This window comes from Pseudorca crassidens, chromosome 3, assembly GCF_039906515.1.
Source record: "Pseudorca crassidens isolate mPseCra1 chromosome 3, mPseCra1.hap1, whole genome shotgun sequence".
NCBI classification, from domain to species: Eukaryota; Metazoa; Chordata; class Mammalia; order Artiodactyla; family Delphinidae; genus Pseudorca; species Pseudorca crassidens.
In genome coordinates this window covers 5,399,189-5,471,277 of record NC_090298.1, presented here as the reverse complement: position 1 = coordinate 5,471,277, position 72,089 = coordinate 5,399,189, and positions in this window count along the sequence as shown.

The window sequence follows — 72,089 nt, the reverse complement described above, 5'->3', positions numbered from 1 at the left end:
CCTTTTCTTGTAGTAAGAACACTTAGCATGAAATCTACTCTCTTAACAGATGTTTAACTGCACAATACAATATCGTTAACTGCAGATGCTATGTGTACAACAAATCTTTAGGACCTATTCATCTTGAATAACTAAAACGTTTATCAATTGAACAATTCCTCATTTTTTTCTCCTTGTAGCCCCTAATAACCACCATTTTATTCTTTGCTTCTATGAGTTTGACTATTTTAGGTACCTCATGTAAGTGGAATCATGCAGTATTTGTCTTTCTGTGATTGACTTATTTTACTTAGCATAAATTCCTCCAGGTTCATCCATGTTGTAACAAATGGCAGGATTTCCTTTTTTAAGGCTAAATAATATCCCATTGAATGTATATATGACATTTTCTTTAGCCATTCATCTGTCAGTGGATATTTGGGTGGTTTCCATGTCTTGGTTATTGTGAATAATGCTGCAGTGAACATGGGAGTGCAGATATCTCTCTGAGATCCTGATTTCAGTTCTTTTGGGTATATACCCAGAAGACCAATGGAACGGAAGAGAAAGCTCAGAAATAAAATAAACCCATATATATACAGTCAACTGATTTTTTTTTTTTTTTTTTTTTTTTTTGCAGTACGCGGGTCTCTCACTGCTGTGGCCTCTCCTGTTGCGGAGCACAGGCTCCGGACGCGCAGGCTCAGCGGCTATGGCTCACTGGCCCAGCCACTCCGCGGCATGTGGGGTCTTCCTGGACCGGGGCATGAACCCGTGTCCCCTGCATCGGCAGGTGGACTCTCAACCACTGCGCCACCAGTGAAGCCCCAGTCAACTGATTTTTGACAAGGGTGCAAAGAATATACAATGGAGAAAGGACAGTCTTTTCAAAAAATGGTGTTAGGAAAACTGGATATCCATATACAAAAGAATGAAATTGGATCCTTATCTTACATCATACCAAAAGAAAAAGGAAAAGAAAAAAAACAACCTCAAGTGGGTTAAAGATGTAAATGTAAGACCTGAGGCTGTAAAATTCCTGGAAGAAAAATACAGTAAGCCCACTACATATGAACATTCAAGTTGTGAACTTTCAAAGATGCGAACACGAGTTTGCGTGTCCAATCACGTAAGCTGGTTCACCTGTCTGGCATACATTGTCACATGTTTGCATCTTCTACAAGTGGTTGTGATTTTATGTACTTTACTGTACAGTGCTGTATAGACTGCAGTAGTACAGTATCTTTATTTCAAGCCCAGGATGTCCAGAAGCAAGTGTAAAAGCAGAGGTGATATAGCTGGTATCACTGTACTTTTTAAGGTACTGTACTGTAAGATTAAAAATGTTTTCTTTAATTTTTGTGTTTGTTTGTTTTTTATGTATTATTTGTGTGAAAAGTATTATTAACCTATTATAGTACCGTACTATGTAGCCTATTGTGTTAGTAGGGTACCTAGGCTAACTTTGTTGGACTTACGAACAAATTGTACTTATGAACAAGCTCTCGGAATGGACCTCGTTCGTGTGACTTACTGTATAGAAAAAAGTTTTCATTATATTGGTCTCGTTGATGATTTCTTGGACATGACACCAAAAGCACAAGCCACAAAAGTAAAGTCAGACATGTGGAACTACATCAAAGTAAAAAGCTTCTGCACAGCAAAGGAAATAATCAACAGAGTAAAAAGTCAACCTACAGAATGGGAGAAAATATTTGCAAATAATATATCTGATAAAGGATTAATATCCAAAATATATAAGGAACTCTCACTACTCAAATGCAAAAAAAAAAAAAAAAAAGTGAAAACAAAATAAAACAAAACAACCCGGTTAACCCAGACAAAGGACTTGAATAGCCAGTTTTTCAAATAAGACACACAACAGGCCAACAAGTATATGAAAAGATGCTCAACATCACTAATGATAAGAGAAATGCAAATCAAACCACCATAAGATATCACCTCACACCTGTTAGGATAGCTATTTTATATATATGTAATAAGCATTGGCAAGGATGTAGAGAAATTGGAACACTTGTACACTGTTGGTGGGAATATAAAATGGTGAAATCACTATGGAAAACAATACAGAGATTCCTCAAAAAATTAAAAATATAACCACCATATGGGCCAAGATAAATTGAACAAATAAATTTATCAAAATTATAAATAGGCTAAGGCCCTCTTTTCAAATAAAGTCAATTTCATTGGCTTCTGGAGGACATGGATTTTGAGGGGATCCTACTCAACCCAATACAGGCCACATACCTAGTCCTTGTCAATGGCCTATGGTGGAATTACCGTATGCCATTCTAGCTAAAGCACTTAATAGTTGGTGCAGAATCCTCCAGCGTGCTCTTCTGTTAAGTCCACTGTGGTGGCTGCAAGTTCCTGGTGAGGCAATTATAGGATGGCAGAGCCCCCCTCCCTTGGGATCCCTGAACTTCTGTGCAGAAGAGAGTTGCACTGGATGTTCGCCTGGACATGAGTGGACACTGCACATTAGTGAAAAACCTGTGCTATGTTAAGACACCCTGGGGCAGAGAAGAAACTCCTTAGGTTGATGACTTTTGATACGCTATGGAGCAGGTGTAGCCCACCCACTTCTTTCAGATCTGCATGCCTGAGGACCTATGTCCTTTCCTCTCTTAACCATGGGCCAAGTTGAGGGCACAGGTTCTGTGCTTGTCAGGGGAACTTTGCATGGTCCAGCCCTGCTAGTGATGGTAACTGAATCTGGTGAAGTCCACTTGGCAAGCTGACCAAGTGTCAGCTTCAGTGTCAATTTAATAATAATAAAAGACTATTTTCGTATCAGTCACTTCTCCTAGATAGTTTAGAATGTGGGTGAGAAAAAAGGGTGATATTTATTAGTCCCATCAAATACTACTAAAACATTATATCTATAAAAAGAAAGCCTTGCAATAGAAATACCCAGAATAGGAAATAGCTTTTAGAGTATAAAACGATATTAGTAGGTTATAATAACGATAGCTCACATTTTCATAGTTCTCACTCTATGCCAGGCTTCGTTCCAAGCACATCATGTCTCTCTCTCTCTCTCTCTCAATATCTCTCCATCCACCCTCATCTAATCCCCATGGCAACCTTCTGATGTAGATACAGTTTCTCTCCTCATCTTTGAAGTTGAGGAAACTGAATCACAGAGATGTAATCTGTCCATAGTAAGTAGCATCACATTACACTTAATATGTGATGCTACATTTAACCCTATTTCCTTCTGAGATATGATGGTTAAAGTAAAACTTCCATTAGAATGACAAGATGAAATCAAGGAAATTGTCCACAACATAGAGGAAAGGACAAACAGATGATGTTGGAGGTTTCCTCAAGTAGCCTTTCCCATTTCTAGGTCAAAAAGGATCTCCCACCACTCTTCTGCTAACTTGTTAGTTTTACCTATCATGGTTAGGTCTTTAGTCCATGATGATGTGGAGTGGGGATCCAGTTTTAATTTTCCCCGCACATGGAGACAGGTTTCCCAACAATCATACTGCACAATTTTCTCCATGATTGATGGGGCCATCACTATCACATAAGTTCCCACGTGTGTAAAGTCTGTGTCTGAACTCTGTTCTCTTTCGCTGGTCTCCTTGGTCTTTGATTATGCCATTAACTTGTGGTTTTTATTACTAAGTCTTTTTGAATGTCTTAATAGATGAGTAAGATAATTCTTAGACATCTTATAAATTTGTAGCTTATGAGTGGTATCTTGGTTTTAGCTGTATTTTTGGAGATGGACACAATTTTTTAGACTGACCCTGTATCTTTCAAGCTTCTTGAACACTCTTAATAGTGCTAATCGATTGTCAATTATGTTGGCTTCTCTGGGTAGATGATCATGGCTTCTTGAAGTAATGGCAATTATATCTCTTCTTTTCCCAACCTTATACCTATCATTTATTTTTCTTCCTTATGAGGAAGTATGTTCAACCGTAGAGGTGAGAGTGAGATCATTTCCTGATCTTAAAGGGGATGCTGTAGGTCCTTTCCCTCTGTTCTTGTTTTTTTTTATTAGATATTTTTATTTAATAAATTTCAGCACCTAGTTAAAATTATTTTTTGCATGAATTGGGATACACATACGCATTTTTCTCTTTTAGTGTGCTGATGTTATAAATTAGTAGGTTTTAAAACGGTGAATCATCTTTGCATTCATAGCATCAATTCTCCCTGCTAATGATGTTTTATTTTTATTAATATACTGTTGGATTTGGTTAGCCACTATTTTATTTAGGGATCTTCATATCTACATCCATAAGTATAAATTATATTACTTATATTGGTCTCTTTATTTTTGGAATGAATATTATAGTAGTCTCATAAAATGAACTGCATGTTTTAAGGTTTGCATTTTTTGAAACAACTTACTTAAAGAAGGAATTAACTGTTCCTTGACAGTTTGGTAGAACACACCTACAAAGCAAGCTAACCATATTTTGTTTTGTTGTGCTGTGCTTTTATTTAAATAAGGAGTGTCAATTTATTTAACATGTGTGGATTTATACAAATGATCTATTCTTCTGCCAAGTTGGCATTTGTATATTTCTAGGAATGTACTTCAACTAAGTTTTCAAATTGTTATATGCATAACTAGGTTTTCAAGTTTATTACTGCATAATTATTGATAATATTTTTATGTTATTATTATTTAAAATCTCTCTCTTATCTGTGATTATGTTCCCTTTTAGTTCCATGCTTAGTTTTTGCATCTTGTACTTTTTTCACTGAATCAGTTTTGCTAGTGGTCTATCTAAATAATATTTTAATATAACAGCTTTGGATTCTGTGCTCTTCTCTGTGATATTTCTATGTGTTTTTTGTAAACTTCCTGTTTATTAATACTTCCCATTTTTTCTACTTCCATCTCCTTAAGTTAATGCAGGTGTTATTTCCTGATTGTATCCAATGAACAGGAAATTTAGTTAAATGCATATTTTTGAGAGTTTCAGAGGCAACCCTTGGAAGAATCAAAGATCCTTCTGTGGGACAACATTGTAGGAATGTCGGCTGACTTCATACTCCAGCTTCACCACTTTCTGGCCATGTAAATCCTAGCAGATGTCTCAGTCTCTCTGGGTCTTTGTTTCCTCATTTGGAAACTGAAATTAAAAAGGTGTCTGCTTCTTAGGGCTATTGTGAGGTTGAAATAAATTAGTAGACCTTGATAGGCTTAGAACAGTACCTGGACATAATGATGCTCAATAAATGTCAGAAAATGATGATGATGAAGAGGAGGTTGTTGGTCATGATTAGTAGTATTAATCAGCTCTCAAACATTGGGAGTAGACCCTCCTTACAGCTCTCCCTGTGCACTCACCAGCATCTGTGTTCTCTTTCTAGATCTACAACTAGATTATATTTTCCAGGTCTTGTGTCTAAGTGGACCACACAACTCATTCTTATCAGTGGGGTGTGAGACAAGGTGAGATGTGAAATATCAAGCTCCAAGCCATTAAATGTGGGTGTGCCTTTCCCCACCTGCTCCCTTTCCCCCTTCACCAGGTGACTTCAGGAGAGGATGAGGCCCTAGAATTTGGTGGAAATTTAAATATATTCAATGATTATAGGGCATTTTAGCTTATCTATTTCATCTTGAATGAGTTTTAGTAAATTGTGGTTTTGAGGACCTGGTCCATTTGTTCTAAGTTGTTGAATTAATGAGCATAAGATTGTCTATTGTTTCCCCTTGTTATTTTTTTTTTTTAATGGCTGAAGGATATATAGCGATATCCCCTATTTCATTCCTAATATTGTTGATTGATTAATTTTTTAAAGATAAAAGTTCTCAAGTCATAATCCTGCTTAAAATATTGAAATGGATCTCTATTACCGACATGATAAAATGTCAAATTCAAGCACTCAGTCCAGGGCACCTCCCAACCTCACCTGTCTTTCTCACTGGCCTCACTTTTCATCAGCCTCCCTTGCTTTCTGCAACCAGATATCCCTATGGATCCTCCTGCTCTGGGCCTGTAACACACCTTCCTCGGCCTGCCAACCTCTACCTCTACATTCTCCTTGAGGATTCATCTTACTGTTGCTTCCTTTAAGAAGTCTAGAGGCAGAAGAAGCAGAAAAGGTGAGTCACCATAGGGCAGCAACTTATGTGACTAGTATCTGTTTCCCTGTTTCATCACCCCACTTCTCAAATCTCGCCCTGCAATATTGTATCAATGGCATTGTTTTCTTTCTTTGAGGAGGTAGATGATGACACCATCATCATTTAATTTTTTTTTGTGTGTGCACTAAGGTCTGTGTTTAAAGGGTTTTTTACAAAAATACAGTTTGAAAAAAATAGATAACCAACAAGGACCTACTGTAAAAATAAATAAATAAATGAAATAGGAAAAAAAAAATCCAGTTGGACTTTAACCCTATAAAGGAGGCACTACCATCATTCTTATTTCATGGCTGAGGAGGTGAGGCTCAGAGAGTTAACTTCTCCCAGGGGGTGTGCTGGATCCATTTGCTCTCTGTATCCTCCCCACTTGCTGTTCCTCCCTTTCTGCCCTTGGCTTCCACTGGACTTTGCCCAATAGGGAGCTTTGACAGGAGACAAAGGCATCCTCCTGGTGTCCTCTCTGGGAAGCCCTTTTACCTGGCTTCTCTCAAGCTGACCAGTCTTCAGGATTCCCCACCTGCAGTCTGGTCCCTACTCCCTCCCCTTCTCTCTTCAGGCCTTGGCTTGGCAACAGCTCTTCTGCTACAAGCCCTGGTTTACTGAGCCCTGCCTTGTGGTTCTCCTACACCAAACCTTTGCAAATAATCCCTGGGTAAAGAAATCCTCCTCAAATGTCCCAATTTCCAATGTGCCATGTTGGAACAGGACAGAATAGAGCCAATGGAGAAACTGGGAATTCAATTCAGTGAGCAGGGTTTCTGGTGCTTCTTCCCACACACATTTCCCAGGCTCTAGCCACAGAAGCAGACTGCTGGTCCCACATCCTGCCAGTGTAGGTCGCTGAGCTACTCCATGGGCTTAGGATCCCTTCTGGATGAAGAGGTAAATGTCACCAAACCAAAACAAATATCACTGGCTACAATTCCTATTCCTTTTTGGCACTTTTTTTTTTTTTTTTAGGGTTTTAAGACCTAAAGCCTGGTACTAAATAACTTATGTAACGGAAAACCTAAAACAAAGGAATTCAACTTTCCAGCTAATTTTTTGGGGAACATATATGTCATTCAGATGCAAAATACTCAAAAGTGAAATGTATGATAGGAAAGGTGTTAAGATTGTCAGAGTCTAGGTATTGGGAGGTTATAAGACATGCACAAGAGAAAGGACTGCTTTCAAAAATGAACTGTGGTGTGGATGATTCTGGAAACAATTGTGGAGTGAGTAGTAAGAACAAGGCATGACCCGCCCAACCTGTTCCAGCGTTGATAGCTCCTTTAAGAAACAAATATTTTCCTCTTTTAAGAAACTTCTATATGTATTTTTTGCACTCCCTCAGGTGTTTTCATATGCTTTGTCTCACTTAATCTAAAGGACAGCTTTAGCAAGCAGATGCTATTGCACTTATTTAGAGAGAAACAAACAGAGCTAAGAGAGAGGGATGGCGGCTCATTTTGGGGCATGGAGCTATGGAGCGGATGAGCAATTTTCAAATCCAGGTTTTCTGAGAGTATATCTTCTTTAGTCAGAAACAGAAGAATGTGAGTTGCAGGGGAAATAAAGATTTAAGAAAACCCATTATAAGACAGATCGTAATTACATTTCTCTGCCACGGGACAAAGATCTTCCTGAAACATAAAAACCGTGAAGCACTGATTAAAAACGTGGTTCGTACGACAGTTGGTAGTCATCTTGCAACCCTCACCAGGAGCCTTTACTGGCCGGCATAGCAGAGAGAGGACATAGAACCGTCCACCCGCGTGCGCTGGTCCTCCAGCTGCTTCTCGTTACGTGAGTCACGTGTTTGGAAACTAGCAGATGCCCATTCACAGGTAATAATGTGAGCTGCTTATACAGAGGAGCAGGGGCTTTGCTTTGTACCTTAAGAAGAATTACGTTGGACAAATGCTTTCTAGACAGACGCTTAATTTGTTCCCGAGAAAAACTGTAGACACCTGAAGCGCAGTATGTTTTCATAGTGTTACCAGCTTATTGTTCTCCTCTGTCACCAGCGCTTTTCTTCTTAAAACAGGTCTCTCTGTCTTAGTGCCCCATCAGCCTGTGGACTTAAGTACTTATTTCATCTTCATTGTGATTCCGCTTGTTCGAATTCTAATGCTGAAGTTATGCGCTTGTATCTTTTGTCTCCTCCGCATGAAACCTCCTGAGATTCTGCACGCCCTTCTCCTCTGTATGTCTTTGCTTCCCATTGCAGCAAAAGCCTTAATTTTCTCTTATGAGGGTTTTCTTTTTCATTTTTTTTAAAACTGAAGTACAGTTGATATACAATATTACATAATTTACAGTACAGTAGTGTACAGTACAGTAGTGATTCACAATTTTTGAAGGTTATGTTCCATTTATAGTTACTACAGAATACTGGATATTTCCCCTGTGTTGCACAATACATCCTTGTAGCTTATTTATTTTATACATAGGATTTTTCTACCCCTATCTTGCCCCTCGTCCTTCCCTCTCCTCACTGGTAACCACTAGTTTGCTCTCTATATCTGTGATTCTGTTTTTTTGTTGTTGTTATAGTTCGTTCTATTTTTTAGATTGCACGTATAAGACATACCATACAGTATTTGTCTTTCTCTGTCTGACTTACTGCACTGTGCATAGTAAGGATCTGACCCTCTCACATTGTGCTTTCTTTAAGTCTCCTGTAGCTGCTTCTCCTCCTCTTTTCAGCCCCATGGCTCACTCCTTGGACCCCGTAGATTTCTCCACCTATTCTCATCCTTAGGTGTTCTTATCCAAAATCTTTGCTTTAATACCATTATGTGCTGGTGACTTCCCGAGTTATTCCCCAACCCCATTCTCCCCTGAACTCCAGTTGTCCAAATGTGACTGTCTACTTTTCATCTCCATGTGCATGTCTGAGACATGTCTTGATGTGACATGATTGAGAAGGCTCCCATTACCTCCCACTCCAAACCAGTTCTTCTCTCCATGTTGCCTGCTCAGTAGATGGTCCATCCACTGGTGGCCAAAAGATCAGGCCCAAGACCATGGAGTTCTCCTTGGTTCTTTTTTCTCATACTCCACCTTCATTCAATACATTGGCAAGTTTTTCCAGTCTTGGCTTTGAAATATACACAAACCAGAACCTGTCTTGCTCCTCCCACCCAGGTCTCCTCCCACATGACTCACTGGCATCTTTCACCTGGTTACCATGGTACCCTCCCAACTTGTCTGCCTGCTTCCACCCATTCTTCCTGTGATTTCTTTTTACAACATCCAAAGTGATCTTTTCAAACATAATCATCCTACTTACTCCCCTGCTCAAGACCTCCGATGTCTTCTCATCACCTTCAGGATAAAATCCAAACTCATCACGATGGTCTTCAAGACTTGAAATCACCTGGGCCCTGCCACAAACCTCAGCCACCTGGTCACCTCACCCAGATCCCTCCCTCCTGCCCACGACCGCCTGCCCCACAACAGGTGTTCACTGTGCTCCTCTCATGTGCCAAGCCTGCTCTAGGCTCTGGAGACAGCAATTTAGATTTGAGTGGGGGATACAGGTGGACACACGTACATATAAGGGCAGGTCGTGTTGTCTTCTGTGAAGGAAACAGCAGAGACAGGAACCCAGAGGGACAGGAAAAGACTCAAGTGAGAAGAAGGAATCGGGGAGCAGATCTGCCAGGAATGCATGAGGAGCCCTGAGAAGACATGGGGGGAAAACCAGTTCACTGTGTAGATTAGGCGGGTCTCTTCCTGGTGGGCAGGTGGCAGCAGGGCTGTCCCTCTTAGATTGTGTAAAGCCCCAGGTTCTGGGAAAAGTGTCCATGAGGGAAGAAGTCCTTACGAGAAGGAAATGCTAAGTCATAGATAGTTTGTCAGGTGACTTCATGCCTTCACCGGATGATGCTGTCTGTTTTTTTAGGAAGAGACTGGAGTATCACAAAATCCACAAAACTCACAGTAAATAGAGTCAGTGTTTCCTCCAGGAGTAGGAATCCTCCTATGAAAGACTGGCAATTATGACCATGAAATCTCCACATATTTTTCAGGTCTCCTACTAGTTAGTAGCTTTTTAAAAAAATGTATTATTTAGCTCTATCTCTGACTCATGGAGATATATACATATATATATATATATATATATATTTTTTTTTGTGGTACTCTCACTGTTGTGGCCTCTCCCGTTGTGGAGCACAGGCTCTGGACGCGCAGGCTCAGCGGCCATGGCTCACGGGCCCAGCTGCTCTGTGGCACGTGGGATCTTCGTGGACTGGGGCACAAACCCGTGTCCCCTGCATCGGCAGGCAGACTCTCAACCACTGTGCCACCAGGGAAGCCCTGACTCATGGATTTTGATTGCTTTTTGTTAATCAGAGCCCCACTTCATTCTCAACTGAATATCAAAAATAAAATAAACAGAATAAGTTTATGTGCTCCTTTTCAGTCTAGTTCCTGTGAAATTAAATAATGTTATCTAAAGCCAATCTACTTTCAAAGGAGTTCTTCCAAATAAATAATGTTTTGGAAGTATTTGATTTTTAAAAAATAATTTCTTAAACAAATAACTGCTCCATTCTGTATATGTTTTACCTATAGGTGTTTAAATTTTTTTATAATATAGATTATTAATTTTGACACACAATTATAATTTTTATCCATATCTAGGATATTTTTTCATCTGAATTTTAATAGATCTTATCTTTATTGTGGTTCATAGAGAGTAGATGAGAAAGAAAGGTTTATAAAATTCACAAATCTGAGATATCAAGCTTATTCATTCAAAGATATTTACTAAGCAACGCTTGTGTTCCAGGCACTGTTATAAACCGAAATTGCACAAAGCTTATATGTTCTTCTTACAAAATAAAGCATCCATTTCTTGAGCAGAAAGGTAAGTAATAGATAGCTTAGATACATAAATAGATATGTAAATGTATGTTGTATAGATGATGGATGGATGGATGAATGGATAAATGGGTAGATAGATAGATAGACGCCACCCCCACCCCCCCGATATACTCTTTTCATTCTCCACTGCTTTCAGCACCTATAGTTTGATTATTAACCCAAGGAAAATTCTGTATATTACAATGAGATGCACAAAGACATATGGGATTCCACAAACTGTAATTGGAGGGGCCTACAGAGGTCTACAGAGCTGAAGAAGTTCCGGCAGTCCCTCTGGGGGACTGCCAGCCGTTTTGCACTGTCTGATCACGTTAGACAAGTGTGGGAGTGAATATGAAACAAAGTGGGTCAAAGAAGGGCTCCCAAAGAAGTGGTGTGATTTCAAGGAAGGGCCATGTCCCTGTAATTGAGTTCGGTGTGATGGGGCGAACAGCGTGAAAGTGAAATCTCTCTTTCAGCTGTAAGCATATGTAGTGAGATGAATGGTGTCCCCGTAGAATTCATGGAGCTTCAGAACAGGACCTTGCTGGAAATTAGGTCTTTGCAGATGTAAATAAGTTAAGGATCTTGAGATGAGATCATCCTGAATTTAGGATGGGCCCTAAGTCCATTGATGGTGGCCTGAAGGTTACAAGAGAGGACACACAGAGAGACAGAGAAGAAGAAATGAGAGGAAGAGACAGCTTTGGAGTGATGCATCCTCAAGCCTAGATGCGTCCAGAGCCACCAGAAGCTGGAAGAGGCATGGAGCAGATTTTCCTCTGGAGTCTTCAGGGGGATTCTGACTTGTGGTCTCCAGACTGTGAGAGAATAAAGATCTGCTGTTTAAAGACACCAGTTTTGCAATAATTTATTAAGGCAGCCCTAGGAAAATAATTCAGCAGTTCAAAAAAGTAAAGCTTTATTTTTCCTCTCTCTGGTTGAACATGGAGAGGTATGGTTTGAATCGACCTTGATAGTTGGAAACTGGGAGAAGCAGGGCCTGTATTAGTTTCTTACAAATACAGTTAAACACTGTCTGACCTTCGGAGAGTTTTATAACCTCTCTAGGTTTCAATTTCCTCATCATTTTCATGAGAATAATAGTACCAACCTCATGGGGTCTGCCTCCAGAGCCCTCACCTAACTGGCATGCTGTTTTCTGTCTCTCTCTGGTTAATCATCTCCAGTAGAACCACATAGAGGTGGGGGTCAGTTTGCCAAAAGGAAGTGATGCTATTCCAGGAAAGAGGCAAGCAAAACAGTAGATGTTAGCTGAATGCCATAAATACCAACTTTTTGATAAATGAAATAACCTAGTATGTGTATTTGGAATATCTGGACATGCTAATAACATAAAAATAAATGAGTAATAATTATTATGCTTAAAAGAACACACACATATGCATAATTTGTGAGAATGTATCTATTTTAATTATTTATGGCTTTAAACAATTTTCTGCTAAATATACACTCTTCTTAACAATTTGTCCTTGTGTTACGCCACAGATACTCATGTTGCCAAGGTTGAAAACAGGAGTTTGGGTAAAACCAGGATGGACTAAAGCTCTTGGTGGTGACCCCAGGACGGTGTCCAGAAGGAAGGGGAGGTAGTAAGGGGGGTGGGGGGCGAGGGGCTTTGCCCTCAGAAAAGAACTTGGAGGGGGCAGGACGCGGCATGTGGAAAGGTGGCTTTGAAATTCTGACCTAAGGAGAAGAACCAAGTAGCCTGAGTTTTCCTTCAGGACGATGTGCGCGGTTGATTGATTTCATCCTCTTTGTGGACCAGTTGGTGAATATGTCTACCTTCATCTGACCTCAGCAGGGCATTCCAAGTTTTGTTTTGTTTTTCTTTGTTTGTTTCTATTGCTTGAAAACTGGGAATCATCTGACATATGAGAAATTGTGTCTTTCACCAGTGTGGAAAAACATGGTATTCCCAAGGCTTCCGTGCTGACCACAGGCAAAAACTTGTTTGGCAGTCAATTAGCCACATCCACGTCTGTGGGTCAGAAACTTTGCTGCCAGTGCATCTGCTCTTTTTAAAGGAAGCTGGGGCTTTGATTTGGCTGCCTGAGAGATATAATAAATAATAGAAAATGTCTCTCTTCTGCTCCTTTTTTTCCTTATCATATTAAACAGACATCATAGAGTGCCCCAGTATCTGAGCTTCTCTTGTTTTTTTTTTTTTTCTCCTTTCTTTATATTTTGATCTTGTTAAATAATTTTGAGCAGCCCCTGACCCAGATGACCACAGTCAAGAGATATGCTGGGGGTTTCACTGATGTTTCAGGCTGCTTTCCTTTTAAAGGATTGATCTCCTTTGATGGAGAAGGTGTTTGTCTCAAGTCTGCTCTCAAACGTCTTTAAATAAATATTGTTTTGGATGTAGACACTGAAGCCTTTGTTGATAGTATTCAATGTATGTACAGATGGAATCAATATATGAATGAGTGATGAATGAATGAACAGCCATCATTTTGAGCGAAATGAGAGAGGGAAACCTAACTTCGGGGGTGAGGAGAGGGATGATTTTGCAACAGGTCTCTTTGGCCAACTGCATGACTGTGTCAAAACAAAGCATCAACCAGGGACACAGATGAGGGTAGTGGGTGTAGACCCATTGGTACCCAGACCAGGGACTGGGGTGAGCCTTCTCCCCAGAAACAACTGGCTAAATGCATCCCTGAACAAAACCGGGTTCTGTTAGGAATCAAGAGTAGGGAGGAATGAGATTTAGATTTGGGGTAAATGGCTCTTTGCTATGTTTACCATAGGTGGTATTTTTAGAGCATAGAAGTTAAACTTTCTTAGACACAGCTGTCTTGTTTTTCTTTATAGTTTCCAGTTTCAGCACCAGAGAGCCTTCTTGATGCCCAAGATCCCCTGATACTTACATTCTAGGTTAGTGCTCATATGGTCTAAATTTTTATATTTAAATCTTGAGTTCATTTGGATGTCAGGTGAGAAGTAGGGATCTGTGTCCATCAGGGTCCTTAGTAAACAGGCTCTAGAGGTGCAGCCAGGGTTAAGACAGCCAGCGAGTGCATGGAATCCCCCAGGGAAGAGGGAACTGTTCCCAACCATCGCTCCATGTCAGTGATGGCTGGAACTTTGGAAGAGGCAGAACAACGTGGCCAAGGCAGGGAGAGGGTGGAGAAGAAATGCCTTGACCTTTCTTTCTTCCAATTCCCAGATCTGTCAGTGACTCCGTGGCTAAACCCCATCTCAAGCCAGAAGTCGAGGAAGCCTTGATGATGCAGCCAAAGACTTCACCCCCAAGGCACAGAGCAGGGCACAGCTGGGTAGAGGAGGGGTCTATGGTGAGTGAGAGGGATGCGGAATAACCATCACAGCAACTGAATTTCCCCAATGCTTGTGTCTTTGTCCCAAACGTCAGACAGTATCTGATTAAAATTTGGGGAGTGTGATTATTTGGGTTCATAAATGAGTTCCTGGAAAACCTTTTTAAAGGCTGAGAAAATCCCATTGTTTTCCAGACAACATCCTTGGTCCATTCATTAATCCATCCATTGATCAATATGCATTGATTCTGTCTACATTCCTGCTGCCCTATGAGACGGGCAGTGAGGACAGAAGTAAGACAGGCACCTCCCCTGCCTGTGGTCCAGGGATGAAACACACCAGTTGTATGCCATGAGAGTCTTAGTGCGGACATACGGGGGGCCACAGAAGGCTCACAGTGAGCCGGGGCAGGGAGTTCATGGGGACATCCGTGTCATGGTGTCCAGGAACAGCCACGGTGAGGAGGATGGGATGCAGATGCCGCCAGGACCTTGGAAATATCAGCACCACTCATGCTTTGAGATCAGCCTCCATTTGAAGATGTTGTTGCCATACTTTATCTAAGGGACAGGTGCTTTTAGAAATGAATGAGCAGAGTTCTGGAAGAGGCTGCAGAGGCCAGAGCCATGCCCTGGAAGGCACTGTGCAGATGGCATAGAAAGCATCCTCAAGAAATCACACAGAAGGACATGCAGCCCAGCATAGCAAACGACTGGATGTGAGCAGCCGCTGGCTACGTTGCTTACACTAAACAATAATCTGAGATTCGGTCACTGAGAACTGATGTTAATGTTAACCTAACAGGCCTTCATGCTCTTTAAATGTAATTGAGCCTCCACTCATTTCACTAAAAAAAAAAAAAAAGCTCAAAGTGCAAAATGAATATTTTGGTAACATCTAGTTTAGCAATATGAACTTGTTCATGGCTTAGAGCAAAAAATCCAATGAATAAATAAATGAGAATGAATAAATGCTGGCTGCTGTCCAAGTACAGACCAAAATTTAGCAGTCCTAATTTCTCTCCATTTTGTTTTTCAGAACCATAAACCGTTATTATTTATTCAAAATATTTAACTTTTGGTGTAGGCATTAATTGCGTTAATCTAAGAAATTGTGTTTGAGGTGGAAAGGATTATTTAGAAATAGTTTGAAATTTATTCCCCAGAAAGGCAAGTTCAGGAAATAATTTCAAATGTTAACACCTTTGTTCTGTTTGGAGTCTTTATTCAATTAACTTTTAATTAGTGGGTTAGAATTATTTTAAAAAAGGATAATTCATATAATAAGTAAATTCCATCCTTCTTTTTTGAGGATACTGAGAAATGATGCTGTACCACATTTTTTTGTGGTAAAGGATAGTTTGTTCTAGATCTGGAATGTTTACTCGGGGTGGAAGATTCCTGGGGCAAAATTTTACAATGAAACTTTTGGAGTCATTCTTCTTGGAGGAGAAGTGCTGGAAGGTATGCATGACTAATGCTCATGACAGGACCGTTTTGGGTGACAATTCCAAATGCAAAACTCGATAAAGCAAACAGCAACAAAAACAGGGCCAGAGAAAGTGAGAGTGTTCTTTTAGTGCACATAAACAAGACGCTACAAGAGACCTTTATAAATTGGATAAATTTGTCAAGTTACCTAGCCAATTTCCAGACACAAACAAATGTGTTTTAAATAAATAGAAAAAAAGATCATGGGGGTAAAAGGTACAATGTGATTCAGCCCAGACAAGATCTAACCATCACTTAATGTAAAATGCACTGACAGTTATGAGGACCCATACATATCTCATCAACAAAAGAATAAATCATGGCTCTCTTTTGTATGACAATCATAATTATGATGCAAAAGACACAATTTGATTTGATGATTTCATTAAGGTCTGCCTAGTTAAGGGTAAGTAATGATAAAAGCCAACTCAGAAGCACCATCCTTAGGGGATTAAATTGGTGTGAAGGAAGATTAGGGAGAGACAGTCGAATGTTTTAAAAAGCAAAATCTCTTTGAGGTCTTCTTTTCATGGAAAAGCTTCTGAAAAGGACATGCTTCCATGGAACTAGGCTGGGTGCTGTGCAGAGGATGCTGAGGAAAAAAAAAAAAAAAACAAGTGAAGGCGCTGAGCTGCTCCTGAAAAGCTCCAGGAGCAGCAGCAACAGAGCCAGCCCATTCTCCCAGTTCCTGCTTGTGCTGAAGCCCAGGAGATGGTATGCAGTGGGCATCCTTAGTTATAGCAAAATACCATCTCATTCCTGAAGTTGAGAGCTGGGTGAAGCATTCACAGACACTCCTGGTCCAGGTCAGGAGCAGGAGCAGCAGAGGTCAGGGTGGAGCTGTATGAAAGTAACTGATCAGGACCCTGTGGGGACTTCCCAGGACAGAACCCCTGCCCCCATGTACTCCACCTGACTCTTGTCTGTAGAAAAACTTTAGCTTCCAGGGTTTCCCCAAGTTTCAAAAAATAAATTTAATCAGAGAAGTGAGAAAATGCAGAAAGAAGGGAAAACTGTCAAGGAAAGCAAAATAATGAGTTTAGCTATTAAACAAAGTCAAGGACACTTAGCTCCTCCTCAAGGGCTATAGATCATATTCTGAACCAGGTCCATTGAGCTGTTTTGTAGATACTGAAACCCCGCCAGGTGGAAGAAGTTAACTGTATGCTGCCCACAAGCTCGTAGACCCCAGACAAGTTGGAACTAGAAGGTTGATAATGTTGACTCCCATTTACCTCACCACTAACCAATCAGAAGAATGTCCACAAGCTGATCATGCACCCCACAACTCCCCTCCCTCACCCTGTCTTTAAATACCTTTTCCTGAAAGCCATTAGGGAGTTTGGGTCTTTTAAGCATTAGCTGCCTGGACTCCTTTCTTGGTGCCCTGCAGTAAATGCCTCACTTTCCTTCACCACAACCCAGCGTCCATAGGTTGGCTTTACAGCACTCAGGTGAGTAGACCCAAGTTTGGTTTGGTAACATGAAGACAAGACACATTCCCCAGTAGATGCTGAATGCTTTTGTCAAAATCAATTTATTTAGCAAGGAAAAGCTCCCCACAGACACCACATGCTCTTTGAGGTCATTAGTTCTCCTGCCTTTTCTGGATGGATGGATTTGGGTCACCTTCTTGGCCTGGAAAGCTCACACCTAAGTCTTGGCTGCAGACATACAGCATAATTTTCTTATCCATTTTGGGAGAACCACTGAGGGTTCCTCTTCCTGTAGCCAGACTGCTGAGCTGAACAAGAGAAAGTGTGTGGGAGTCCCAGGCTGCACACACCTGTCTGAAAGCATGGGTGTAACACACACACTGTGTTCATAATTATGTTCTAAACTATCTAATACACTTCAGAGTCCCAGTCAAAGCTATGCGCACATATCCTACCAAAAGCTGTTCTTCTCTTTTAAATGTCCAGGAAAGGAGTTACACAAGATTTTCAGAATGGTATTCATATGTAATTCATGTTTACAAGTTTCCTCCAAGAAAACAAATTGAAACAGAAACATTTCAATGACTATCTAACCACTTATTACCTATTATCTCTGTGCTTATTAGTTTCATATAAACTAAACTAAACTCAATTCATTGTTTTCCTTCTTTAATCTCTCCTCTTTTTAAGCATGCTGTGGACTGAACATGTCCTTTCAAAATTCCTAAGTTGAATCCCTAAAGCCTCAATGTGACCATACTTGGAGAGAGGACCTTTAGGAGATAATTAGGTTTAATGAATTCATAATGGGTGGGGCCCTAATCCAATAGGATAGGTGGCCTTATAAGAAGAGGAAGAGAGATTTCTATTTCCATGCTGGCACAAAGAAGAGGCCATGTGAGGACTGTGAGAAGGTGGCTGTCTGCAAGCCAGGAAAATACCTCTCTGCAGACACTGACCATGCTGATACCCAGAACTGTGAGAAAATAAATTTCTGTTGTTTAAGCCACCCAGTGTGTGGTATTTGTTATAGCAGCCAAGCAGACTAATACAAACCATGAGTGTTGTTTGCCCTGGTTCCTCTGTTCTTATCCTGCATGCTCCCAGGGCACCTGGAGCTACTCCTGCAGTTAGGTATGTCCAGGGTACTGACCTCTCCTGTGAGCCATGAGTATGACTTCTGTCACTTCTGCAACTTTCCTTTACCTGCTACACCATGTTCTTAGGGCTTTTCCCCACTCAGCCTGCCCTTCTCCAATCTGGATTTCTTAGCCTGTCTCAAAAAGGTAATTTCTCAACTTTCCTCTATTTGTATTTCTTTTTCTGGATATAGTTCTTTTCTATGCTATACAAATCCCATTTCCAAGTGTACCACATGAAGATGCTTCTCCATGAACACTGTGGGGCATACAGTTGACAGTGGTGCAGATACAGACTCAAGGTAGATTAAAAAGCCACCATCTTCACAATGCTTTGAACAAAGAACTCATCAGTTTACCCCATGAGGATGGTAAAATCAAGAATAGAATCAAGGTTTATAACTTGATCTCTAGAAAAGATTGAACTGGACTGTAGTGAACTGAATTGAAGGAGATGAAAAGAAAAACGGGGCCCAAAAGATTTCTTGAAACTCCATAAAAGAAATGGATGCAAAACTCAGAACAAGTAATAAGTCCTCAGAGCCTTCTCATGGGAAATTCTGCATTCATGGATTTGCATTAAAGTAAAACAACCAGGTGAATAGATTGAGGGAAAAGGAGGATTTGGAAGGGTTGGGAGAATATACCTACTCCCAGTCCTCGGGGCCAGGTGGCACTACATTTCCTAGTCTGCTCTTGGATGAACCAGGGCATCAGGGAGAGCAAAGCCAGAGCAGGTGGGCTCCCCGGCCTTGCTCAGTGTAACCACAGTGGTACATCCTCAGCATCCTGCTGCTAGGTAACTGCAGGTTGCCCTGTGTGGATTCTCTTTCCAAAAGGATTTGAGTGTTGGCTGTAGAGTATTTGATATTAAAAATAAAATACAATTTTAAATGATTTGAGGTGTAAAGAAAGGTATGAAGTAATAATCATAGCTAAGAGCTATTGGGCATTTCTGTTCCTGGGCAAGCACTGTTCTATGTCCCTAGTTTGTATTACCTCGTTGGAGCCTTATAACAACCCAGTGAGGTGGGAGCTACTGTTATCCAGATTTTAGAGGTAAAGAGGCAGAGGCACAGAGAAGCAAACAAATGTGAGCAAGGCCAGGCAGTGAGGAGCGGGCAGAGCTGGGGTTCCAAGGGTCCTCCTGCCCTAGAGCCCTGCTCCTCAGTACAACCTCAGTGTGATGAAGATGACCATCTGTGCCGATGGTGGGCAGGGGCAAGGTCTTCACTGAACCCTAAGGGCGATGCACCAAGCAACTTCTCTTCTCAGTACGTTCTGATTTCCCTACTCAGTCCTTCTATGGTGGTTTCCAGGAAAAGATTCAGTGGCAATGACCTTATGGTTCTTTTCCTCTGTTTGCTTTCCTCTCTTGGTCATGTGGACTGTGATGTGCCACCAGGAAGACTTTTCTTGGCTGTTTGGAAGGATGCTTCTTCTCCTCCTAGTTATCTGGACATCCCCCTGCTCCACTGGCCACACCAAGGAACATGGCACCTTTTTGGTACCCAAATCCATCTCACCTTGCTTGTCCTTCAGTCTTTCCAGGGCAGCAGGGGTCCAGCTAGAGTCCAAGCCACTCCCAGCCTGGACTCGGAGATGTCTGTGTGACCACCTGCTGGCCAGGTGGTGGTCACTAGGGGTGGCCCAAGGGACTGTGCTGTCTCCTAAGAGAGAATATGCCTTGGAGGAAGGGAGATAAAGAAGCTTAAGGGCCCCAAGAGGAAGCCTCAGGCCCTGAGTATGAGGCCCCCTCTTGACTAACCCAACAGCAGCTGTTGTGGTTGAATTGTGTCCCCACCTCCCAGAAAAGATGTGTTGGAGTCCTAGGCCCCAGGATCTGTGTTGTACACGGGGTCCTTACAGAGGTAAATCCAGTTAAGACAAGGTCGTTAGGATGGCCCAGATCCAACATGGCGGGTATCTTGCAAAAGGGGGAAATTTGGACACCCACACACAGAGAAGGCCACTTGAACATGGAGACAGAGGTCGATTAGGGTGATGCTTCTACAAGCCAAGGAACGCTGAAGATCTCCAGCAGACCACCAGGTGCCAGGAGAGGAACCTACAGCAAACTAAGAAGGAACCAGCCTTTCAGACACCTTGATCTCAGACTTCTGCTTTCAGAACTGGGGGACGATCAGCTTCTGTTGTTCAAGCCACCCAGTCTGTGATGCTTTTTCAGGCAGCCCGAGCTGACTGAGGGCCCAGCCCTGACAAGCAGCGCTGCTTTGGTGCTCAGGGGGAGAGTGACCCCGGCTGAGTGGGGAGAGAGGGGGCTCTCCTTGCTGTGACTGGAAGGTGGCGTTGTGCTGGTCCTTCCCAGACTCTGGGCTGGGTGCTGGCTCACGAGCAGCCTGGCTGGAAGCTTGCCTTGGGCGAGGTGTGGGCCCAGCTGAGGTAGGAGGAGCAGGGCCTCAGAGGTGGTCCAGGTTGACGCTGGACGCCATAATGCAGCTCCGGTGCACAGCCTCGAGGATGAGGTGGACACCTCTGCATAGGTGGGGGGCAGGTGGTGGAGGTGACACTGGACTGCCTCTTGCAAGCACACATGTGATGCCCATGGGGGTCCCCAGACCTAATGGGAGCCAGAAAGATGGAGGCTTCCTTCAGGGGCTGGATGTTTTTGGGAGCCCAGAGCCTATAGATGGAAGTGACTTGTAAAAGCAGATTGCAAACTTCGTTCTCTGTCTGCAGAGTAGTTGTATACAGAGGGTTTTGAGTCTGTCAGGGTGCTTACTGCTCCATTTAATTAGCTTGTTCAGTGTGGGCACAGCACACTGAGGGAGAGGTGTGCAGTGCGAGGTCTCCAGGCTTTTAGGATGGGGGACATTGAACAATTGTGGAATGAGCCCAGGATTGAAAGTCCAGAGATCTGCACTCCAGCCCATGAGCTTCTGGTGACTGAATTGGTCACACAGACCCCTGGGCCTCGTTTACTCAGCTGCACAGCGAGATCACTTCAGGTCTAACATTTCAGTTTTATCATACACTTGCTCTTCTCTGAGGTTGGAATCGAGGCACAACCAAGAGACACATCTTTGTGTATCAGATGCAGATTAATAGCAAACAAAACGCCAAGAGTCCTGACCTGGGGAGGGAGTATTAACAAACATGGGGTCCAGCCAGGGCAGGGAAGTGATAGAGACAGCTTGAGAAGGAGCAGGAAAACTCCATCACAGGACATCGCTCTTCCCAAACACTTAAATCCAGCAGGCCAGATGCGTCATCACTAAAGCCTGTTGACAGGTGCTGGTGGAGATGGGGCTGGAATCCAACAGTGCGGGTGGGTCACCAGACATGATCAGCACCTCCGAAATCCCCGCAGATTCTGGGATCTTGCTTTGGATTCGAGCTGCATTGGAAATAGAAGCATTGTGGAGACAGGCATCACTTTTTAAGCTTACAATGAATTGTACTTCTTAGGGAGCCAGGTTGTGCTGTGCTAAATGACATGTCAGCACGTACCAGCAAATGTGATCAATAGTTTATGTGTCACCACAAATGCAAAGGAATAGCACCTGGCTAATACGAGTCAGCCCAATACCTTCCTAAGCATGGGTTCCTAAATTAACATCTCACGCTGAATTTTTATCTAAACCCTTGGTTAAGGTTTCAATTTCCCTAACAAACAACCAAAAACCTCAAAGATCTTTCCATTGTAGGCTGTGCTGGAAACTTGATAAATGAGGCCTCCTACCTGATTTTGCACTGGCATCAGAAATTCATCATTTCAATTTATCATCTGTCTCATTGGTGTCAGAGCTGACTTGTTCCTTGCTTGAGTGTTACTTCGCTCTGTGCACCAGGAACAGCTTATAGCAGCAGACAGCAGGCCTGTGCTCCACCCTGTGACGACGGGAAGTGTGGAGAACGCTTGCTGTCTGCCCAGCACGTGGCCCAGGAGCAGGGCTCACGGGTCTTTAGAGACACCCTCCCACCACCGATAACCAAATTCTTATCAGTAGCAAATGTCAGCCTAGAAGGCCTGCCTTGAAGCCCTTCCAATGTCCTCTTTCTCCCATCTCCCCAGCTGGACTAAGAGTTGAGAGAACCAGCCTCCTGCCAGCGTTCACAGGATGTGAAGCAGGGGCAGGCGGGCAGCCTCCACTAATGGGCAGCGTGTGGGAGCCGGGGTCACAGGTGGCTCCAGAGGGGCCAGAAAAGGCAGGGGTCCATCCCACCTGTGGTTGCCAAGCCAGGGCCAGGGCCAGGGCCAGGGTTCAGGCAGGAGGATAGCCTCCAGGAAGCCTTTTGACCTATGGCATGTCCCCTCCACTGGCAGATGTGTGTTCAGAGGCACCAGCCTCCAATGGTTGGGTGATGCATGTGGATGGTGTGTCAAGAGCCAGGCAGAGCCCCCAGTGGCCCGGCAGGTGCTGGTCTTTGTTCCTGTGCCTCTCAAGAGCTGCTGTCTGCTTTCCCAGCCAGGAGCCGATCGTCACCAACTTTAGATGTTTGCATCCCTTTGAATCAGGCAGCTCCTTTCTGGGCAGCCAGGTCCCCAGAAAGTGTTCTTCCCCCTCCAGCCTGTGGGCCTGGTTGTGAGCACACCCACCTTACCTTGAACAGCCCTGGGAGCAGCTCTGTGCAGGCAGTGCTGTGGGCCTGGTCCTGCACCCCAGCCCGCCGGCAGCACAGCACCCACCAGGCCCCCATGCACGGGGACCAGGGAGCATTTGCAAGGCCATCAAGGTCACAGTCCGGGGGAGGTGGCAGGTGCACTGAGACAAAGTGAGTAATGCCCCAGTGGGGAGAGGCAGACTCACGCATTCATTCCTTAGGTCCCCTGGAGGCTGCCTAAGAATGGGCCCTGGGCCTGGTGTGCTTCCTCACCAAGAGGTAGAGTCCTCACAGCCCGTGCTAGACCTGTGATCTTGTGTGGCATGTTAGTCCCTACTTCAGATGCAGTGTGTGCTCCTTTGGTCCTCTTCAGTGTGTACCATATGGCATCTGGCCAACCAACTGCTCTATCTGTCCCTTGTGGGGAGTGGACTGGGACCTTCCACTGTGGCACAAGATGGGTGCATGCAGGCCAATAGCCCTGCATCAGCTGCAGGAGGGACCCACCAGCCCTGGGAGGCCAATGCTTACTGCAGAAGCTGATCTTGCTCTGTCTCGTCTCTACGGGGGAAGAGCATTGTCCCATCCAGGACTTGGCTGCAAGCTTTTCCTTGGCAACTCCGACACCGAGATGCAGTGGGCAGCAGTGATTTACTCCTGGGGGTGGGCAACAGAGGCCGCTTGCTCAACAACTCCCCAGAGGTGTGCAGTACACAGCACATGTGACTGGGCTTAGGGAGGGCTGGGGTCTGCCGTCAGATCAAGGGACTGCATGGAACTAGGGGCTCTGCCTCCAAGCCCTCATTGAATATGCCTCCTGCCCGGAAGCACTTTCTGCAGTGCCCAACCCCTAAAGCACTGGATCAGTGCCGCCATCCTGACCCCACTGTGGCCCAGCATCAGCCCCACCACCAGTGTGAGGCAGGCTTTGGGGTCAAAACCCACATACCAGGGGTAGGGCACATGGGAATCCGTGCCTCGTGCAGCATCCAGTGTAGCCTTGGAGCTCTCTAAATACCTTCTTCCCCCCCGCTATTAAGATAACTTTCTTTTGGTTTTCTGAGCATATAATTGATCCATGCTTATTGCAAAAAAAAAAAAAATTAAGCAATACCTTTAATAAACATAGCTTACAAAAGTGGAATCATTTGGAATGTTACCACCCTGAGAAAACCATCATTATCATGAAGGTGACCATCTTTACACATCCCTTTTTATATAGGTTTCCTCTTTCTACATTTTTTTTCAGGCCTTGCCGTGGGGCGTGCAGGATCTTAGTTCCCCAACTAGGGACTGAACCCGTGCCCCCTGCACTGGAAGCGCAAAGTCATAACCACTGGACTGCCAGGGAAGTCCTACAATGGTTTTAAAACTGGGGAAGCAGTTTTGGCTCCAGGGGGTCCAGTGTGGAAGGAAGATGGTGAGTATGCTGTCCCTGGGCTTGAGCTCAGGTCAGCCACCCTCTGTCAGTCCCTCCTGCATCCTTCTGCCCACCCCCCCCCCCCGCCACTCACTTCCTGAGATCCTGAGCCCCTCCTCAGCATGTGAGTACAAAGAACAAGGACCCAATGTTCCTTTCTAAGTGTAGCTGCTCAGCTGGGCTCTGGCAAAGGAAGGGCTAGAGGGCCACTTCTCTGAGTGCCCAGCTGGTGAAGTCCCAGGATTAGAGGAGCTCCTGCTGGGGCTCCAAGGAGGCTCCGCCCTCCCCAGTACCCCTCAGCACCGATGTTGGTCAGTTTTGTTCCAGCTGCATCCTGGTGTTAGGTTGAAGCAAGAGTGAGCATCCTTCTCTGACAGAATCTCCGCCAACGGGAGGCCATCCGTCTTGGTGGCTGGCGTCCGCACCGAGACACCTCCCTCCCTCTTAGCTGCCAGAAATATTCCTGTTTCAGCTCCCTGAGCTGCTGATTCATGGCTGTCCTTAGGGCACCAGTCACGGCTGAACCCTGAGGGTTCAGACTTGAGAGCGTGTCCAGGTGGCCTTGAGAATTGTCCTCCATGAGTTCAGAACTATTATCTTGCAGTTTCGCTCCAGGGCATTTGTGCCTACATAAATCTCACAAAACCAACTCCCTATAGGGACCAATATCTGTAATGATCGAGTTATGGTTTTACAGCTCTTATGTATGGGTTCCTGGGAGACAGACTGAGGAAGGACTGTCTGCAGAGATGTCTTTCCTGGGAGTGAGGCTCTACAGAAGTGAGGGCGGCAGGACTGTCCGAGAGATGCTGATTCACAGGGTGGGTTCAGCTGAGCCCCGGGAAGGGAGCTGTCACCCTGGGTGGTCTCTCGAGTTATCATAGTTGGAGGTGAGCAGGTGGGCCTTAGACCGTCCCTCAGGGGGTGCTACCTTGGGCAGAGCAGCTGTTCTCTGCAGCCAAGGGCATCACCAGGCATATTAGATTGCCAGGACTGCTTAGCAAAGTACCACAGGACACGTGGCTTAAACAGCTGACATTTATTGCCCACAGGCTGGAGGCTGGAAGTCCAAGTTCAAGGTGTCAGCAGGGTTGGTTCCTTCTGAGGGCTGCAAGGACAGGATCTGTTCCAGACCCCTCTCCTTGGCCTGCAGTCTCTTCATCTTTCCTCTATGCATGTCTGTCTCTGTGTCCAAATTTCTCCTTTTTATAAGAATATCAGTCATATTGAATTAGGGCTGTGATATTGTGATTTATAATCAGAAATATATATTTGATTTTCATCCCTGATTCTTGCACAGAGCTCCTAGAACCCTTGGAATTTCCTAAATGTTAAAAGCAACAAAAGTGTCTTTGTTAGTGAGGTGACTTTTGGAAGCACCTAAGGATGGTTGCCAAGGGACCCAACCCTGTGATTGGAGGTTTGAAATTTTAGTCCCACCCCCTGACTTCTGGGGAGGAAACAGGAGCTGGGGGTTGAATTAGTCACCAATTGCCAATGATTTAATCAGTTATGCCTATGTAATGAAGCCTCCATAAAAATCCAAAGGGATCAGGTTGGAGACCTTCCAGGTTGGTGAACACCTGGGAGAGTGGTGCACCTGGATAGAGCATGGGAGAGCTGTGCCCTTCCCCATACATTTCCCTAAGCATCTCTTCCATCTGGCTGTTCCTGAGTTATATACTTTTATAATAAATCAGTAATCTAGTAAGTAAACTGGCTTCCTGAGTTTTGTGAGCCGTTCTAGCAAATTAATAGAACCCAAGGATGGGGTCATTGGAACCTCCAATCTATAGCCAGTTGGCCAGAAGCCCAAGTGGCAACCTGGACTTGTGATTGGCATCTGAAGTGGTTGGGGGTGTAGTCTTGTAGGATTGAGCCCTTAACCTGTAGGATCTGTTGGTAGAGAGTAGAGAGTGTCAGAATTGAATTGAATTGTAGGATACCCAGTTTGTGTCCCAGATTTGCTTGGATGTGTGCAGTCAGAATTATAGGGCCTACCCTAATGACGTCATTACTCTTAACTAATTACGTCTGCAATGACCCTATTTCCAAATACAGCCATATTCTGAGGTACTGAAAGGTTAGGACTTCAACATGTGAATTTTGCTGAAGACACACCTCAACACATAACACCCAGGAAGGTTACAGCAGTGAACCATTGGCAGGTGACATCCCCACAAGTGGGTGATGGGGTGCACTGCCCCCAAAGAGGCCATCATGATATTCAACTTCACAGCATTGCTGAAAGCTTAGAAAGCTCCTGACTGGTCTAAATTTTGTTTTCATTACATGGCTGAAAGCTGTAAGCTTTGTCAATTTAAGTAAACTCTGTCTGGCTGGTGTTTCTATATTATTGACATTTATCCTGCCATCTGAAATAAATATACGATAAAAGTACATATTAATTCAGTCAATTTCATATTTATTTGAATTTCTGAATTTGTCTTCTCTCCATTCTTCATTTGGACTTTTAGAATAACTTTTTGTTCTCATACCTTATAGTATAAAATTTCATGTCATTTACTTTATAGTTTTCTCAAGTGCACAAGAAAATATTATTTTACTTGACCTTTAAAAATGACTTTTACCTTAAAAAAGAATTGTTTAGGACGAGGGGAAGATGGTGGAAGAGTAACACGCGGAGATCACCTTCCTCCCCACAGATACACTAGAAATACATCTACACATGGAACAACTCCTACAGAACACCTACTGAACGCTGCCAGAAGATTCAGACCTCCCAAAAGGAAAGAAAGTCCCCACGTACCTGGGTAGGGCCAAAAAAAAAAAAAAAAAAGAGTAAACAGAGACAAAATAATACGGACGGGCCCTGCACCAATGGGAGGAGGCCGTGAAGGAGGAAAGGTTTCCACACACTAGGAAGCCCCTTCGCGGGTAGAGACTGCGCGGGGGTGGAGGGGGAAAGCTTCAGAGTCGCGGAGGAGAGTGCAGCCACAGGGGTGCGGAGGGCAAAGTGGAGAGATTCCCGCACAGAGGATCGGTGCCGACCAGCACTCACCAGCCCAAGAGGCTTGTTTGCTCACCCGCCAGGGCAGGCAGGGCTGGGAGCTGAGACTCAGGCTTCTGTCAGAGCGCAGGGAGAGGACTGGGGTTGGCAGCATGAACACAGCCTACAGGGGTTTAGTGCACCACAGCTAGCCGGGAGGGAGTCCGGGAAAATGTCTGGACCTGACGGAGAGGCAAGAGACTTTTTCTTCCCTCTTTGTTTCCTGGTGCGTGAGGAGAAGGGATTAAGAGCGCTGCTTAAAGGAGCTCCAGAAACGGGCGCGAGCCGTGGCTAAAAGCGCAGACTCTAGAGACAGGCATGAGATGCTAAGGCTGCTGCTGCCGCCACCAAGAAGCCTGTGTGCGACCACAGGTCGCTCACCACACCTCCCTTCTGGGGAGCCTGTGCAGCCCGCCACTTCCAGGGTCCCAGGATCCAGGGACAACTTCCCCGGGAGAACGCACGGCATGCCTCAGGCTGGTACAACGTCACGCTGGCCTCTGGCGCCCCAGGCTCACCCCGCACTCCGTGCCCCTCCCTCCCCCTGGCCTGAGTGAGCCGGAGCCCCCAAAGCAGCTGCTCCTTTAACCCCGTCCTGTCTGAGCAAAGAACAGACGTCATCCAGCGACCTACACGCAGAGACGGGGCCAAATCCAAAGCTGAGCCCCGGGAGCTGTGCGAACAAAGAAGAGAAAGGGAAATCTCTCCCAGCAGCCTCAGGAGTGGCGGATTAAAGCTTCACAATCAACTTGATGTACCCTGCATCTGTGTGCATCTTTGGAATACATGAATAGACAACGAATCATCCCAAATTGAGGAGGTGGACTTTGAGATCAAGATTTATGATTTCTTCCCCTTTTCCTCTCTTTGTGAATGTGTATGCTTCTGTGTCAGATTTTGTCTGTATAGCTTTGCTTCCACCATTTGTCCTAGGGTTCTATCCATCCGTTTTTTTTTTTTTTAATTTCTTTTTAAAACAAAAGTTTTGTTTTTCTTAATAATTATTTTTTATTTTAATAACCTTGATTTTATTTTATCTTCTTTCTTTCTTTCTTTCCTTTCGTTCGTTCTTTCTTTCTTCCTTCCTTCCTTCCTTGCTTGCTTGCTTCCTTCCTTCCTTTCTTTCATTCTTTCTTTCTTCCTTTCTTTCTTCTTTCTTTCTACTTTTTCTCCCTTTTATTCTGAGCCGTGTGAATGAAAGGCCCTTGGTGCTGCAGCCAGGAGACAGTGCTGTGCCTCTGAAGTGGGAAATCCAACTTCAGGACACTGGTCCACAAAAGACCTCCCAGCTCCATATAATATTAAATGGCGAAAATCTCCCAGAGATCTCCATCTCAATACCAGCACCTAGCTTCACTCAACGACCAGCAAGCTACAGTACTGGACACCATATGCCAAACAACTAGCAAGACAGGAACACATCCTCACCCATTAGCAGAGAGGTTGCCTAAAATCATAATAAGTCCACAGACACCCCAAAACACACCACCAGACGTGGAACTGCCCACCAGAAAGACAAGATCCAACCTCATACACCAGAACACAGGCATTAGTCCCATCCACAAAAAAGCCTACACAACCCACTGAACCAACTTTAGCCACTGGGGACAGACACCAAAAACAACGGGAACTACTAACCTGCAGCCTGCAAAAAGGAGACCCCAAACACAGTAAGATAAGCAAAATGAGAAGATAGAAAAACACACAGCAGATGAAGGAGCAAGATAAAAACCCACCAGACCTAACAAATGAAGAGGAAATAGGCAGTCTACCTGAAAAAGAATTCAGAATAATGATAGTAAAGATGATCCAAAATCTTGGAAATTGAATAGAGAAAATGCAAGAAACATTTAACAAGGACCTAGAAGAACTAAAGATGAAACAAACAACTCTAGATGGGATCAGTAGCAGAATAACTGAGACAGAAGAACTGATAAGTGACCTGGAAGATAAAATAGTGGAAATAACTACTGCATAGCAGAATAAAGAAAAAAGAATGAAAAGAACTGAGGACAGTCTCAGAGACCTCTGGGACAACATTAAACACACCCACATTCGAATTATAGGGGTTACAGAAGAAGAAGAGAAAAAGAAAGGGACTGAGAAAGTATTTGAAGAGATCGTAGTTGAAAACTTCCCTAATATGGGAAATGAAATAGTTAATTAAGTCCAGGAAGCACAGAGAGTCCCATACAAGATAAATCCAAGGAGAAATACACCACGACACATATTAATCAAACTGTCAAAAATTAAATACAAAGAAAACATATTAAAAGCAACAAGGGAAAACAACAAATAACACACAAGGGAATCCTCATAAGGTTAACAGCTGATCTTTCAGCAGAAACTCTGCAAGCCAGAAGGGACTGGCAGGACATATTTAAAGTGATGAAGGAGAAAAACCTGCAACCAATATTACTCTACCCAGCAAGGATCTCATTCAGATTTGATGAAGAAATTAAAACTTTTACAGACAAGCAAAAGCTGAGAGAGTTCAGCACCACCAAACCAGCTTTACAACAAATGCTAAAGCAACTTCTCTAAGCAAGAAACACAAGAGAAGGAAAAGACCTACAATAACGAAACAAAAACAACTAAGAAAATGGGAATAGGAACATACATATCAATAATTACCTTAAATGTAAATGGACTAAATGTTCCCACCAAAAGACACAGATTGGCTGAATGGATACAAAAACAAGACCCATATATATGCTGTCTACAAGAGACCCACTTCAGACCTAGAGACACATACAGACTGAAAGTAAGGGGATGGAAAAAGATATTCCATACAAATGGAAACCAAAAGAAAGCTGGAGTAGCAATTCTCATATCACACAAAATAGACTTTAAAATAAAGACTATTAGAAGAGACAAAGAAGGACACTACATAATGATCAAGGGATCGATCCAAGAAGAAGATATAACAATTGTAAATATTTATGCACCCAACATAGGAGCACCTCAATACATAAGGCAAATACTAACAGCCATAAAAGGGGAAATTGACAGTAACACATTCATAGCAGGGGACTTTAACACCCCACTTTCACCCATGGACAGATCATCCAAAATGAAAATAAATAAGGAAACACAAGCTTTAAATGATACATTAAACAAGATGGATTTAATTGATATTTATAGGACACTCCATCCAAAAAAACAGAATACACATTTTTCTCAAGTGCTCATGGAACATTCTCCAGGATAGATCATATCTTGAGTCACAAATGAAGCCTTGATAAATTTAAGAAAATTGAAATTGTATCAAGTATCTTTACTGACAACAATGCTATGAGACTAGATATCAATTACAGGAAAAGATCTGTAAAAAATACAAACACATAGAGGCTAAACAATATACTACATAATAACGAAGTGATCACTGAAGAAATCAGAGAGGAAATCAAAAAATACCTAGAAACAAATGACAATGGAGACAGGACAACCCAAAACCTATGGGATGCAGGAAAAGCAGTTCTAAGAAGGAAGTTTATAGCAATACAATCTTACCTTAAGAAACAGGAAACATCTCGAATAAACAACCTAACCTTGCACCTAAAGCAATTAGAGAAAGAAGAACAAAAAAAAAAAAAAAAAAAAAAAAAAAAAAAACCAAAGTTAGCAGAAGGAAAGAAATAATAAAAATCAGATCTGAAATAAATGAAAAAGAAATGAAGGAAACAATAGCAAAGATCAATAAAACTAAAAACTGGTTCTTTGAGAAGATAAACAAAATAGATAAACCATTAGCCAGACTCATGAAGAAATAAAGGGAGAAGACACAAATCAATAGAATTAGAAATGTAAAAGGAGAAGTAACAACTGACACTGCAGTAATGCAAAAGATCATGAGAGATTACTACAAGCAACTACATGCCAATAAAATGTACAACCTGGAAGAAATGGACAAATTCTTAGAAATGCACAACCTGCCACGACTGAATCAGGAAGAAATAAAAAATATGAACAGACCAATCACAAGCGCTGAAATTGAAACTGTGATTAAAAATCTTGCAACAAACAAAAGCCCAGGACCATATGGCTTCACAGGGGAATTCTATCAAACATTTAGAGAAGAGCTAACACCTATCCTTCTCAAACTCTTCCAAAATATAGCAGAGGGAGGAACACATTTAAACTCATTCTACGAGGCCACCATCAAATTGATACCAAAACCAGACAAGGATGACACAAAGAAAGAAAACTACAGGCCGATATCACTGATGAACATAGATGCAAAAATCCTCAACAAAATGCTAGCAAACAGAATCCAACAACACATGAAAAGGATCATACACCATGATCAAGAGGAGTTTATTCCAGGAATGCAAGGATTCTTCAATATACGCAAATCAATCAACATGATACACCATATTAAAAAATTGAAGTAGAAAACCCATATGATCATCTCAATAGATGCAGAGAAAGCTTTTGACAAAATTCAACACCCATTTATGATAAAAAAAAAAAAAACCCTGCAGAAAGTAGGCATAGAGGGAAATTTTCTCAACATAATAAAGGCCATATATAACAAACCCACAGCCAACATCGTCCTCAATGGTGAAAAACTGAAAGGATTTCCACTAAGATCAGGAACAAGTGAAGGTTGCCCACTCTCACCACTCTTATTCAACATAGTTTTGGAAGTTTTAGCCACAGAAATCAGAGAAGAAAAGGAAATAAAAGGAATCCAAAACGGAAAAGAAGAAGTAAAGCCATGTTTGCAGATGACATAATACTATACATAGAGAATCCTAAAGATGCTACCAGAAAACTACTAGAGCTAATCAGTGAATTTGGTAAAGTAACAGGATACAAAATTAATGCACAGAAATCTCTGGCATTCCTATACACTAATGATGAAAAATCTGAAAGTGAAATCAAGAAAACACTCCCATTTACCATTGCAACAAAAAGAATAAAATATCTATGAATAAACATACCTAAGGAGACAAAAGACCCGTATGCAGAAAATTATAAGACACTGATGAAAGAAATTAAAGGTATACCATCTTTTTCGATTGGAAGAATCAACATTGTGAAAATGACTCTACTACGCAAAGCAATCTACAGATTCAATGCAATCCCTATCAAATACCACTGGCATTTTTCACAGAACTAGAATAAAAAAATTCACAATTTCTATGGAAACACAAAAGACCCCGAATAGTCAAAGCAATCTTGAGACCGAAAAACGGAGCTGGAGGAATCAGTCTCCCTGACTTCAGACTATACTACAAAGCTACAGTAATCAAGACAGTCTGGTACTGGCACAAAAACAGAAAGATAGATCAATGGAAAAGGATAGAAAGCCCAGAGATAAACCCACACACATGTGGTCACCTTATCTTTGATAAAGGAGGCAGGAATGTGCAGTGGAGAAAGGACAGCCTCTTCAATAAGTGGTGCTGGGAAAACTGGACAGGTACATGTCAAAGTATGAGATTAGATCACTCCCTAACACCATACACAAAAATAAGCTCAAAATGGATTAAAGACCTAAATTTAAGGCCAGAAACTATCGACCTCTTAGAGGAAAACATAGGCAGAACACTCTATGACATAAATCACAGCAAGATCCTTTTTGATCCACCTCCTAGAGAAATGGAAATAAAAACAGAAATAAACAAATAGGACCTAATGAAACTTCAAAGTTTTTGCACAACAAAGAAAACCATAAACAAGACCAAAAGACAACCCTCAAAATGGGAGAAAATATTTGCAAATGAAGCAACTGACAAAGGATTAATATCCAAAACTTATAAGCAGCTCATGCAGATCAATAACAGAAAAACAAACAACCCAATCCAAAAATGGGCAGAAGACCTAAATAGACATTTCTCCAAAGAAGATATACAGACTGCCAACAAACACATGAAAGAATGCTCAACATCATTAATCATTAGAGAAATGCAAATCAAAACTACCATGAGATATCATCTCACACCAGTCAGAATGGTCATCATCAAAAAATCCAGAAACAATAAATGCTGGAGAGGGTGTGGAGTAAAGGGAACACTCTTGCACTGCTGGTGGAAATGTGAATTGGTACAGCCACTATGGAGAACCGTATGGAGGTTCCTTAAAAAACTACAAATAGAACTACCATATGACCCAGCAATCCCACTACTGGGCATATACCCTGAGAAACCATAATTCTAAGAGTCATGTACCAAAGTCTTCATTGCATCTCTATTTACAATAGCCCAGAGATGGAAACAACCTAAGTGTCCATCAGCGGATGAATGGATAAAGAAGATGTGGCACATATATACAATGGAATATTACTCAGCCATAAAATAAACGAAATTGAGCTATTTGTAGTGAGGTGGATAGGCCTAGAGTCTGTCATACAGAGTGAAGTAAGTCAGAAATAGAAAGAAAAATACCGTATGCTAACACATATATATGGAATTTAAGAAAAAAAAAATGTCATGAAGAACCTAGGGGTAAGAGAGGAATAAAGACACAGACCTACTAGAGAATGGACTTGAGGATATGGGGAGGGGGAAGGGTAAGCTGTGACAAAGCGAGAGAGTGGCGTGGATATATATACACTAGCAAACATAAAATAGATAGCTAGTGGGAAGCAGCCGCATAGCACAGGGAGATCAGCTTGTTGGTTTGTGACCACCTATAGGGGTGGGATAGGGAGTGTGGGAGGGAGGGAGACGCAAGAGGCAAGAGATATGGGAACATATGTATATGTATAACTGATTCACTTTGTTATAAAGCAGAAAGTAACACACCATTGTAAAGCAATTATACTCCAATAAAAATGTTAAATAAAAAGAATTGTTTACTTTGAGAAAAACTCAGATTACTATCATTATGGTATCCTCAAATCACCATCATGTAAAATTTTCTGAGGAAACCCGCGTATAACCGAGTTATTCTAGGACCTTGTTAACTGGAACTTTGGATGAAGATGAAGACAGATGACGGTTTATCAAATTTCACCCAATCGTACATAGCAACAAGTCATAATAAGATGAAGTGGCAGGAGCGCTAGGCGGGGAGGGGAGAGATATGTGTTCCTCTCCTTCCAGCCACTGACGAACCAGTGCACGTTCTCTCCACTCTTGTGTCTCCCTTTGCTCCCTTAGGACAATGGAGGGGGCGAGGGTCCACGTGGGAAATGCCAGTCCAGACAGCCAGTGCTGTTCATTCCAGTGTGTTCCCCAAGGGGTTCTGGCACTGCTGGGTAAGTGATTCTGATACAGCTCTCTTTTATTCCAGCTCATCATGACTCCACTTCGACGACAGGTGTGCTGTGCACATCTGCAGTCCCAGGGGCATTAGCCCTGAGCTATTGAAGAGGTATCAGCAGGCCTCAGCCCTCCCCAGATAGCCTTTGCTTCCCTGTCAGAGATCCAATGTCCCTCACCTGACCAGAATTTGCCTTTTCAGAACGTTCCATTGACTTAGAAAATACCTGACTACAAGAATGAGTTTCTGGAGAACCCCAAACCAAGCAGGGAGTGTCGCTGGTGGTTGATGTGACTTGAGAATATCGTTCAAAGACGTCAGAGCAAGGATTGTGTTACTATAATTGTGGGCATAGGAGACCCGAGTTTTGTTTAAGGCAGCGAGAGGGGACCTAGAAGGGGGACTCCCTCAGAGGGGAATCCTGGGAAGAGGGTCCAGCATAGAAGCCCAGGTGTCCACGGAGGAAAGAAGAATTCGTGGCACAGTGAGTGGGGGCCACCCAAGGGGATTTACAACTTTGCCCTGGACTCTCCTTTTTGGGATGAAAACAGGAAACATGGTAAATTTATGGTTTTTCCCCAATATAGTTAGTGTATGAACACAATGTATTGATTAGATATTAACAAGTACTTCTGTACATTTAAACAATACAGACATTACCCGGCACCTACTGTGATTTTGGCTGTCTTAAAAATCACACTTCACGGTGCTCACCATGACCATCAGGGCATCTCTCATGTAACGAAAATCTCCATGTGATGCTGTTCATCCGGCTCAGGGCCTGGTCTGAAATAGGCACTCAGTGCACATTTATTATTGTTATTATTATCATTATTATTTTACGAAATAGTGTTTTCTCAGTGAGCAGAGCCTGGGTTCTAATCTACAGTTCCAGTTCCTGACCCCCTTGTAAAGCAATGAACACCAATTGCATTATACTTAGCCCTGTACTTGGCAAATGATAGAAGAATTGTGTCAGTTTCCTAATTGCCTACTGGTTAAAACTTCAGTTAGTTTAGGACAAGGTGATTCCTGGTATTTAGCCTTGTTCTCCTTATAAAACTTGAAGAGTTGTCAGCAGCCATCCTATCCCGTCCCTGGCACGTGGCAGCTTCGAGCAGACCTGACTGCATCCACAAATGTGTAATAGTTGGTGCTAACATGATGACATGGAAGGAGTGCTCCACTTTGGGTGATAAAATCACATTTTGCATCATTATTGTCATCAAAGCATTGCTCACCTGTTATCTCAGTTGATCCTCGTGAAAGCCCTGTGGGGAAATCAGGGGTCAGGACCCTACTTGACTGAAAAGGAGCCTGACACCACTGGAACACCTGACCTGCTGGGGTTTCATGGCTTGTATGTGGTGTGACAGCCCAAGAGGTTGGCAGGACTAACTTGCTGTTCTTCCTTTCAAACTTTTATTTTTTTATTTTAAAAAAAATTTGTCTCTATTTTTTTAACTGAAGTATAGTTGATTTACAAGATTGTTAGTTTCAGGTATACAGCAAAGCAATTCGGTTAAACATATATATATATATATATATATATATAAATCTATTCTTTTTAAGATTCTTTTCGATTATAGGTTATTACTAGATATCGAGTACAGTTTCCTGTTCTATACAGTAGGACCTTGTTGGTTATCTATTTTATATATAGTAGTAGTATATGTTAATCATATATTAATCCCAAACTCCTAATTTATCCCTCCCCCTTTTCCTATTTGGTAACCATAAATTTGCCTTCTATGTCTGAAAAGTCTATTTCTGTTTTGTAAGTGCAAATTTTTTTTTTAATGACCAATATCACTATCCCTGGAGTGAGATTAAAGGAAACAAAAACTTCTTTTAAAAATGTAATGTGATATTGTAATCACAGATCAAGGAAAAATCTTAAAGGCATTCAGATCTTGCCAGTTTCCTCCATACCTGAGCCTTATTTGTCTTAATAATAAGGCTAATATTATTATTAATATTAAAACCACCCAGGCTTCCCTGGTGGCACAGTGGTTAAGAATCCTCCTGCCAATGCAGGGGACATGGGTTTGAGCCCTGGTCCAGGAAGATCCCACATGCTGCGGAGCAACTAGGCCAATGCACCACAACTACAGAGCCTGCGCACCGCAACTACTGAAGCCCACGTGCCACAACTACTGAAGCCCGTGCGCCTAGAGCCTGTGTTCTACAACAAGAGAAGCCACCACAATGAGAAGCCCACATACGGCAACGAAGACCCAATGCAGCCAAAAATAAATTAATTAATTTTAAAAAAACCCCAAAACACCCATTTTCTTGAAATCACTTATTTGACATTTACCTGCAATGGCTTAGTACCCAGAGTCATCCAGTGCCCGTGAAATCCAAATTGTCTGAACTGTCACAGAATGACAAGATTTCCATTTTGAAGGTGCAGGTCTGAGGGTAACTCCCATCACGTCCACTCCCACTGGCTCTTACCTCCTGGACCACAGGTCCCAAGCTGCCAGGAGGTATCATCAGCAGCAGGACTGGATGTGTTGGATGGGCCTGAGCACAGTGTTTCCATCTACCCACACCCTCTTTGATGTCCTCTGCATGATCATCTCACTGGTCCCCATAGAGTCCTCTGTAGCCCTTTGGATTTTCAAAACTGTTCCAGATAGAGCTGATGGGTTCAGGGACAACTCAGAAAACGCGTTCTGCAAACCTGCTCTGAGCTAGGAGTGTTACCAAACCAAACTTGGGTCCGATCGCTTGAGTGCAGTAAAGCCAATCTGCTGACACCAGGTTGTGGTGAAAGAAAGTGCAGTGTTCATTGCAGGCACCAGGCAAGGAGTCCAGGCAGCTAACGCTCAAAAAGCCCAGATTCCCCAGTGGCTTTCAGGGAAAGGTTTTTAAAGACAGTGAGGGAGAGGGCTGCCGAGTACCTGATCAGCATGTGGACATTCTTCTGATTGGTTAGTGGTGAGGTAATCAGGCTAGGTAATCAGGAGTCAACATCATCAACCTTCTGGTTCCAACCGGTCTGGGGTCTACATACTCGTGGGCAGCATGTAGTTAACTTCTTCCTCCTGGTGGGAGTTTCACTATCTACAAAACAACTCGAAGGACATGGCTCAGAATATTATCTATAGCCCTTGAGGAGGAGTTAAATGTCCTTAACCTTGTTTAATAGCTAAACTATTATTTTGTCTTGTTTGACTGTTTTCCCTTCTTTCTGCATTTTCTCACTTCTCTGATTAACTTTACTCTCTGGAACTTGTAGAAGGCTTAGGAGGCTAAAGTTTTTCTACAGACAAGAGACAGGCAGAGGTATGAAGGGGGTGTGTCTGTCCCTGCAAGGCCCCGTAGGGTCCTGCTCCATCACAGGAGCAGGGCAAGCTGAGGCAATAGGACAAGCAAGTTCTACCCTTGCTCTCATGGGTGCAGAGCCTGGGAGGGCAGGATGGTGTGCACGTGGCTAGGGAGTGGCTGAATGTCATTGCCAAACTGCCCACTCTGAGATACTGAACAAGCCTGGCCTGCAAGCTGACAGGCACCATTAACACTCTTAAAGTAACATATGTCTTATGAAGCACTCAAGGTCTGTGGGAGAAGGAGAACATGAATAAGAGATGGAGTGGAACGCGAGGATCCTCCGCTAGCTATGGAGGTGTTAGTGGGTCTGCATTAGCAGGTAATGGGAACCTAAATGCAGCAAATGGTCTGCTTGACAAGCTGACCCTTTGGGAGTAGTGTGAGAATTTAGATCATCGACACTCAAAACAGAACACTCAAGACAGCTGGGAGTAAAGGATTCCGTTGTGTTTTAGGGGGAAGAGGTTAGGCTCACAGATGATAACATGATGCAGGCTTCATGGACGCATGAGTAGCAGAGCTGTGCTAGGCAACCACACACACTCTTCTGGAGAGTTAATTTTTCTCTACAAAGGAAGACTTCAAAACTCCAGGTGTGAACAGGTATATAGAGTTTCCTTTTTAGATGTAGTGTGGTTTGGAAGGACTAGTGGGCTTTGCAACTCAGAGGAACCAGCTCATGGTGAAGTTGAAAACACAGCTCCTGACATCTGTTCCCTTTGGATCAAAGTAAACAGGTGGAATATGAAGATCCTAGGGATTCCAGCAGGGCAGGAATTTCCTCTGTGTTGGCGCAAAGGGAATTGTGACAGCCTGGGACATTCAGAGAAATAAGTAGTCGTTGCAGCGTAAAGTGGCAGCATTATTCTCCAGCTGTCAGCTGTTAGCCAACTCATCGGTGAGACATTACAAAAGGATCTTCACAAGCCCAGTTGGTTAGATTGAAAAAGTTATAGTTTTCAATTATTCTGTGACCACATTTCCCCTACTGTTTAGCTAGAAGTTTGAAAGAAAGGTCTTAGGAAGAGGTATTTTATTACACACCAAAGGACAAAGTTGAGAGAGCTAATGCTTCAAAAATCATGATGGCAGGTGGATGCCAGATGCTGGTAGGGAACAAGCAGCCTGCTGTGGGGAGAGTGGTGGTTTGGATTCATGTGGCTGGATGCACAAATGGAAGCAGCCGTGTCATGCCAAGGAACTCTGCCAAATCAAACATCATGGTGCAACCGGAGTCCTGTAGAAGTCCCACATTTCCTTTCTAGAAACTCGCAGCTGTCTCCTAACTGTTGTTCCTCAACTTCTCACTAGTGAGCTGTGGTATGTGGAACTGTGGCTGTTCCTTTCTTTTGGCTCTGACAGTTAACTTTAGAATGTTTCAACCTGATTTCAGCTTCGCGTTACAAGGAAAAATGTAAGTTTTCAGGCAGAGAAAGCGTGTGTGGTTCTGCTCTTTTCTTGCTGTAAGAAAGTTGCTTGACCTCAGTAAGATTCAGGTTTCTTCTGCGTCAAGTGAGAATATTATAAAGACACTTATATTTAGGGCTGTCAGCAGGATCACAGAGAGCATTTTCAAGAAAATATTTTATGGATTCTTCAGAATTTGAAAGGTGTTAGATTTTACTTTCTCAGAAATGTGTTGATTGTGGATCCTGTATCTGGACTGCATCTCCAACCCTCCTGTTCTTCTCTGGGCTCCATCCTTAGGTTACAGCAACCCTCCCCTTCAACATGAGCTAGAGCTATTTCATATGGTTCTGACTCAGGCTCAGAAGAGACTCATGCTGGTCACAGTCACCAGGGACCTGCTGGCACTGGCAAGGCTGTCCTTCTCTGGAGAGCTCCAGGGCTGTGGCCCCATCAGGGTCTTGCATCTTAGGAGAACAGTGAGCCCTTGGACACCTGGAGGGAGGGATCCAGCCTCTCAGTACACAACAGATACATCACATGCATTCTTGGAATAGAAGCTCTTAGGTTCTGGTTGTTCTCAAAGTAATCTGCTCCACTGAGAAATCACTGATTCCTTCTGGTTTTAGTGTTGCTAAAGCAAAGCCTTTTACTTTCACTGAAATAATAACTAAACTATATTTCCTGTAAAACAAGAGGTCACCACTTTGGAGTCCCATCAGAAGCATTGTTTCCATATAATTTGGGAAATTACTTTGGCAGTGGGAATTTAAGGGAGGTGATCTCACTAGGACTGAAATAATCCACAGACCAAAAATATAATCCACAGATGGTATGTGTGTGTGTGTGTGTGTGTGTGTGTGTGTGTAAGAGAGAGAGAAAATGAAAGAGAGAGAGAGACAGAGAGACAGAGAGACACAGAGAGACAGAGAGAGACAGAGAGAGTGAGAGAGAGAGAGAGAGAGAGATCCGAAGAGAACTATTCAGAAATAAGGATTCCCTAGGGAGGTATCCTTATTTCAATTTCTAGAAACTGAGATGGTTCACAAAAGTAACTGTCTTTGGAATCCAGAAATGTAGTACAAGCTTTAGACCCCAGACTGGCTTGTAGAACTAAGGTCCAGATGCCTTTAATTTGAAGTAACTGAAAAGAATATAGGTCATATGTGATATATAATAAGAAATATATATATTTGCTCTTCATTCTGGGTTTTGGCACAGAGCTCTTAAAACCTTTAGAATTTCCTAAATGATGAGAACTATAAAGTGTCTTTTATTATATTAGTGAGGTGACTTTTGGACCTCATCTAAGGATGAGGGCTGGTTGCCAGGGGACTCAACCTTGTGATTAGAGGGTTGGAACTTTCAGTCCCACCTCCTAACCTCCAGGGAGGGGAGAGGGGCTGGAGGTTGAATCAGTCACCAGTGGCCAGCGATTTGATGGATCATGCCTGTGTAATGAAGTCTCCAAAAATACCTAAAAGGATGGCGATCGGAGAGCTTCCCAGCTGGTGAACATGTGGAGGTTTGGGGAGTGTGCCAGGAGAGGACATGGAAGCTCCACCCCCTTTTCCCATACCTTGCCCTATGAATCTCTTCCATCTAGCTGTTCCTGAGTTATATCTTTTTAAAATAAGCCAGTAATCTAGTAAGTAACATGTTTCTCTGAGTTCTGTGAGCCATTCTAGGAAAGTAAAGAGGGGGACTTTGGAACCTCCAATATTTAGCAGATCAGTCAAAAGCACAGGTGACCTGTGCTTGGGACTGGAGTCTGAGGTGTGTGGGGGGGCAGTCTTATAGGACTGAGCCCTCAACCTGTGGGATCTCACACTATCTCCAGGTTATGAATTCTAATTCAGAATTAAGTTGAATTGTAGGAGACCTAGCTGGTGTTTTAGAATTACTTGATCATGTGGGAACCCCACCCCCTCATATTGGAATTGGTGCAGAATCATTTTAGCATGGCATCAGAGTAACTTGATTTCCAATGCCTGGCCATGTCATCTACTAGTGGGGTGACCTCAGTCAAATGATTTTACTTCTCTGGACTGTTCTTCCAGCCGGGGCCAGGCTTGGCTGATATTGGCTGGGTACACACATGTGAATCAGCCAGACACTAGGCAGTGTAGGATGTCCCCTCCTGTCACAGGTCTCTTCCATACAGCCTCCCATCATTACCAGGTGAGTCGTGAGTGCAGGCTTGTTCAAGAAGTGCTGTACAGGGACCCAGGCAGATGGGTACTAGGCTTGAGGCTGGCAAACCATCCCTCTGTCACATTCACATCACAAGGGCACTCCAGATCCAGAGATTAGGGACATAAATTTCACCTCTTAATGAGAGAAGGTGAAAAATCATATTGCAAAGGGGACATAGATATAGGCAAAGAAATAAAAGCTACTAGTTTTGCAAAAACAACTTAATGCAAAATGTAAAACAAAACAAGCCAAACCAAAACCCAAACCAAGACAAAAATTCAGGTCATAAATTATACTTGTGAGAGAGAAAACGATCAACCTTGGCCGTGCTTCATGTGTCAGTGGTTCCAGATGTAGTCTGTGTCCCAGCACATTGACTGAGCTCTTCCAAAATTTAGATCTTAGAGAGCTTCCTTGATGTAAGGTTTTGCTCTTGTATGTGTTCCCAGCAATGGCCTCTTGATGTCCCATTGCACATAATGGGAGACGAAGTTGTGGGGGGGTGTAGATGAAGTATAGTCAGGTTTTACCTGTGTTCAAATTCTCTTTGCTTGTTTGGCCAGTTTGGAATCACTGTATACCACATACTCCTCACTCCTGCTCTCAATGAGCTTGGAGAGCAGTGTGGCCCAGAGTTGATTCAAATTGGTTCCAGTACAAGCCCAATCCAGGCTCAGGCTCTCTCTTGAGGTGTGAGGATTTGAGAATCACCCCGGAGTCTCTCTTTGCTCTGGTGAACACCCCTGACCTCTCAGTGGGGCAGCTATAGACCAGCTGTGGGGTCTCATCAATTTCTTAGATCCGCATCTGCATGTTGGACGCACCTCTCCTTTGGCACAGAACAAACCGCCTGCGGAATGCTTGGAGGACCCTCTTCAGTCCATGGTTTAGTGTCTCAGCTGCCAAGAATCCTGGAAAGAACAGAAGGTAATGCCACCCCCGTGTTTGCTGGAATTACAATCATGCAAGCTGTCCGTGGGATCTGAGAAGACCCTCTACTTAAGGAAGTTCAGATCTGGGCTATGGAACTTAAGCTGGTATCCCCCATTGCTTATAGCTGAGCCATACATTTACATAAAATATTTTGATGCAAAGGAAGTGAAATAAAAGAGGCCACACTTTCCTTGTTAATTTTAATACTGAAGCAAATTCTGATTTTCTGTAAGAAGATGCTAATATGTTGAGGGGCTGTTGATAGCAACATTCAAATCTGCACACTTGGCGGGGGACCACTGAATAAAATCAGAGAGATTGGTTGGTGTAAAAAATGTAATTAATAGGAGAGGTCTTCCGAATGTTTATCACAAAACTGAAGTGGAACAATAATTAAAAAAAAAAAAAAAAAGAACTGTAAAACCAGGAAGAGTATTGGAGATATTTCCTTAAACCTGTGATTATTTTCAAGAGCAGAGAGCATGGGGTGGGATGGTGCTCTGTCCCCAGTGGAGGCCTCAGCAGCTCGATCTAACAAAGGAAAACCTTCCCCTAAAAGCCGGGAAGCCACGTGTTACCTGGGCACCTCTCAGAGCTGGACAAGGAGCTCATTAACCCTCGTGCCAGGCCTGCGAACACAGAGGCAGGAGGCTTGGTTATCAGGTTTTCATAGACGAACCAGTGAGATCCCAGAATCGTCACACAGTAGCCCTGCAAGTGGTCCTAATGCCTGCTGTCCAACGTCAAAATCCTTTTTAGTTCCTCCAGGAGGGACCCATAACCATGGAGGATGCGGGACAGTGGATGAAAGGCAGCTCGTGGCAGACTCTCGGGGCCTAAGAGCCGGCACTTTCGGGGTCCATCACAGCCTCGAAATACCACAGTGAACGCTGTGCCTTGGAAGTGGATGCATCTGTTCCTTCTTCATAAATCTCATCTTTTAAAATGTAAGACTTGAGAAGTAAAAGTTTGGATGCGATGTGGAGTATAAATGATTATATTTTTTAAGGAAAAATCTTCTGTTTTCAAAGGCCAGCTAGCTGGCTCAATACCAAACAAGCATCTGGGACTGACCCAGCCACTGAGAGGTTGCCCCTTCCCATGGCTGGGGTGCTAAGGGTCATCCCAGAATGGACAGATGAGGTACACCAAGTGGGGTGTGGTGGACCCAGAGGAGGTGAGGGCCTCGTTAATCACGCAGGCTGCCTCCTGCGGCCTGGGCTCCTGCATCTGCCAGGCCCACAGATGCTTGGCACACGCTCCCTGCTCAGGGAAAGCCATTCACCTCTGTCCATTATTTGCCCTGGTGGGCCCAGCTCCCAGTGAGGCTCTCAGGCGGTACCGAGGTAGCCTGTCCTGCTTCACACAAAGGCCAGCCTTGCGGCCTCCAGGGAGGAGTGAGAAGTGAGTACCGGACAGGCTGGCTTTGTCAGAAACCACCCAGAGTGCCATGCATGGGAGAACACAGGCTTGCTTGTCTGGTTTTTATCTCATAGGTCGTGGATATTTGAGAAGAGACAGATGGACGGATGGTCTCTGGAGCAGGGTGGGCTGCAGGAAAAAGGATTCCTGTCACGAAGACAGGACCATCCTGCCATACCAGAGGGGGCATGTTGGACTCACATCCCCTGTGTCTTTCTGCCTCCAAAGCTGGTGGGGTTTTAGACACATACCTGACATTTTTCTACCCTCATAGATGGCAGGCTATGGACCTGCACCATCTCTGGAATAAGAAAGAGCAAAAGGATGGGGACATCCCCAGAAATATCACTAAGTATTCATAATGATCTCTCTGTCTCTGTCTCTGTCTGTTTCAGACTCTCCCCTTCTATCTCTAAATCACATGATCTCCCTACAACTGTTTACAAACTGTTTGAAAGGAAGGATTTGACAAGCGAACGTACAAAGTGTCCCCTCTGAAGCACACAGTCTTTTTCAGTTGGTTTTCTCTTCTTTTCCCAAAATAAAAAAATAAATTAATCAGCTGTCAAAATACGGCCAGAGAGACTCCGGTGGCTTCTCTGTAAATCCCGCCTTCTCTCCTTGAGCTGGGGGCAGTCGCAGGGGGAGTTCCTACCAGCACAGGGGGCGGGAAGTAAGGAGGGAAGTAAGGTCTTCTCAGGCTGAGACCAGGAGGGAGTGGCCCTCCCTGGGGAGGTTGTCCATCAGCAAAGTGAGCATCTGGGAGCCAGCCAGGTGTGGGGGGCTCCCCAGCAGGGATGGGCAGCTTCTGCAGTACCGAAATCACAGGTTCAGGACTTCTTGAACTCTTCGCAAGGAAAGGAGCTACAAAGGGGCTGTCAGAGCGTCCATCCCATCCAGAGCTACTCACTTGTTTGCTCATTCACTCACCCTGCACACGTTTCCACTTGAGACCAACCCCACACCCTGGGATATAATCAAGCACGGTTCCCTCATGCTCTGAAGGCTGCACAGAGTCGTTCCCAGCTGGTCTCCTGGCCTTCAACCCCTCCCCAGCCCTCCAGTGTGACCCTCATCCCTGTAAGGTCACAGTGGAACAATGCTCAGGGGAAGCCTAAAATGTGCCTGGGGTTCAGTAGCACACTTGCCCTCTCTTTAGAGCTAATCCAGTCTTTTTTTTTTTGCTTTCCTGCCTGTGGCTCTGCCCCAGCAGTCACACTGACTCCCACTGGCTCTGAGTCCCATGAATGCTGATACACTAATGTCTCTTCCCTCAAAGGGAGGCAGGCTGGGAACTGGCTGGGAGGAGGCCCAGAGATGTGCCTGGGAACAGTCAGGAGGAGACCCTGCTCTGACTGCTTAGCTGAGCTGAGACCCAGTCCCGCGTCCCTGGAGGGAGATGTCTAAGATAGTGGTGTTGGCATCTTCACTACCAGGCTGATCTTGGCCAACACACGAGTTGTTCCCAGAGCTGCGTTAATTGGGATTAGATGGAAGAGAGAGGCCCCGTGGAAGAGCTGCCTGAATAGAGAAAGGGCTCCTAAGTTCAAAGTCCCAGTCCTGCTATTTTGAGAACACAAATGGACAAACTGGTGGTGCTTGCAGCCTGTTCCAGCTGGATCGATGGCTGTATTTTTGTAAAATGGGGTGGCTGTGTTCATCACCCCACCACTAAGTGCTGTCAATTTTTATTGGGGGAAAGAGGCCACATGAAGACAAGATCATCTATTTTTATTAAATTGTTGGGGACTGTTTAGCATATTCATGAGGTTATCCAATCTAAAATGTATTTCATTTCCTTAGCACGGCAAACAATTCTCTTTTCTTTTGACGGTTGAGGAATTTAATACTGAAGGGATTTCGCTTGGCAGTTTGCATCTGTGAAAATTCAACTCGGAGTTGAGGTGCTTAAAAGGGAGAAAAAGACGAGGTTGTTCAACTCCTCAGATGAAAAAAGAAATTTTGATGAATCTTAAGAGTTTATATGTAGCACAGAGAATGTGAATCAAAGCCCCCACTCCCCTTCGGAGCTTGAGATGCCCCCCCTTCGCCTTACGGTAAGCATGAGCACATGTGCATTTCTGCAGTTTTAGCAGGGAGGACGCATTTAGCAGATGAACTGGCTGATTCCTTTGTGTTCAGCGGCAGCTGACAATATTCAGTGAGGTTGTAACTACTGTCTTTGAGGGCTAAATGGAGACGCAGCAGAGTCGGTCTGGGGCTGTGTGTGAAGGAGAGGCACACACCTGCTCCCCTGAGGTTCCAAGCGCTAATGCAAACTCATTGCTTCCTTGTACCCACCAGTCATGCAGGAGATGCACTAATGTCTCCAAAAGACTGGGAGGTGGCATTAGCACTCCAAAGCTGCTCTTTGGACTAATGAGGAATGGCATATGATGTACATAGGGGAATGAATTCCCTCAACAGACGGACAGAAAAAAAATTCCTTTAAATATTTTAAGTGTTGGCAGGGTTTGGGGGATGTTAGAGAAAAAGGAACAATGGCAAAGGAAAGAGAGATGGGGCACTTGCCTAATTGTAGGAAGCCTTGAGAATAGACTCGGGACCAGCATTTTGGGGTTCACGTGGCTAGCAGGACCCATGTGACTTATAACTGTTTGAATCATTCTGTCATTTACCCCGTTCAAGCAAATTAGAATTTCTACCTTTCTTCCATATTGAATGAGGATTTTTTTACTTGAAATATTTAACACAACTGCTAAGCTTTCTTACTTCTGACAATGACTATAAAAACAGAAATATATTCTGATAATTCCTTGAATTAAAAAAAAATTAGTTATTGTCAATGAATAGCATAGTCCCTAGTTCTGCGTCGGTAAAGAAATTATCACTGATTCTGATTCTGTCCTTGAACTATTTCAGTTAATTAAAAGAATGTAGAGGAAACCCATCTCTCTGGCTTGGTGCTGTTAATTACAAAGGTATTCAATATGCCAGTGCAAATGGCATTCTGCTAGTGCTTAATTAAAATAAATACAAAAATTTAAATGAACTAAACAGATTTTGGCACTGGTCTGTGGTTGCAGAACCAAATTTTATGTGTGGATATAATGCAAGCAGAGGAATAAATCTTGACTCTTTGCTTTTAATGGACTGGCATCTGGCCAGAAGCAGGGGATGCAGCCTGCTGTGACATCCCCCAAGTCTGTAGTGATTTCCCTAGTCCCTCCTCCTCACCCCCAGTCCCCTGTACTCTCCCGACGATGGTAGCTTTGGGGAAACCACTCCAGATTTTAGGGGAGGAGGGAGAGTTTGTTTCTTGAATCCATCCTTCCTCAGTTCAAAATGTGAAGAACAACATGTATTTATTTCCCACCTTTCATTAGAAGCTCTGAGATGTTTTTCAGGAAGGAACTCATTAATTTTCCCAGTCCTCTGCAACACAGCCAGTTGGAAAGGAAGCCTGCTCCAGGCTGATTGAGTAGGAAATGGAAAGGTACGTGGAATAAGTTGCATTCTTGTGGGTGCTGCCCCGCCCCCTCCAATTCCACACCTACAGTAACGTGACTAGGGGCTGAAACCTCACTTTGCATCATCCATCCAGGCAGTGCTGTTAAACAATTTGATGCTGTGAATCGAATGACTGGAATATTTATTCACAGATTTCCAAGTGTCTTAGGGCCACCGTTTGTATATAAATAGTGAGGCCTCAGACTTCGTGGATGCCACCTGTGGGACAGATATGCCGGGACCTCCGGCTAGCAGGGATGTGGATGTGGAAGCAACACAACTGCATTTCATTATTTTGAAATTTGTAAAAACAGCACTTATCTAAAACAACTATAATTCAATCCAATTTAGAGAATGCATTGAGTGTCTTGTCATAGGAAGGGACTCTTTTGGCTAAAAGTGATGACTAGCTTACAACAAAGAGTGAGTCACTGGGAGGTCTCAGCTGCCCGAGGAGCAATGAGAGAAGCAGAAATGAAACAGGAGCTTGGAGGATGGAGAACCAAGTGTGGGGCCCTCTCAGGACCTCCTCTTCCAGCCTCTCTCGTTGGCTTCTCCCTGTGGGCTTGTTTCTCCCCCTCCCCCCTTCTCCTCCTCTCTCTGAGCTTCTGCCTCTTTTCATCTTGATGAATGAGAGCACCTGGGCTGCACATCTTACAGTTTTAGCCACGGAGCGAGGCCATTGGACGTGACCTCTAGTCCTGAATCAGGGAACTGAGAATAGTAATTTATTGGTGCCAGCATGGGGGCATGGGCACCCACAAACATGGCCAGTCCTGTGGGAACCATGCATGGAAGTGGGAGGAGAAGCCCCTCGAGGGGACGCTGCCCTCAGAAGAAGGGGCCCCGGATGATGAAAATGATAGTCGCTGGTGATGTGCACACCTACCTGGGGGAGCAAGTGTAGAATGGAGTGAGAGATATGGGATCCATGTGAGAGAACTTAGGGGCACATGAACCAAGTGATCCAATAACTTTTAGCTTTAAGCTGAGACTTGAACTGAGCCTGAGGTGCAGGCTTCATGAATGCCAGTCACATGAGTGAATGAGTGAAATACGTTTTTTTCCAGGAATGCATTCCCATGAGATTCTCCCAGGTTGTGAAGGCGTCCTGCAAGGGAGTGAGACACCTCCTGGGATGGTCGGACAACATGAAGAAGTGGCAAGTAATGACACACTTTGGGGACAAAAGTTCTAACAGGTAGAGTTATGAGGGCAGTAGAAAGAGGGCACTCCAGTGGGAAGAATGGTTTGAGAAGGGGTGAGAAGAGGAAGGAGCCTGAGGACCACTTGGAAATGCTGAGCTAGGGTTTGGGTGTGTAGGGAAATGACATCTTAATCTGCTCGGGCAGTGTCAACAGCAGATCTGGGGGCTGGAAGTCCAAGATCAAGGTATGGGCAAGGTTGGTTTCTCCTGAGGCCTCTGTCCTTGGTGTGTAGGTGGCTGTCCCCTTGCTGCCTCCCCACAGGTCTTCTGTCCGTGTGCTCCTTCCCCTGGTCTCTGTGTCCTGATCTCCTCATCTTATAAGGACGCTGGCCACATTCGATTAGTGCCCACCCCAATGACCTCACTTTAACCAACTTTCCTCTTTAAAGGACGCATCTCCAAATGCAGTCACATTCTGAGGTACTGGGGTAAGGGCTTCAATGTATGGATTTTGGGAGCACCATTCAGTCCATAACATGAAGGAACTGGACATGATGCTGGGATCCCTTTTAGAGGACATTAAACATCTCAGCGAGGAGTCTGTCTTTTATCTCAATAAGCAGTTGTGATCAGACTCGATCCCTAAGATAATTAATGGGTAGATTATAAATAGGTCCAATGGGGGGTTAGACTGAAATGAGAGACAGATTAAGAAGATGTCTCCTTTTAGTCCTATGTTTAGTGTTGCTGAATGGAAATCACAAAGGTTCAAGTTAGGTTAGCAGACGTGTCTTCTGGTTGGCAACCCCTGCTCCTGGGTCTAGTGACCTCCTCTAAGATCCCCCGAGGAGCATCTGGGGATGCAAGGCCTCTGTGAAGCCAAGCCAGCAGGTGCAGGGGCTGCTGACACAGGAACCAGGGATTTAGGTTCATGGCAGAGAAAAGTTCTAGCAGCTTGTGAGGCTGAGGCATTAAGCCGGATGGAGCTGGACCCCAGGAAGACCCTGGCATGGTGTTGGGTTGGGTCCTGGTGACTGGGGGTGGCCTGGATCTGTTGTGAGAATCCCCCGTGGAGCTGCACTGCAGTCCTCTGCTGACTCCAGCTTCTCCTGGCTCCATCGGAGTCCTCACCCCATTCCCCCTCCTCCTCCAGGGACCCCTTGTTCTCCCTGGCTTTGTTCGACCACAAAGACAGGTATTCTCTCTGCACAGAAGGAAGAAATACACTTGTTTACAGCCTCGTTGGCACAGTGCTGCAGCAAACCCAATCCTGTTTCTGAGGGATGTGTAATTAGTGCCCATTTTGGCAGCAGGCTTCTTAGCACTGATTAAAAGCACTGGAGGTGATGGTGAGAATTATCAGAATTTTCTCTTACCTTCTCCCAGAGCTGCTCATTAAAGATGTTGGGAGAAACCAACTGCTGTCAAAATCCTGGATGTAAGACACACGATCAGGGACCAGTGAGAGTCCTTCCCGCTTGCACTAATGGGGGAATTATGAGGCTGACATTTGGAATCTTTGGATTCACTCTGAGACTCACTCACCCGTCTACTTGCAGTCTGATGGCCAGACCCAGCCAGCCTGCTCTAAATCAGGCTGTCTGTATTTTTCCTTCCACTTTTGCCTCCTTAGGTACTGTATGTTTTCTTACCATCTAAAAATACTTAAATATATCATATTGTTGTAGGGAATTTAGTTGTTTAGTAATATCCAAATAGCATCTGAGTATGGCTATAAAAATTGCAGAAATTAGAGGTGAAACCTGTAATTAAAATAGAAATACACATTCATCTAATATATTGACACAAGTAAACATAAACATGGGTTCTAGAAGACACCATGACCAAGATTCAATAGTTAGTCTTTTCTACTGTTTTTGCCCCGACAGTGAATCAGATGACTGGCACATGTACGGCACTAGGGAAGACACCATCTTCATTAACGTGGAGGACAAGTTAACAGGCATGCAGCAATAGATCAGAACACGCTACGGCACGCGAGGAAATGCTTAGTGTGGTGACGCAGCCTGTGTGGGCTGCAGGCATCTGGGACCCTGGACGGGGAGGAAGGATGGAGGCATTTCAGCCTGGAGGATGCTGCGAAGAAGGTGGCTATGTGATGATACTGAGAGCAAGGAATGGGGCTGTGGAGGACATGGGGACTTCCTTCTGGCAGTAGGGGGACAGGCAGAGGGAAGGGGAGCTGAAGTCCAGAGAGCCTGGAGCTCAGGGGATGCTGAGGTCGTTCAGTGCAGGAAGAGGTCAGGGGTCTGAACTGCAGTGGTGACAGGAGCGTGGGGGGGGAAGGGACAGGTGACATGCCCTTCATAGGGAGAGTCAATAGACTGTCATTTGGGTCTAGATTTTGTCTGTGTTTGTGGTAGGACTTCAAAGCTTCCAGAAACTGCTCTTGTGAGCGTCCCCCTTAGTCTCTGCCTTGTAAGGCACAAAGGGCCCTTTGGGATTTGGATCTTCACGTCACCCCACCTCTTTGACCGCTGGTTGGTGCCTCTTTCCTGAGATCCTTGAACACTGTTAGTGTTTATGTATCACCTTGGCTAGGCCAGGACACCCAGATATTTGGTCAAAAACTAACTTAGATGTCACTGTGAAGATATTTTTTAGATGAGATTAACATTTAAATCAGTAGACTTTGATGAAGCAGATAACCCTCCATGCTGTGGGTGGGCCTGGTCCAATCAGCTTAAGAGAAAAGTCTAGTGTCCCCCGAGGGAGAGAGGATCTGCTCCAGACTACCTTTGCATTTCAGCATCTGCTCTTTCCTGGATCTCCAGCCTGCTGGCCTGCCCTAAAGGGGTTTCAGACTTGTCAGTCCGGCAAATCCCCTGCTCTCGTGGAGACGTGGTATGTGGGGGACCCACGGGACGTGAACAAATAAGGTGATACTAGGGCTGCGCCTGGTGCTGAGCTCTGAGGGGGCAGACGTGCAGGTGAGGTAGGTGGGGAGCACCAGGGTCGACAGGGGAGGGCGAGGAGGGGTGGCTGTTTCATAGACTGTAGGCGGGAAAAGCCCTGATAATATGGTGACATTGAAACACTGGCCTGAAGGAAGTGGTTGGGGGAAGAAAGTCATGACAATATATCTGATGGATGCAAGACGTTTTCAGATCACTCTGAACAATCCAATCAGGAGGTGCTTTAGTTGGCGGGGATCTCCTCTGAAATATCACATCCTCCACACCTCCCCCCAAAGGTCAATTGAATTGTCAGTTACCATAGTCTGCCCCTTTTCTTTCTGATGGTGATTTTCTTCATGTGTCTCATGATCCTTGCAGTCTAGTTATTTCAAGGATGGCAGGATGAGTTAATGTATCCTGACAGCTGGTGAAAGTTTCCTCTGCTGTTGTATGTAGAAATCTGGACCCTGAATATGAAAACTTCTGGAGAGTTCTGTGTATGTGGTGGTGGGGGGGCTTGACTGACAGATCTTCGAGTAAATGCATGTATGGCTGGATTTGAGGAAAGGGATTAATTCATCTGTTTGTCTATCCATCCATCATCAACCCATCCATCCATGTACCCATCCATCCACCCACCCATCCTTCATCCATCCTCCACCCATCCATCCATCCATCCTTCCATTCATTCATCTGTTGACCTGTCCATCCATCCCCCTATGCATCTATCATACCTACTTTGCCTGGAGGAGTCTGTAATGTTGGAGCTCTGTGCTCACCAAAATCTGGGGACGAGGAGCAGAGAGTTTGAGAGGCAACTCAGGCAGATATTTCATGATTATGCTTTCAATTCCTCTACTTTCCAAACCTGGTTTTCATTCCCCTTTCACACCCACCCATAATCCTCGCCGTCTCTGAGTCTAGAGCTTTTCTTAGGTTCTGTGCATGACAGCTTACCGCCTCTGGTGACATGATATATGAGATATGATCTAAGATATGTGATATGGCATGAAATTGGAAGCCAGACTTCCTGGGTACCCATCCTGGCTTCTATGTTTACTAGCCCTCTGACCTTGGACAAGTTCTGTAAGCTCTCTGTGCCTCCGTCTCCTCAACGACAAATGAAGATGGTAACCCACTGACCTTTAAGGGTTGTTGTGAACATTGGATGTGAAAATATCTGTCCGGGGTTTACTACTGGGCTTAGCACATGATCTCCACTCAATGCGTATTAGCTGATATTATGGTCATTGCAATCATTGTCTTTAGAACTGTTATTATGCTTATTCTCTGCTCTATCCTGTTTCTGTGAATTTCAGGGAATATTTTTTTTTCAGATTTATCACTTTTTAAGCTTCCTGGAATGTGTTGAAATCTCTCGTTTGTTGATGAGTCTCTTTCTGTTATCTTTGCCATTGTGAGTTTATTCCTCTGTCCTTCTCTTTTGTTCTTTTCTTTTCTTTCTGGTAATCATTTTACTCTCATTTTATTCATGTCTCAGTAGGAAGAGGAGAGAAAAAGACTTGATCACCTTTTCTTATTTTTGAGTTCCCAGTCACCTAAGACGATTTGGTCCATTTTATTAAAAAGGTAATATGACTTTTCTTTGTAGTGGTGTCATGGGGAAGGCACTGAGCTCTTAAATAACTAAACTTCTTACTCAACAATTCAACCTGTTCTCCTCACTATGTGTGTCTGAGCTTTATGAAAGCTGTCACCTTGTTTCAGCTGTTTCCACTGAGCCCATAGATCATTGCAACCTATTTTAGTGTCTCTCTTGGAAAGCCCAAAGCATTTTATATAGCACAACCTTTTCATTACTAAGTTAAAGGTTAAATTACAATAATAACTGACCCACCACAGATAATATGTCTTGGTGCATCACAAACACATTTGCAGGTTAAGGAACTCTGTTGCACAAGTCACTCCTTATTCCATGACTTTTAGCTGGAAAACAGGAACAGCCATACTTGCTACTGATTTGTGGAGTAGTTGTGAGGTTTCATGAAAGGAAAGCAGGTTAGGATCCATGAGTGCTCAGCATCATACCATGCTCACACTGGATGCAAAACTGTGTGAATAAAACTCACCTATTCCCTGATCATGCTGAGTCTTTCTCCTCAACCATCCTGTGACAGTTTCTGCCCCAGCTGCCCTCTGTCCCCACAGTTATGCACCAGACAGCTCACAGCACTGGGCTCCCAGGGAGATGTGCTTTGTTGAGCTCTGCCTATGATGAGTCCACTGGTCCCCCAGGTCAGGGGGCCAGCCCCCTGCACCAGCAGCAGGATGTCCGTGCTGCAGTCACAAGTGCATTGTGGCCTCTGAACTCCATGTCCACATATTTATGTTTTAAAAACTTTTATTGTACAGTGGAGAATTTATTTTGGGGGAATGGCCTACTTCGGTGAGTCAGATGGGGAAAGGTAGTGCTGGGAAGCTGGAAGGAAGTCTCCAGTCTTTCCCTAAACAAATGACGAATCAGCCGAGTGTGCACATCTGCCTTGTGTTCATTATCTACACTTGGGTGATAAAATCACCCAAAACGTAATGGTAAAACAATGATGGCCTTAGTTTCTCTGGTCAGGAATTCAGGAGTGGTTCAGCTGGGAATTTCTGGCTTGTGGTATTTCATAAAATTGCAGTCAGACAGTCCTTGTTAGGGGGGTCACCTCGAAAGCTTCTTCACTCACGTGGTGCCTGGGCTGGGGGCACCCTGACAGCTGGGGGCCCTCAGGCATTGATGGTGTCTCCAGATGGCCTTTCTAGCATGGCCAAGCTGAGTGGTGCTCAGGGCTCCAGAGGCACTTATCCTGAAGGAGAGACAGACAGACAGACAGGTAGACAAGCAAGTGGAATCCATATGACCTTTCATGATCTGGCCCTAGAAGTCACAAGCACCATTTCTGTCACATTTTAGTTTCTGAGACATTTGTGAAAACACACCCAAATACAGAGAGAAAGGAAAATAGACTCTAATTCTTCATGAAATAGGAGGTTGTGAAAGAGCACACAGGACTGGAAATATTGTTGTGGCCATTTTTGGAAGATATCTACTTACCTTAAGGTCTTACATTTATTTTTTGACAAAGGTAAAAAGGTAATTTTTCTTTACAAGGGTGGTTGTTCTTTGCTGTTTGCCATAACAGTATATTCCTTGGTCATATGTATGCCCCTGGATTGGCAGCCTCAGGTCATCTGCTGAGTCCCTATACTGTGTCTCTAGGTCAGGGTCAGCTTTTCCATCTCTGAAGTCAAGATGAAACAGTGGTTCTCAAGAGCTGACAGGAAAGCCAGGAACCATCCCAGGAGATAACAGAAGCACCCCATGAGCACACACAACCCAGACGCATCTTCAAGTTTCAACATCCTTCTTAAAGGACTGAACGTTAGACCTTCCTGGGTTGATCCAGATACTTTGCAAGTGTTGACTAAAAATGGTTTCCTCTCACATGCGTAACTTGAGGATACAAACTACCGTTACTTTCTGTGTATCAATGGAATGAAAAATGAATAATTCTGGCAAGAACAAAGTTGGTCCTATGTCCTGTATCCTTAAGTGCTCCCACGTGATGGACACCTGCTGTCACTTGGCTGGACAGCTCAGCTGGGGCCCCTGATGGACAGAGCCTGGACCCTAGGGGCTGTTTGGAAGTCAGCTGTTTGGAAGTACAGAGTCAGTGCAACCAACTGAAGCCTACTTAACCCTGGTCAAGTTGCAGTACCTTAAGCTTGAGCCTTTTGCCTCTTTACTCTCCAGTCTCTAGAAAACTCCAAGGCTCTCTGTGTTGATCTATCCTGGACCAGAGCCCTGAGGATGGGCTGGAGCATTGGAGGGAAAGGTGGTGGGGAATAAAAGTGGTGAGAGTGGGCATCCTTGTCTTGTTTCTGATCTTAGAGGAAATGATTTCAGCTTTTCACCATTGAATATGTTGTTAATTGTGGGCTTATTATATATGGCCTTTATTATGTTGAGGTATGTTCCCTCTATACCCACTTTCTGGAGAGTTTTTAATCATAAATAGATGTTGAACTTTGTCAAAAGCTTTTTCTCCATCTATTGAGATGATCATATGATTTTTATTCTTCAATTTGTTAATGTGGTATATCCCATTGATTGATTTTCAGATACCGAACCATCCTTGCATCCCTGGGATAAATCTCACTTGACCATGGTCTATGATCCTTTTAATGAATTGTTGAATTTGGTTTGCTAATATTTTGTTAAGGATTTTTGTTTCTATGTTTATCAGTGTTATTGGCTTATAATTTTCTTTTTTTGTGATAGCTATGTCTGGTTTTGGTACCAGGATGATGCTGGCCTTATAGAATGAGTTCAAAAACATTCTTTCTCTGCGATTTTTTGAAATAGTTTGATAGTAGGTGTTAACTCTTCTCTAAATATTTGGTAGCATTCACCTGTGAAGCCATCTGGTCCTGGGCCTTTGTTTTTGGGAGTTTTCAAATTACTGATTCAATTTCATTACTGATAATTAGTCTATTCATATTTTCTATTTCTTCCTGGATCAGTCTTGGGGAATTGTACGTTTCTAGGAATTTTTCCATTTCTTCTAGGTTGTCCATTTTATTGGCATAGTAATCTCTTATGATCCTTTATAGTTCTGTGGTGTCAATAGTAACTTCTTTTTCATTTCTGATTTTACTGATTTGGTTGCTCTCTCTTTTTTACTTGATGAGTCTGGCTAAAATTTTATCAACTTTGTTAATATTTTCAAAGGCCCAGATCCTCTTAGTTTCATTGATCTTTTCTATTGTTATTTTAGTCTCCATTTCATCTCTGATATTTATGATTTCCTTTCTTCTACTAGTTGTTTTTTTTTTTTTCTTCCTTTTCTAGTTCTTTTAGGTATAAGGTTAGGCTCTTTATCTGAGCTTTTGTTTTGTTTTCTAAGATAAGCTTTTATCACTATAAGCTTCTCTCCTAGAACTGCTTTTGCTGTATCCCAACGATTTTGGATGGGTGTATTTTCTTTCTTTCAATTAATTAATTAATTAATTAACTAAATAATTAATTAATTATTGGCTGCACTGGGTCTTCGTTGCTGTGCACAGGCTTCCTGTAGTGCGGTGAGGTGGGGCTACACTTCGTTGCAGTGCACGGGCTTCTCATTGCGGTGGCTTCTGTTGTGGCAGAGCACAGGCTCTAGGACTGCAGGCTTCAGTAGTTGTGGCTTGTGGACTCAGTAGTTGTGACTCCCAGGCTCTAGAGCACAGGGTCAGTAGTTGTGGAACACGGGCTTAGTTACTCCATAACATATGGGATCTTCCTGGACCAGGGCTCAAACCCATGTCCCCTGCATTGGCAGGTGGATTCTTAAACACTGTGCCAGCAGGGAAGTCTGATTGGTGTATTTTCATTTTCATTTGTCTCCAGGTATTTTTGGACTTCTTCTTTGATTTCTTCATTGATATATTTGTTGTTTACTTGCCTATTGTTTAGCCTTCATGTGCTTGTTTTTTTGCAGTTTTCTTTTCTTGTAGTTGATTTCTAGTCTCATAGAGTTGTGGATGGAAAATATGCTTGATATTATTTCAATTTTCTTAAATTTACTGAAGCTTGTTTTGTGGCCTAGCATATGATCTCTCCTGGGGAATATTTCCTGTGTACTTGAAAAGAACATATATTCTGCTGCTTTTGGATGAAATATATCTATTAAGTGAATCTGTTCTAATGTGTCATTTAAGGCCAGTGTCTCCTTATTAAGTTTCTGTCTAGATGATCTGTCCATTGAAGAAAGTGGGGGGTTGAAGTTCCCTACTATTACATGTTATTGTTAATTTCTCCCGCTATATCTGTTAATATTTACTTTATGTGTTTAGCTGTTTCCATATTGGGTGCACATATATTTACAGTTGTCATATCTTCTTCTTGGATTGATTCCTTTATCACTCTGTAGTGTCCTTATTTGTCTCTTTAAACAGTCTTTGTTTTAATGTTTATTTTGTCTGATATAAGTATTGCCACCTCAACTTTCTTTTGATTTCTATTTGCATGAAATACCTTTTCTATCCCCTCACTTTCAGTCTGTGTGTGCCTTTAGATCTGAATTGAGTCTGTTGTAGGCAGCATATATATGGGTCTTGATTTTGTATCCATTCAGTCACTCTATGTCTTTTGATTGGAGCATTTAGTCCAATTCCATTTAAACTAATTATTGATATGTATGTACTTATTGCTGGATTGTTAACTGTTTTGGGATAGTTTTTGTAGTTTTTATTTGTTCCTTTCTTTTTTTGTACTCTTCCCTTGAGATTGATGACTATCTTTAGTGTTATGTTTGGATTCCTTTCTCTTTTTTGTGTGTGTATCTATTATAGATTTTTGGTGTGTTTTTACCATGTGGTATCTATCTATCTATCTATCTAACTATCTATCTATCTATGTTATTGTTTTAAGTTGCTGATCTCTTAATTTCAAACACATTTTCACAGCCTTGCATTTGTAGTCTCCTCCCCTCATGATTACTGTTTTTGACATGAAATTTTACTTCTAATTGTTTTGTGGATCCCTTTACTGCTAATTATGATTGAAGATGATTCTATTACTTTTGCCTTTTACCTTCCTACTGGCTTTGAACATGATTGATTACTATCTCTACTGTATTTTTGCCTTTACTGATGAGCATTTTCCTTTTATAATTTTCATGTTTCTAATGTGGCCTTTTTCTTTTTTTTTTAGAGAAGTCCCTTTAACACTTTTTGTAAAGCTGGTTTTATGGTGCTGAAATCTTTTAGCTTTTTCTTGTATGTAAAACTTTTGATCTCTCCATCAAAACTGAATGAGACCTTTGCTGAGTAATGTATTCTTGGTTGCAGTGTTTACCTTTTTATTTTCTTTTTGAATATTTTGCATCACTTCCTTCTGGCCTGCAAAGTTTCTTCTGGAAAGTCAGCTGATAATCTTATGAGAGTTTCCTTGTATGTAACTTGTTGTTTTTCCTTTGCTGCTTTTAATATTCTCTTTTCATCTTTAATTTTTACCTTTTTAATTACAGGTGTGTTTTGGTGTGTTCCTCTTTGGGTTAATCATATCTGAGACTCTCTGTTTCCTGGACTTGGATGTCTGTTTCCTTTCCCAGGTTAGGGAATTTTTCAGCTATTTTATCTTCACATATGTTCTCTGCTCCCTTCTCTCTCTTCTTCTAGGACCCTATAATGGGAATGTTAGTATGCTTGATATTGTCCCAAAGGTCTCTTAAACTGTCCTTATTTCTTTTTATTCTTTTTTTTTTCTGTTCAGCATCAGTGCTTTCCACTACTCCATCTCCCAGCTTGCTGATCCATTCCTCTGTATTATTTAGTCTACTACGGATTCCTTCTAGTGTATTTTTCATTTCAGTTATTGTATTTTTCATCTGTTTGATTGTTCTTTATATCTTCTAACCCTTTGTTAAAAAAAATTCTAACTTCTTCCTCTGTGCATCTATTCTTTTTTTGAGTTCTTTGATCATCTTTACAATCATTGCTTTGAGCACATTCTCAGGTAAATTGCTTATCTCCATTTCACTTAGTTCTTCTGGGGTTTTATCCTTTTTCTTTCTTTTGAAATACGTTTCTCTGTTTCCTCATTTTGCCTAACTTGTTGTTTTTATTTCTATGTATCTAGTATATTGGTTATATTTTCTGACCTTGGAGAAGTGGCTTTTTATAGGAGACACCCTGTGTGTCCCAGCAACACATTCCCCTCTTGTCACCAGAGTTATATGCTCCAGGGATTCTCCCTATGTGGGCTGCATGTGCACTTCCGTTGTGGCAGGTTGGCTACAGTGGGTGATGTGGCAGGCTTTGTTGGCCCTGGTCCATTAGGTTGCCAGGCCTTGCCTTGTGTGGAGGCTGCTTGCCACTGGTTGGTGGGGCTGGGTCACAAGGCAGCTGGCTGTGGAATCCAGGGGGCACCCAGGGCTGGTGCTGGCTCCCTGGTGGGTGGAGTTGGGGTCCTGGAGACCCTGAGGCTGGTGCCTGCCCACTGGTTGGTGAAGCCAGGCCTTAGGGCAGGCAAAGCTAGGTCCTGGGGTCTGGCTGCAGGGCCCAGGGGTCCCAGAGCTGGTGTTGAACTGCTGTTGGTTGGGGTCAGCTCCTGACACAGCTGGCTGTGGCATTAGGCCCTCACATTGGCAGGTCCATGGTGGTCAGACATCCACACTACCCATAAGCCTTGGAAAACCGGAGGAATGGCCCTCCAGTGGAAGAAGATGTGAAATGCCAGTACAAACTCTTTGTTCTTTTAGTCAATTTGTACTTCCTTTTAGAGCCTTTTCTGGTTCAGAATCCAGTCTTGGATGCAGAATGAGTTTCTTTTCCTAGGGCAACATCTGAAGCAGCCTGGTCACCCTTGAACCTTCCATGTCAGGGTTCTATCCACCAGCTCCCCGAGACTTTCTGAGCTGGGCTCTGTCTGTCCCCAATACTGAGGAGAGCTTGGCAGTTCCACACCCTGAATCCATCTCCAGGTTCAGTCTCTTAATAGATGAAGCTTCAAAGAAAGTAAATTTCTTCAAGCAGAGAGTGTGTTATACCAAATGGAAGGTTGGATTTCAATTTGCTAATGGGCTGTGCAAACCACAAAATGGTATAATCCTGTCCTGAATATTAATTAATTAAAGGTTAAAAGCTCATATTCTATGGTTAAACAAAGGAAGCCTGACAAGTAAAGAAGCTCCTGTCAGGGCAGGTGCTCTGCTCCAGAGGAGGACAGGCAGGCCCAGTGTGCAGAGGGCATTCACTGCCCAGATGCCACCAGGCACAGGCTGGAGGACAAGAGCCACTCAGCCCACATTTGACCCAGAGATGGAGGCAGAGGTGGTTTTAACCAGTGGGAACAGGAGACACATGGGCCACAGGTCAGGGAGCTGAGACCTCAGGGGCCAGGCACACTTCAGCCGGGGAAGCCAGCAATGGGGATGATGGATGGGGACTGCCTGGTCTCTGCAGGGTTGCACAGAGCAATGTCCCCCGTGCTTACCTGAGAGCAGGGCTGCCCACACCATCCTCAGAATGGAGAGGAGGAGCAGGGTGGGGCACTGATGGAGTGAAGCCAGGACAGGATGTGGGTCACACTGGAAGGGACAGTGGTGGCTGCAGGAGGAGTGCAGCCAAGGGGAGTGGACCTAGAGCTACCTTCCAGAAAGCAGGGGTGCCGGCTCCAGCATGTCCTGGGGGTCAGCCTCCAAGCTGGATTTGCATCTGCCCTCCAATCCCTGGCTCTGTAATCATTGGCAGGTGGCAGAGCTTCCCTCTGTCTGGGTCTTCTCATCTGTTCGTTGGTCTTCTCATCTTGTTATTAATAATAAGCCTACAATAAGTCTGTGAAATAGGCCCCAAGGACTTCCTTACATGAAGGTCTGGTAGGAGCACCTGGTATGTGGGAGACATGTTAATCCTACTGTGGCTGCCGCTAGTCCTGACGCTTTCTCTGCTACCTCTGTGACCACAGGTGTATTCGTGTGATGTCCTGCTGGAGGCACTTAGTAATTGTTTTTAAAGAAAGGATTTGTCTAGAGTGATGGTTCCCAAACTTTTCTATACCTTGGAATCTCCTGGGAATATTCTGAAAAATCCAAAGTCTAGACACTCCCCACACCAACAAAATCCCTATCTTTGGGTTTGGGACTCAAATACCAGCACTTTTTGAAGCTCCTCAGGTGATTCTAATGTGCAGACAGGTTTGGGAACAATTGGCCTGGACAGTCCATTATAGGACAGAAAGTACTCAGGTGCTAAGACTGATTTTCTGGGACCCTGAGAAGAGCTAACCTCATTGCATGCAGATCACCAACTGTCAGCCAGACTCTGTTGTGCAGACACAACCAAAACTCAGTCCTGATGACAGCAGAGCAGGCTCATGGCCGTGTTACCTTTATTCTGAAAGAGTGGTTTTGCTCTCATCCTTCTCCAGATCTTCTCCCATGATCAAGCCTTTTGCTGGGGACGTTTGCTCCAGCGGGGGCCAAGTTTCACATAATCTCTCATGACACTGGCCTTTCCACTAATGTTGGAAGCTCCCTTTGATAACAGGAGGTTCAAAGGAGAACACACCACTTCAAAGTAGACTGACCAAGACTCAATAAGGGGTCATTACTGCACATTAATTCTAAATGCCTTCCTGACTCTGCCTCAGGAGGGAATTCATCATCTCTGGCAACAGAGCTGGGCTGTGCTCCCACACGATTCATTACTCTCTTACCTGCCTGAGCATTTTCCATGTTTTTTTCTTCCGAAGTGCAGTGCCTCTTTCTGTATAAAGGCTGAGCATTTCCCTCTGGCTATCATGCCACAAATTTATCCGTTTAAAATGTTCTCTCCTCGGTCTTGGTCCAGTTCTGAAATTTAGATTTATCTATTTTGTTCCTGGGTGAGCAATCGCCTCAGTCGACGTGGTTTAGAAGAGTTTGGGGGTAGCAGCTGCAAATGATCAGATGCTGCAGAGCCCAGTGTGCCTTCAGCATGGAGGCTGTACCTCCTACGCCTCAGGGGACGTGTCCCAGAACCCTGTGGGCTGGATTCCCAAGCTCCTCCTGTGTGACACTGACAGAGATGGGATTTCATTACCCAGCATTTACATCTGAAAACATTGCAGGATCAAGTTGATTCTCATGTTTTCTCTTCCCCACATCCAAGTTTCTTTTTATTTTTATCTTAGAATTACACACACGTGTATCACCTTATATTTGTAAGACAGTATGCCCATAATTTTCTCCCAGAGCTCCTATATCCATCTTCTTTATGGCTTAGGCTCAAACCTTGGTATATGGGCACCACGGGACTAATTATTTCTTATTTTAGCCCTTTATGTTGTAGAAGATGTGAGCATACAGTCAACAGAGCTGTTGCTTTCGGCTCCTCTGCTTGTCAGGCCTCTTCTCTTACCTTCCAGGCAGTTGGAATGATTTGTGGTTTTGTCCATATTTATTTTGTTAGTGTCATGTGTCCCTCTGTTAAAGCTGTGTCTGCCAGGGTCGGCCTGTCCTGTGTTCACAGCTTTAGATGTTGCACAGCCAGACTTTTCTCACTGTCTTGGGAGACATAGCAGCTTTTCCTTTCCCCTCTCAGCTGGTATTTTAGTGGAATGTCTGACCACACTCTCCCCTAGATCTTTCCATCTTTCTACCCATAGACTTAGAGACCCCGTGGTTCATTGTTACAGAACAGAGAAAAACCAAGAAGGGATCCTCAGAGGAAGAGGGAGGTGGAGTGGGACAGGGAGGTTAGGAGCAATTTTCCTGTTGTGTGATGTTGTGTAATGAAGCCTCACAAAATGAAACACCAAGTGAACACATAACTAAGGCCATTTCAGACAGAGGAAAGTTAAAGGAAGTTGAACGTTGCTAATGACAACCATGGTGTTGCAGTAATCCCCCTTTTACTTCTCTCCACTTCAGAGAAGCCCAAGTAGCTCTCTGTAGCTCCCCAACCCTTCATAGTCCCAAGTTCCAACCCCAGGTGATCTGTTCTTCTCTCCGGGGAATCTGGGCTGGACTGAGGGAGAGTGGGTGTGGCTCTCAGATGACCTGGACCACACAGAGCTGCTGCCAGTCTGGACCTCTGGGCTCCCTCTGCAGTGGGCACACTCTGTGATGGGGCCTCCCCTACCCCCCTCCCACCCACCGTGTACCCTAAAGACAGCACAGCCTCTGCATTGGCACAACCAGCACTTTCTCTTTCCCTGCTGCACTAACTCACGAGATGGTACCTGTTAGGTCAGAGACTTATCTTCTCTCTGTCCGGCTCTCACTCATGGCCTCCTTCTCTTATGAGAAATGGGCTCCCTTTCTCTTATTGGCACCGGCTGGTGTTAGCAGGTGACACATGATATTTCAACGAGAAGGTTGCAGGAAGCTGCAACACTACTCTCTATGCCTCTGGCTCCAAGTTAGCTGGGGTACATTTTATCCTCTCTTATTTACTTGGTTTATCATAGACATTCTTGTTATATGAACTTACAACACTGAGACCTTTATAAATGTCACTGTGCTCACAAAGCTACACGAGTATCGCTGGCTATTCACTATATGCTTAGTGATTTTTCTACTCTGTATTTATCCTGTGACTACCATTAATATTTTAGAATTGCCAAAATAGGGAGACTTTGATGCTGGAAAAATGACACTATAAATAAGTCTCCTCAGCATTTATGAGTTTTCATTCATTAGGGATGACCACAGCCAAAGTGTTTGTATGAGAACTGGCCTTAAATAGGACAAAGGGGTAACTCAAAACTAAAACAGATCTTGACTAATCATGTAAATAAAGGGGAGCAGAAACATGGATAATCCAAATCAATGAATAATAAAAAATATTTTACGCTTTGGACTGAAATATTTTTTGGCATTTGCAACTGGTGCATTGTCCTCATGCTACTCTGTGTAAAGTGGCTTATTGACTCCACTCTGGGCGAAGATGCTGGGTGTCACAGGCAGAGGAGGGTCTAGGGATCTCTGAAGGACTGGCTGAGCAGCAGCAATTGTCATCGTGCTGGGACACAGTTCCAGTCTCCTGGGAGGTGAGAACGTCATTCAGAAGCTCTCGTACCCTGCCCTGCCCTGCCCTGCCTACCCCTTGTCTTTTCTCTTGTGCAGTGGAACGTTGGCAGACAGGATGTGGCCAAAGGGTCGGAGGGTGCCTGTGCTTCGGGGCTTGCTCCCTGGCACTTCTGTCATTGCCATGGGAAGAACATGCTGGGTCAGCCCTGGTCGTAGGAGGAGGATGAGAGATGCACGGAGCCCATCTGGTATCCACCGACCCACAGGTGTGTAAGCTAAGTAAATGTTTATTGTTATAAGAGGTTAAATTTGGGGTCTGGTTGCACAGTATTATTATGGGCATCGGTGACGGATAATATCCACTCACAGTGGGGTTTTCTCTTAAAAATGTGCTGGGACACAGGCAGAGACACCTGTTGTCTTCCTTCCCTTCACTCTTTATTCCTCTTCCTTTCCTTCAGTGCCTTAGGTACTCGATATGGAGGAGATATTATGGAAATGACCGATAGGATACTTTTCCTGCCATGAGGAATGCACCATCTTGCTGACATTGGGCGCTGGGGGTGGAGGGAACTTAATAAGCAAGGAGGCAGTGCAGCTGAGCACACAGGGGTCAACGAGGCATCACCCCTGCTCCACCTATTGGCAGTGGGGACTTGAGTCAATTACTGGATATCTCTAAGCCCCAATTTTCTCATCTGCAAAATAGCGATAATGATACTAATCTTACAGGGCTTTTGTGAGAATTAGATGAGCCAAGGTAGATGCATGTAAAACACTCAACACCATTCCTGGCCCTTGGAAAGTGCTCAACGTGACAGCTGGTAAATTCTCACAACAGAACACACTGAGTCCTGCTGGTGGAAGAGACACTGGTTGAGTGTGTCCACCTGCACATTTGGTGGAGAAAGAGACTGTGGCACCTGGAGTAGTTGAGGTTGTGGAGTGATGGGTATTTTAATCTAAATGTTTCCTTGTCTTCTGTGAATTGTGAGTCCCCAAAAGTTTCGTTGTGTGATGACAGCTATCTGTAGCATGGACCATTGAACCCCCGGGTTCATGTCCATGTGGGTGTATTCCACAACTACTTTTGCATCCTGCAGACATCATATTTCACAACAGTAGTCTGGAGCCAGCAAGTCTTTTCCAGCACTGCTCTATGGAGCACAGTCAGCCTTGAATAACACTGTGATCCAGTCCATCTCTGCTTCTCCAGATGAAATAAGAATTAACTTCTATAGAATGCCTGTTTGTCAGACATAAAGTTGGAAAAGCAGATAAACATACAGTAGTCAGTGCATGAGCTGTACAACTTGATGAAGGTTTCTGGCTTACCTGCATATTTTGAATAAGCTGCCTTGCTTTATGGTGACATCAGTAATAGTTCTAAACACTCCGAGTCCTGTGTGTGAAAAGTAGAAACATCACTTAGGATATTTAGATCTTTCTACCCTTTTGCTGACTCTTCTTTATTTATCTGTGAGAAGAAGAAGCACAGTCTGAAATTGCCCCATGAAGTAGTTCACCTTTGTTCATTACGTAATGAATCCCTCATTTTGAAAGACGTCAATAGAATCTTCCAATATTTAAGACAATCATTGCTCTGTAGGATGAAAAATGACCTTGAGGTGTTCTCTGACCTCAAGGGCCGCTCCGAGTTTTGTGTCCTGCGTCCGGTTTCCTAAGAGACTTAACTCTGAGATGGAGATGTTCTGCATGCAGAGAGCTAATTGGGAAGTGCTTTTGGGACCCACACCTGAGGGGGAGGAAGGCAGCAGGATTTGGTAGAATGGGGTGTTGGGCTGTTATGCGGTCAAGGACTCAGTGGATCACGGGGGCAGCCCTGGAGCTGAGAACGTCCTTTTGTGTGGTCCTCTATTTGGATGAGGGGGCTGGGCCTTGACACTGCTTCACTGGCCAGTCATTGTTCATGGACACTTCCTGGCAATGGGACATGGTCTTGGGTGAGGTAGCTGTCTTCAGCCACAAGCAAATCTCAAAGCTGGACTCTGCTGAAAGAGCTGCCAGCTGCCAGCATCACAGGAGTGAGATCTGGGCTGTGCACTGCAGCCCAGCACATTATGGTGCATGCATGAGTAATATGCCATCTACCAGAGATGCTCTGGGAGACCTCAAAGCCAGAGAAGAATTTCCTAGGAAAGGCCTAATGAGGGCTAGCTTCTGGGATGGGCTTAGGACCATGGAAACTATTTTGCACATCACATGCCCCGGCCAAAAGTGGAGACAGAGATCTGGTGGAAGAGTGAGAAAGTCCTGGAGAGGCAAGCTGAGACCAGATACGGAGAGATGTGAAAGGTTGACTCAGAGTGAAGTGACGTGACCAGAACTGAGCCTTGGCGCCCGGGGGAGGGTGGGAGGTAGAGAGACCAGTTAACCAGTAGTTCTGGAATCCCAGGTACAAAATATACCTAGTAAAATAGATGGGACTGGAAAGACAGATGGAGGTAAAGTGGCAGAAGGTCTCACATGCCAGACTTAGTGGTTTGGGATCTATTTGGCCCCAAAGCAGAACTGTTCAAAGTTTTGGGTCTGGAAAAAGCATGACCCAAAATGGCATTGTATTGTTAAGAGTCGTCAAGACAAGATGGTCCAGAGCTCTAGAAGTATCCCAATCATGGATCAACAGACACTTTCGAAGCCTCTGCTTGTGTGCCATGAGGATGTTAAAATCCCAGACCCTGGGCTGGACAGCAAATGCCATTTTATTAAGTGTTTTCACTCTATCTTCTGAAGTATGAGGAATTAAATACCAAATAGGTGTAGATTACAGATATATACATCCAGCCTACAAAGAAACAACTATGCAGCACTCGTAGAATGACTGATTAGTGGCTTTTGTTTTGGAGGCTGGTATTTTTTTCCCCCCACTTTGAGTACAGAAGCGAATACGATGAAACCCAATGACATGGAAAGATGTGCTTTCTGCTCATCTGTAGACTGTGCAGCCAGTATCAATTATCATCATTAATTAGAGCTAATCAATTAAATCATTAATTTCTTGAGTCACTGGCAATAAAAGCATAACAATGTATATTTGCCAACATGATTTGCAATCTCAGTGAAAACAGTCATTCAGCAATTAAATACAAAGAAACTCCATTAATTTGTATTGCTTTAACTTACCAAAGCAGTTAATTACAAAGTAGAATAATTAGTCAGAAATCGATACTGATCAAAGTATGAGCGGCAGTGAGAAAGATGCCCAAGGAAGGATAAGACAAAGTCATTGCCCAAAGGCCAATTGCTGATGTTAGAGTTTAAGTACTCTATTTTATGGCAAAACAGGGATTCCCATCCTACTTATCTCATACCAATACTAGAAAGAATAACTAATAATAATTGGAAAGCACTGCAAAAATGTAATTTTCTATTTAAATGCTTGAAAAATATAACATTGACCCCTTATTTTATTTAATAGCAAAACTTTAAACCAAGAGAGAGCTATTGGTAGTATTAAAGAAATAAAATTATCAATTAAATTAACTTCAGTTGCATACCCTTTATTTCCTAAATCCTGCCTGCATTGTAGAAACAAAGTTGCTGCACTGCATGAGATGCTGCCTTAGGATCTTAGGGCTTCAACCTCTCCCAGGACCCTGGCTGCAAAGGGATGGCAAAGGGTTCCACCAACACAACCACGGGGAACGGATCAGCTTGGGACAAAACACAAAAACTAATTATAGGTGGGACCACAAGCAGGCAGGAACTGGATGGGACTTAAGCCTTAAGAGGAGGAAACTGCATTTCTGGGGTTAAGAAGTCTGTGACCCTCTGGGACAGGTGTGTCACAGACTGAGAGGAGATGGGAACTTCCCTATCAGAGTCAGGGAACATGGAAGCCTTAAAATAAAAATAAAGACACTTTAAATGTATCCACCCCCTTTTCCCCTTTGGTAACCATATGATTGTTTTCTATGTCTATGAGTTTGTTTCCGCTTTGTAAATAAGTTCATTTGTATCATTATTTTTAGATTCCACATATAAGTGATATCATATGATATTTGTCTTTATCTGTACAGATACACACTACTATATATAATATAGATAAACAACAAAGACCTACTGTATAGCATAGGGAGCTATCTTCAATATCTTGTAATAACCTATAATGGAAAAGAATCTGAAAAAGAATATGTATATATATACATATATACATATAAAACAGAATCATTTAGCTGTACACCTGAAACTAACACAACATTGTAAATCAACTATACTCCAATAAAAAAAAGGAAAAAACAACAACAAAAAATAAGTACATCTTTTTATAACATAAAAAAAGTTTGTAAATCCTGAGATATCATACACTGAATAAATAGAAATGATGGTTTGAGTTAAACCACACCTGGGTCGTAAATATTTTTATCTCCCTAACATGTCTTCCTATATATCCCTGTGAGATAGGATTTCTATCCCGAAACTTAAGGTGAGGAAATTGAGGTAGGAGCAGGCAGTTCTGCTCCTAAGAGGCAGAGCTGAGATGTAAGCCCTCCCATTGGAGCTTCTGGGTTTAACAATTCACTGCATTAAAAAACCATAAAGACCTTTATAAATCAAACAGCTCAAAAGACAAATGGGTGAAGATTTGAATCACAAATCCAGAGGGCAGTAAATCTAAATGATTCATAAACATATGAAAAGATCAGATTCACTAACCTCAGGGGAATGTAAATTAACTTAAAAAACAACTATCACTTTACACACACCTGACTGGCAAAAATTAACAACGAACCAGGGACCCACTGCTAGGGAAGGTGCAGAGAGAGATTGAGAAAGGGCTTTTCTGGTGGGTGTGAAACGCACCCTCCTTTGGCGAGGGCTGTTACAGTTGAAAAAAACGGTATCTGTCTCCCCAGAATCTCCCTCTTGGGAACCCATTTCACAGATGGGAACACAGGAGTCTTGCAGGCACATGTGGACCAACATATTATTTCTAGGTGGCAAAACTGATAACCACTCAATTGCCTGTCAGTAGAGTAATTGCTGAACGGCTGGATAACTTACGAGGTATCCACTGCATAAATTAGCATGTGGTTACTGAAAAGAATGCATTAGAAGCTACCTGAGATAGATTGGGAAGATGTCTACAAAGTACTGTGGAGGAAGGAAGGTGAGCTGCAGGGAAGCTTGTACAGTATGTTTTTATTTCTGTAAACAAGTAGTGCGTATTTTCTGTGTGTTCCCATGACTGTCTCAGAATGCAGTGTTGCAACCTGATTCTTCAGGAGGGAGGTAGGGCAAGGGCTTCCATACTGTGGAGGGGGAGAATGGGAAGAATAGGAAAAGAAGGGAAAGGGAGAAAGAAAAAGACTGCCCTTTAAATCAGCGTACTAGTACGACCCAACTTATGTAAACTACACCTGTGAGTCCTTGAAGCCGTGTTGTAGAGACAGTGTTAGGGCGCCATCCACCACCTTCTCTGTCCACTGACCGAAAAGGGCGTCCCTATCAATGAACACAGCAAGGCGTGGGCTAATGTGCATAATACCAGCATATTTTGTCAACTGGAAACACCCCTTCCCCATATGTCTGTACATCCACTGTACACAGGCTGTGGGGTTGGTGCCCCTCTGAGACCAGGCGGGAGCAGGCAGGCAAGGGGGAAAAGCAGCTCTTCTTTATCTTATTTCACTCAGAATATCCAGGCACATTCATTTTGTAATTTCAGAAATGATAAAGACACATTTTAAAAGACAAGAGAAAGGTCAAGACCCACACTTCAAAGTAATGACCATAAAACGGCCGTCCTGAATCAGCTAACCTCTTGCCCCTCAGTCGAACGTTTCTTGGAGGTCTTGGGTGACTCTGGATGGACCACCCCCCACGCCGCCCTCTACCAGGGGTCCCCAGGCCTGCTCAGGAGGACGCCTTCCACCCTGATGTGGTCACAGAGCCCATGGGTCTTGCCCCACTGGGGTGTGGTTGCCCGTTTGGTCCCTCCAGCCTCAGGGCAGGTCTGTGAGCTCCAGCAGGCTGAGCATAAAGGATGGAGACTGGCTCCCAGAGAAAAGGCACTCACCCGATAGAGAGCTGGTTCTCGAAGATGCTGAGGACTGAAGTGCAAGTGAGAACCGGGTCAAGCTGACATCCCAGAGCATGGGGGAAGAAAGATATGCTATGATTACAGTAACTTACAGTCGCAGAACATAGATATTTTTTCAGTCCATGAGTTTACTTTTTAGTTACAGAAGTTCCAGCTAGAAAGTTGTGGAAATGCTGTAACATAAAAAAAGCTACATTTTGCCGCAAGTCATCCCATCTTTGTTCTGCATACATGTGTTCCAAACATCTGATTTCTTGTGCTCTCAGAAGGCAGCTGTCTCTGAAATTTGGGCGAAGCAGGAAGAACTCTTGGTGTCACAGCTCTGGAGACCCCTGGGTAGACTCACTCCAGAGAGCGGACAATTTGAGAAAGACACTCCGTCTGTTCCCACAGCTCCTGGTGGGTCCGCAGGACAATGCCCATTGCTGGAGACCAGAGCCCACCAGAGGGATGCTGCTCCTCGCTTCTTGTGTCTGGAGAGAAGGGGTGGCAGGTCCCCTCCCTCATGTGGCATGGGTGCCCGGCCAATTCACCGAGACCGTCAGTCTGAGCTGCATCTGCACGCTCTTCTGTTTGTAAGTCTTCAGCCCCTGAGAACAAGCCCACACACAATCTTTCAAGGTCAGGTATTGATTTTCAGTCTAAATATTAAATCCACGTGGAAGAAGAAATGGCGCTTAATTAATAAGGCGCACCCACCTCCTCTCTGCTGCAATAATGAAGTCACTGTAGCACGCTTGCTTTCTGCTTCCTGTGTTGCCCAGCAAGGCTCAGCAGAACTCCCTAGTGATCCTGTGTTCCTCGCTTGGAGGGCCTGGAGGAATGGGCCCGAGACAGGAGGTACTGAATATAACCTGTTACACGTCATGTATGTGGGCTATTTTCTTTAACTAAAAAAAAAAAAAAATTTTTTACAACTAGATTTTCTTTTCACTTGCCGTAATTTCAACGTATCACTTAAGATACAGAAGACTTTGATCACAAGTGCTTGTGCACACCCACCCACATGCACACACACACGGATGGGAGTGTGCACACACCCACTTGCACGTACATGCACACTCACATTCTCACACACACTCACATGCAATGCACATGCACACACGTGTTCACACACACACGCATCCCTTACCTTTAATGTCAGTTCTGATTCCAGACCCCGTAGCCTATTCCTAGGCTGCTGTGTGAATGTTGAATTAAACACCCAAACTGGCTTATCCTGATCCACTCCTGGGAGTGACCAGATGACACGGCCAACTGTTACCATTTGCTCCCTAGTCATGGTTTTCTTTGAAAAAGAAGTGTCCCTGGCCCCCATCCCCCCAGCACTGCTTCTGTCTTCTGTGTTGTTAACACGTGGTGGCTAAGGGGCAACCGCCTGCCTGTAAATCAAGTGCAGATGGAAGACGCAAGGTTCAGGATTGCAGCCAGGGAGCATAAAGGGGCCTGTGTTCACATAATCGGGTGTTTTACATTTTGTGTATGGAGCTGCTGATGGAAACATCTTTGGGGGTTTTCCACTCTAAAGACCAATGGGACTTTGCTTTTGAGATAAAGGAGGAAGCTAGCTGCCTTCACCTTCTGCTCTCCATTGGGGAACACTGTGATTTGCATTTTAGATGTAAATTCATGTAAATCATCACTTATTTTCAGATGAAATCCAACCATTGAGAACAATCTGGAATCATTCTCTAATGCCAGCGTGCATTTGATCCCCATATAATTTCTCGGCATATGGATTAAACCTGCAATAAGGATGGTGCAACCATGACTGGGCATGCAAGACAATTGACCCTTATTTTGCAGCAAGGATGGGAAAATCTAATTATAACACCCTTTCCAGCATCTGAGACAAAGCAAGCCTGGATGCCAGCTAATTGGTTGGAGTGTGGACCATCCAGTACCATCTCATATTGGGTCAGTTACACTCTTTCAGCCTTCAGTCCAAAGAAAGCAGCTCACCCCTGGCTAGTTTATTGCCAGTCAATGCCTTTGGTTTCAGTAAAGCAAAAGAATGCACAAAAGTCAACCCAAATTAACCACCACTCACTAGGAGAACTTACCACCTGGCTGTGTTCTTGCGAATGATGGATGTGTCATTCCGGTGACCACGTCTGAATAAGTAGGAAAGC